The 72,089-nt window shown below is 36.3% G+C and overlaps 2 protein-coding genes and 1 long non-coding RNA gene across 6 annotated transcripts; 2 read left to right on the top strand and 1 right to left on the bottom strand.

The window, feature by feature from the left end:
* Positions 1–33,246: 33,246 nt before the first annotated feature.
* On the top strand, positions 33,247–41,639 carry LOC135131176 (glutaminase kidney isoform, mitochondrial-like). Of its 4 annotated transcripts, none has more exons than XM_064058762.1 (13): positions 33,247–33,492; positions 33,546–33,586; positions 33,648–33,689; positions 34,136–34,220; positions 34,271–34,416; positions 34,476–34,605; positions 34,652–34,895; positions 34,950–35,071; positions 40,387–40,545; positions 40,606–40,782; positions 40,833–40,964; positions 41,020–41,174; positions 41,226–41,639. In XM_064058762.1, the coding sequence occupies exons 1-13, from the start codon at positions 33,370–33,372 to the stop codon at positions 41,452–41,454; spliced, it is 1,785 nt and encodes a 594-aa protein (XP_063914832.1). In that variant the 5' UTR covers positions 33,247–33,369; the 3' UTR covers positions 41,455–41,639. The 4 variants fall into 4 exon arrangements, with proteins under 4 accessions (XP_063914832.1, XP_063914833.1, XP_063914835.1 ...); XM_064058763.1 differs by having other exon boundaries at positions 33,248–33,492; positions 34,271–34,389; XM_064058764.1 differs by lacking the exon at positions 33,247–33,492 and having other exon boundaries at positions 33,538–33,586; positions 34,148–34,220.
* An 18,477-nt stretch (positions 41,640–60,116) lies between these two features.
* LOC135131211 (uncharacterized) lies at positions 60,117–60,982 on the top strand. The gene is made up of 3 exons (XR_010280897.1): positions 60,117–60,615; positions 60,671–60,804; positions 60,859–60,982. It is a non-coding gene; the product is annotated as an uncharacterized LOC135131211 (long non-coding RNA).
* A 5,880-nt stretch (positions 60,983–66,862) lies between these two features.
* On the bottom strand, positions 66,863–71,773 carry LOC135131162 (uncharacterized). The gene is made up of 3 exons (XM_064058741.1): positions 71,758–71,773; positions 70,841–71,245; positions 66,863–69,819 (listed from the first exon to the last, which is right to left on the bottom strand). Exons 1-3 carry the CDS (start codon positions 71,771–71,773, stop codon positions 66,863–66,865), a joined length of 3,378 nt encoding a protein of 1,125 aa, XP_063914811.1.
* Between the last annotated feature and the right edge of the window lie 316 nt (positions 71,774–72,089).

The raw sequence follows: 72,089 nt of genomic DNA, 5'->3' as shown, positions 1-72,089 counted from the left end.
GGTCGACGGAGAACGTCACCACCCACTTCGATGAGAAGTCGTAAAGAAACACATTTCGCAACCATTTTGCATCCTACGGCAACGATACGGACCGTAGGTGCCTCAATATGACGTTTAAACGACGGTCACAGTGTCGCCCAATCTGGCCCAATCAAATCCAATCCCAAATTGGGGGCGCCCAATCAAATCCAATCTGCGAATAATTCGCACGCCAATCGCACAAAGAAGGTAAAAAATGACCACCACAATGGTCACGTGGTACGCAAGCAAACATATTATCACCATTATAGCGAACAATAAAACTTTTTTAAAAAACAACCCTTTTACGCGGGTTTAAGTGTTAATACTGTCCGACCGGAGTATATTTTTGGGAAAAAATTCTGTGTTCGACACGGTAAGATTTATGACGATAAGCATAATCAAAAAAATTGCATAAATATTTTCCTGCGTATTAGCAACCCCCATAAGGGAGTCGACGGAGAACGTAACCACCCACTTCGATGAGAAGTCGTAAAGAAACACATTACGCAACCATTTTGCATCGTACGGCAACGATAATGACCGTAGGTGCCTCAATATTACGTTTAAACGGCGGTCACAGTGTCGCCCAATCTGGCCCAATCAAATCCAATCCCAAATTGGGGGCGCCCAATCAAATCCAATCTGCGAATAATTCGCACGCCAATCGTACAAAGAAGGTAAAAAATGACCACCACAATGGTCACGTGGTACGCAAGCAAACATATTATCACTATTATAGCGAACAATAAAACTTTTTTAAAAAACAACCCTTTTACGCGGGTTTAAGTGTTAATACTGTCCGACCGGAGTATATTTTTGGGAAAAAATTCTGTGTTCGACACGGTAAGATTTATGACGATAAGCATAATCAAAAAAATTGCATAAATATTTTCCTGCGTATTAGCAACCCCCATAAGGGAGTCGACGGAGAACGTAACCACCCACTTCGATGAGAAGTCGTAAAGAAACACATTACGCAACCATTTTGCATCCTACGGCAACGATACGGACCGTAGGTGCCTCAATATTACGTTTAAACGACGGTCACAGTGTCACCCAATCTGGCCCAATCAAATCCAATCCCAAATTGGGGGCGCCCAATCAAATCCAATCTGCGAATAATTCGCACGCCAATCGCACAAAGAAGGTAAAAAATGACCACCACAATGGTCACGTGGTACGCAAGCAAACATATTATCACCATTATAGCGAACAATAAAACTTTTTTAAAAAACAACCCTTTTACGCAGGTTTAAGTGTTAATACTGTCCGACCAGAGTATATTTTTGGGAAAAAATTCTGTGTTCGACACGATAACGTTTACAGCGATAAGCATACCAAAAAAAATGCATAAATATTGTCTGCGTATTAGCAACCCCCATAAGGGGGTCGACGGGGAACGTAACCACCCACTTCGATGAGAAGTCGTAAAGAAACACATTACGCAACCATTTTGCATCCTACGGCAACGATACGGACCGTGGGTGCCTCAATATTACGTTTAAACGACGGTCACAGTGTCGCCCAATCTGGCCCAATCAAATCCAATCCCAAATTGGGGGCGCCCAATCAAATCCAATCTGCGAATAATTCGCACGCCAATCGCACAAAGAAGGTAAAAAATTACCACCACAATGGTCACGTGGTACGCAAGCAAACATATTATCACTATTATAGCGAAAAATAAAACTTTTTTAAAAAACAACCCTTTTACGCGGGTTTAAGTGTTAATACTCTCCGACCAGAGTATATTTTTGGGAAAAAATTCTGTGTTCGACACGATAACGTTTACAGCGATAAGCATACCAAAAAAAATGCATAAATATTGTCTGCGTATTAGCAACCCCCATAAGGGGGTCGACGGAGAACGTCACCACCCACTTCGATGAGAAGTCGTAAAGAAACACATTTCGCAACCATTTTGCATCCTACGGCAACGATACGGACCGTAGGTGCCTCAATATTACGTTTAAACGACGGTCACAGTGTCGCCCAATCTGGCCCAATCAAATCCAATCCCAAATTGGGGGCGCCCAATCAAATCCAATCTGCGAATAATTCGCACGCCAATCGTACAAAGAAGGTAAAAATTGACCACCACAATGGTCACGTGGTACGCAAGCAAACATATTATCACTATTATAGCGAACAATAAAACTTTTTTAAAAAACAACCCTTTTACGCGGGTTTAAGTGTTAATACTGTCCGACCGGAGTATATTTTTGGGAAAAAATTCTGTGTTCGACACGGTAAGATTTATGACGATAAGCATATTCAAAAAAATTGCATAAATATTTTCCTGCGTATTAGCAACCCCCATAAGGGAGTCGACGGAGAACGTAACCACCCACTTCGATGAGAAGTCGTAAAGAAACACATTACGCAACCATTTTGCATCCTACGGCAACGATACGGACCGTAGGTGCCTCAATATTACGTTTAAACGACGGTCACAGTGTCGCCCAATCTGGCCCAATCAAATCCAATCCCAAATTGGGGGCGCCCAATCAAATCCAATCTGCGAATAATTCGCACGCCAATCGCACAAAGAAGGTAAAAAATGACCACCACAATGGTCACGTGGTACGCAAGCAAACATATTATCACCATTATAGCGAACAATAAAACTTTTTTAAAAAACAACCCTTTTACGCGGGTTTAAGTGGTAATACTGTCCGACCAGAGTATATTTTTGGGAAAAAATTCTGTGTTCGACACGATAACGTTTACAGCGATAAGCATACCAAAAAAAATGCATAAATATTGTCTGCGTATTAGCAACCCCCATAAGGGGGTCGACGGGGAACGTAACCACCCACTTCGATAAAAAGTCGTAAAGAAACACATTACGCAACCATTTTGCATCCTACGGCAACGATACGGACCGTGGGTGCCTCAATATTACGTTTAAACGACGGTCACAGTGTCGCCCAATCTGGCCCAATCAAATCCAATCCCAAATTGGGGGCGCCCAATCAAATCCAATCTGCGAATAATTCGCACGCCAATCGCACAAAGAAGGTAAAAAATTACCACCACAATGGTCACGTGGTACGCAAGCAAACATATTATCACTATTATAGCGAAAAATAAAACTTTTTTAAAAAACAACCCTTTTACGCGGGTTTAAGTGTTAATACTCTCCGACCAGAGTATATTTTTGGGAAAAAATTCTGTGTTCGACACGATAACGTTTACAGCGATAAGCATACCAAAAAAAATGCATAAATATTGTCTGCGTATTAGCAACCCCCATAAGGGGGTCGACGGAGAACGTCACCACCCACTTCGATGAGAAGTCGTAAAGAAACACATTTCGCAACCATTTTGCATCCTACGGCAACGATACGGACCGTAGGTGCCTCAATATTACGTTTAAACGACGGTCACAGTGTCGCCCAATCTGGCCCAATCAAATCCAATCCCAAATTGGGGGCGCCCAATCAAATCCAATCTGCGAATAATTCGCACGCCAATCGTACAAAGAAGGTAAAAAATGACCACCACAATGGTCACGTGGTACGCAAGCAAACATATTATCACTATTATAGCGAACAATAAAACTTTTTTAAAAAACAACCCTTTTACGCGGGTTTAAGTGTTAATACTGTCCGACCGGAGTATATTTTTGGGAAAAAATTCTGTGTTCGACACGGTAAGATTTATGACGATAAGCATAATCAAAAAAATTGCATAAATATTTTCCTGCGTATTAGCAACCCCCATAAGGGAGTCGACGGAGAACGTAACCACCCACTTCGATGAGAAGTCGTAAAGAAACACATTACGCAACCATTTTGCATCGTACGGCAACGATAATGACCGTAGGTGCCTCAATATTACGTTTAAACGACGGTCACAGTGTCGCCCAATCTGGCCCAATCAAATCCAATCCCAAATTGGGGGCGCCCAATCAAATCCAATCTGCGAATAATTCGCACGCCAATCGTACAAAGAAGGTAAAAAATGACCACCACAATGGTCACGTGGTACGCAAGCAAACATATTATCACTATTATAGCGAACAATAAAACTTTTTTAAAAAACAACCCTTTTACGCGGGTTTAAGTGTTAATACTGTCCGACCGGAGTATATTTTTGGGAAAAAATTCTGTGTTCGACACGGTAAGATTTATGACGATAAGCATAATCAAAAAAATTGCATAAATATTTTCCTGCGTATTAGCAACCCCCATAAGGGAGTCGACGGAGAACGTAACCACCCACTTCGATGAGAAGTCGTAAAGAAACACATTACGCAACCATTTTGCATCCTACGGCAACGATACGGACCGTAGGTGCCTCAATATTACGTTTAAACGACGGTCACAGTGTCGCCCAATCTGGCCCAATCAAATCCAATCCCAAATTGGGGGCGCCCAATCAAATCCAATCTGCGAATAATTCGCACGCCAATCGCACAAAGAAGGTAAAAAATGACCACCACAATGGTCACGTGGTACGCAAGCAAACATATTATCACCATTATAGCGAACAATAAAACTTTTTTAAAAAACAACCCTTTTACGCGGGTTTAAGTGTTAATACTGTCCGACCAGAGTATATTTTTGGGAAAAAATTCTGTGTTCGACACGATAACGTTTACAGCGATAAGCATACCAAAAAAAATGCATAAATATTGTCTGCGTATTAGCAACCCCCATAAGGGGGTCGACGGGGAACGTAACCACCCACTTCGATGAGAAGTCGTAAAGAAACACATTACGCAACCATTTTGCATCCTACGGCAACGATACGGACCGTGGGTGCCTCAATATTACGTTTAAACGACGGTCACAGTGTCGCCCAATCTGGCCCAATCAAATCCAATCCCAAATTGGGGGCGCCCAATCAAATCCAATCTGCGAATAATTCGCACGCCAATCGCACAAAGAAGGTAAAAAATTACCACCACAATGTCACGTGGTACGCAAGCAAACATATTATCACTATTATAGCGAAAAATAAAACTTTTTTAAAAAACAACCCTTTTACGCGGGTTTAAGTGTTAATACTGTCCGACCAGAGTATATTTTTGGGAAAAAATTCTGTGTTCGACACGATAACGTTTACAGCGATAAGCATACCAAAAAAAATGCATAAATATTGTCTGCGTATTAGCAACCCCCATAAGGGGGTCGACGGAGAACGTCACCACCCACTTCGATGAGAAGTCGTAAAGAAACACATTTCGCAACCATTTTGCATCCTACGGCAACGATACGGACCGTAGGTGCCTCAATATTACGTTTAAACGACGGTCACAGTGTCGCCCAATCTGGCCCAATCAAATCCAATCCCAAATTGGGGGCGCCCAATCAAATCCAATCTGCGAATAATTCGCACGCCAATCGTACAAAGAAGGTAAAAAATGACCACCACAATGGTCACGTGGTACGCAAGCAAACATATTATCACTATTATAGCGAACAATAAAACTTTTTTAAAAAACAACCCTTTTACGCGGGTTTAAGTGTTAATACTGTCCGACCGGAGTATATTTTTGGGAAAAAATTCTGTGTTCGACACGGTAAGATTTATGACGATAAGCATATTCAAAAAAATTGCATAAATATTTTCCTGCGTATTAGCAACCCCCATAAGGGAGTCGACGGAGAACGTAACCACCCACTTCGATGAGAAGTCGTAAAGAAACACATTACGCAACCATTTTGCATCCTACGGCAACGATACGGACCGTAGGTGCCTCAATATTACGTTTAAACGACGGTCACAGTGTCGCCCAATCTGGCCCAATCAAATCCAATCCCAAATTGGGGGCGCCCAATCAAATCCAATCTGCGAATAATTCGCACGCCAATCGCACAAAGAAGGTAAAAAATGACCACCACAATGGTCACGTGGTACGCAAGCAAACATATTATCACCATTATAGCGAACAATAAAACTTTTTTAAAAAACAACCCTTTTACGCGGGTTTAAGTGGTAATACTGTCCGACCAGAGTATATTTTTGGGAAAAAATTCTGTGTTCGACACGATAACGTTTACAGCGATAAGCATACCAAAAAAAATGCATAAATATTGTCTGCGTATTAGCAACCCCCATAAGGGGGTCGACGGGGAACGTAACCACCCACTTCGATAAAAAGTCGTAAAGAAACACATTACGCAACCATTTTGCATCCTACGGCAACGATACGGACCGTGGGTGCCTCAATATTACGTTTAAACGACAGTCACAGTGTCGCCCAATCTGGCCCAATCAAATCCAATCCCAAATTGGGGGCGCCCAATCAAATCCAATCTGCAAATAATTCGCACGCCAATCGCACAAAGAAGGTAAAAAATTACCACCACAATGGTCACGTGGTACGCAAGCAATAGTATATTAAAGAACGAGTTTCATAAGGCAAATATTGAGGCACGAATCCAAGTTTATAGAACGAGCGGCGAAGCCGCGAGTTATATAAAGGATGAGTGCCTCAATGGCCTTATGAACGAGTTATTTATACTATTTTTTCTACCGCACGCGTTTTTTCCCAAAATTTAATTGAAATTTGCATTTTTTTTTAATCTGGGGACTTTTGTCGTGGTTGGTGATGGGTTAGTCTGACACTAACCACGAAATATTTGAGGTTCGAATTTTCACAACAACAATTGTAATTCGAATCAATTCGAGTTTTTGTAATTTAAAATTGGTTAAAATGTCTTGCGAAGAAGTTGCACGTCCGGAAACATGGGAAATTTTAAGTTTAGATTTGCCAGTGACATTCACCTGACATTTCTCGTCATTGCTACCAATCTTACCGATCTAAATTACACCAGATCTATTAAAGAACGCTTTTCCGCTATTAACGAACTGCTGTGACGTCATTTGCGTGCGTTAATAGCTCTATTAGAGAACCAAAAAACGTGGGCGGTAGAAAAACATATTATCACCATTATAGCGAACAATAAACCTTTTTTAAAAAACAACCCTTTTACGCGGGTTTAAGTGTTAATACTATCCGACCGGAGTACATTTTTGGACAAAAATTCTGTGTTCGACACGATAACGTTTACATCGATAAGCATACCAAAAAAAATGCATAAATATTGTCTGCGTATTAGCAACCCCCATAAGGGTGTCGACGGAGAACGTAACCACCCACTTCGATGAGAAGTCGTAAAGAAACACATAACGTAACCATTTTGCCTCCTACGGCAATGCCACTGACATAATGTGCGAACGACGCTTTTCAATAAATGTGTGGGCCGATGTCGCTTGGATGAAACATATATTTTATGAAAATCAACCGTGTCCAGTAGAAACTATCAAAGAGCTTCCACGACGAGTGGAAGTGGCAGCCGCCAAAGTTGATGGAATTCCCGGTGTTTTTTTTAGGTCATTTATGTTGCGACGTTCTGAAGCGTTTATTGCTAGTTATGGGCAACATTTTCGACATGTATTGTAAAGAGGTAGTAGCACTGTAAGTTGCTCTTATTTGTATTCTAATAAACAAAGTGGAATCGTTGTGACAAGGACCAAACTTCCGTCAGAATAAAAAGTCGATCACGATGAAGCATTATCAAAAATCGGTCCTTTTCAGGTCAACCATTTATTTCTATAATAAATAACCTTCCGCATTGACCTCTAACGATGAATGAATGAATGATAACCAGCAAAAAGTTGGTTTTACTTTTAATTGAAACTGAAAGTGTTTACATCGTTTTTATTGGAACGTTTTTCCACTTACTCTTTAAAAGGTGGATCAATGGCATCGCATCGAGGGTGGTTCATGGCGGTTTTGCCCATTCGATTTTTAATTTGTGTTTTAGTTCCCGAGCGTAAGCTAAGGAAGTGTAGTAATCGAGTCCATCAGACGATGGGTCACTTTCATGTTTTTTCGTATTTCCAACAAGGGTTGTATGTATGTACGTCTCCTAAGCGCAGTGGGTGGGTATCAGAGAGAACGGCGACCTGCGGGACTGTGATTGTGGGTTCGTTGCCGAACTTGGCCGCTTACTTTTTATTTACTTTCATTGGTATAACCAGAGTATAACGCTGTGACTACTTCTCTTTTGTGCTGCGATTAGAATTATGCATGTTGATGACGTCATCACAAATTCTGTTATTGAAAACATCATGAACGAGTCACCTCATTTTCTCGAAAATGTAAAGACCACGCACATCTTTTTATAATAATACCTAATAAAATAAGCATTATAATATAATAATAATTTTAGTCTTTTGTTTTGAGGAGACAACTTATTCAATTAAATTAAACAAATTTCTACGTAACATTTGTTCGATGTATAAACAGAAAAATGATTTTAATGTTATATAAAAATATACTCCTATACTTGTAGTGTACGAATTCGCTGTCAGTTTTTCCCTAAACGTTCACATTTTCGCAAAAAACATTACCCAACGCAATACGGTTATATTACTAACACCGGACAGGAGTCGCGGTGGCGCTGCGGCAAAGGCGGAACACCGAGACGTTCAACGCAGCCGTGCGACAGGCGGAAAGTGGTTCGATGCTGAATGTGGCCGTCTTTTGTCTTATATTGGTAATACGCTGTGACTATTTTTCTTTCGTGCTGTGACTAGTATTATCTACTAGTATATTGATGACGTCATAACAGATTTTGTATTGGTCAAATGAAGAACGAGTCACCCCATTTCCTCGAAAATGTGAAAAACACGTCTTTATAATAACGATGATAAAATAAGACTTATAATTTTCAGAGAATTTTGTTCAATTGTGGTTTAATTCAAATCAAACTAATTTCTACGTGACATTCGCCCGATGTTTAAACATAAATAAACACGCGAGAATCCCGGATATGTTTCATTGTTACTTCAGGAGCGAGGCAATTTCTGTCGACACAACGTTCGACCAATTTTTATTAAGGTGCTGAACCGATAAATCGACTTCAGATATAGTGTCAAATATTTTGAAAAAGAGACAAAAGGAGCATTTCAAAGTTTGGGAGATTTGTCGCCAAACGTGACAGATTCATATCACATTCACACAAGGTGGGGCATTGTGGGGCTCTTTGTATAAGTCACCGTAAACATACACAAGTATTTCCAACTTAAGAAAATGTACGACACTAAAAAATGTTTTATTCAATGTAAGGTACAAGTAATAACTACAATATAATTAATGTGTGAAAAAGTACTTACCTTGAAGGGTATTGAGGTACAATTTCAATAATATATATATATATATATATATATACATATGTATATAATCATCTTTGTGAGAAAGTGTTTTTATTTTGGTGTTGCATGTCAGTCAATATAACATAACAAATATGTTATGTATACTACATATATATTATTTTATAAATATTACTTACAATGTCGTTGCAAGAACCAACGAGAACGTCGAAGATTCTTGGCAAATGAGGAAAGGGGTGTAAAAAAAAGTTCAGCACATAAAGATGTGGAAATAACAACGAGAAAACGTTAAATTTTAAATCTTTGAGATAATCTACACTTAGAAAAAGTAATAATTCCAAAAATTATTATAAAAGCAAAATTCAAAATGTCAAATGAAACAAAAAATAAATGCTCAAAATACTAACAAAATTAACACTAACAAATAAAATAAAAATAATTCCAAAATAATCGCTCTGATTGGTTTTAGAAAGATCACTAAATATTAAAGACTTTTACAAAAACTTTAAAATTTATCATCGAATGTTGTTAACAAATGTGTTAATGCTTTGAAATTACTTTCATTTAGAGAAATTTGCGATTAATCTGTTCCCTGAAATATTTATTTGTGCGTAGCCAAGAAAATTAGTACATTGAATAAAAGTTTAATATTGAATCTATCTTTTTTTACCTGTTTCATTATGTTGTATATGTTTTCACAACAAATTCGGCTGTTAAGAGAATTTTCTATAGTTTCACTTCGTTTTCCAAGTCATTTTCATTTTTTCAGATTGATCATGTTCGTAATTTTTCGTTAAATAACAGACAATTCCAACAGGATAGTTTGTTGTTTCACTACCGATCAGCCAATAATATGTTTACCATGTGCAGAATCGGTAATGTGTTCCATCGTGAAGTAGATCTCTTTTCATCATCGCTTAGAGAAGTACGTGGTTTTGATTACAGTAAACTTTAGGATACTTTGGTTAGACTATAAAATATTCTATAATTGGGGTCTCACCCTGTAGAGTATTCACTTAATAATAATATTATTAATAATAATAAAAATTCTAAAAAGTTTCTGGCAATTGTAGAAATAATGAACTCCTTCATTTTACCAAAATATCTCACAAACTCGATCTCTTTTGAAAAACTTCATACAATTATCTACTGTGCAGCTTTAACTTGTATTCAAATTAACACATGTAAAGATAACATAATAAATACAAACAACAATCGCATACCCTCCACCCCTCATTGGGAAACACGGTTAAATTATAAAATTAATAACATTAGAAAACAACTGGGTCAAATAACACAGTACCTTAGAGGAGTTAAAACACCACACATCATGACATGTATGCATTCGATACTGACCAACAATAATTTTCATCAAACTGATTACGATGAGTACAACACAACACTATCCGAAATTAAAGATACACTATTACAAAAGCTTTCCTTATATAGCAAAAGACTTAAAAGATACAAACAATCACATCTCAGAAAAATTCATAACACTAAATTTTTAAACAACGAAAAACTATTCTATCAACATTTAACTAATTCAAGCAAAACTCAATTATCCGGTGAACTACCAAGTTCACAAGATGTAACAACATTTTGGTCAAAACTTTGGTCTCAAGAATTTGAATTTAACCAATCTGCCAAATGGATTCCTCATATATATAATAAACTATCCACAGTTACACCAATGAATGATCATCAGATAACACTTGCCGAATTAATAAATACCATCAATAAGACACACAACTGGAAATCACCAGGACCAGACAAAATCCATAATTTTTGGATAAAAAAATTAAATTGTGTACATATTCATTTACTACATCACTTAAATCAGTTCCTTCTTGACCCATCCTCTTTTCCAACATTCTTATGTCATGGTGTAACATACTTAAAACCTAAAGATAACGACACAAAAAATCCATCAAAATACAGACCTATCACATGTTTACCGACAATCTATAAAATATTAACCTCATGCATTACACAAAAAATATATCAACACTGTTTTAACTCTGACATCATTAATGAAGAACAGAAAGGATGTATTAAAGGATCCTTTGGCTGCAAAGAGCAATTAATCATAGATTCCATCATCTGTGAACAAGCTAGAAAAGAAAACCGAAACATATATACTGCTTTTATTGATTATAAGAAAGCTTACGATTCTGTCCCTCATTCCTGGCTATGCAAAATTCTGGAATTATACAAGATTGATACTAAAATCTGCACTTTTCTCAAATGTTCCATGGAATTTTGGAAGACCACCCTCCAAATAACCTTAAATGAACAAACAATTCAGTCAGACCCAATAATGATCCGAAGAGGAATTTTTCAAGGCGATTCTCTTAGCCCGTTATGGTTCTGCTTAGCAATAAATCCCCTCTCCGATATCCTGAACAGCTGCAATTATGGGTTCAATATAAGAATTAACAAACAAAGAGAAAACAGAATAAGTCACTTGCTATATATGGATGACATAAAAATATATGCAAGTACACAAAATCAGTTAACAAACCTATTAAATCTGACTGAACAATTTTCCGGTGATATTGGTATGTCCTTTGGTATTGAGAAATGTAAGACCCAAGCAATCAGAAAAGGCGTGTTTCACCAACTACCACATATAACACAGAATAAGGAAATAATTGAAGCCCAAGAACGAAACGATACATACAAATATCTGGGTTTCTGTCAATCCTCCCACATCAATCATACCAAAACGAAAACACAGTTGAAAGATCAATACGTAGCGAGATTAAAATTAATATTGAAGACACAGTTAAATGGAAAAAATTTAATGAAAGCAGTAAATACATTCTGCGTTCCACTGCTAACATATTCTTTTGGAGTCATTAAATGGTCCAAAACTGATCTTGAAAATTTAAACATCGCAACAAGGAAAATCTTCACACAGTATAGAAGGCATCACCCAAAATCGTCGATTGAAAGATTCTCATTACCAAGACAGAATGGAGGAAGGGGTTTCCAGAACTTAGAAAACTTATATCAGAGACAAATCTCAGATTTGAAGAAGTATTTCTTGAAACGAGCGGAAAGAAATGAAATGTTTCGCACCATCACAAGAGCAGATTTGAACCACACACCCTTAAATCTGTCGAACACCGAAGAAATCCACACCCCCCACACAATAGATAAAATAATAAGTGTGCTAAAACAAAAACAACTACATGGAAAATTCTACAAAGACTTAGAAGAAAATCATGTCAATAAGAAGATGTCATTGATTTGGTTAAAAAAATCAAGTTTGTATGCCGAAACAGAAGGATTTGTGTTTGCTATTCAAGACCAAGTAATCAATACAAAGAATTATAGAAAATACATCATCAAAGATCCGAACATAAAAAACGACTGCTGTCGCCTCTGCAAAGCAAAACCTGAAACGATCCAGCACATAATCTCTTCTTGCAGCATCCTAGCACAAACTGATTACAAAGCTAGACACGACAACGCAGCCAAAATCATTCACAAAGAATTAGCAACACTTATGAATTTAATCGAAGATACGACACCCTATTACACTTACATTCCATCTCCGTTCCTTGAAAATAACAAATACAAATTATACTGGGATCGTACAATACTTACAGACTTAAACATTACAGCTAACAGACCAGACATCATACTTATCAAAAAACACACAAACGAAGCCATTCTCATTGACATTGCTATTCCTAACACAAACAACATTATTCAAACATACGACACCAAGATTTCAAAATATCTACAATTATCGATAGAAATGAAATCCATGTTGAATCTTAAAAAAATTTTAATTCTACCCCTAGTTATCTCTAATGTAGGTGTAGTTCCAAATAGCTTAGTTGAGAATTTAAAGTCTTTGCATTTGAATGATTCAATAATTGTCAAAATTCAAAAAGCTGTTTTGTTAGGAACATGTCATATTGTTCGTAAGTTTCTTGAACAGTCTGATCATGTCAGTCAGATTAGATTAGCACCAGTAGGTCAGAGTAGTGTAGGTCACTTTTCATGTGATGCGCGGATAAATGGTCGGTAGTTAGGCTAGACTTTTGGGGATGGGGTGAGATTAGAGAATAATAGCAGACTAATTTGTATGCTGTAATTCTAGAATCTCGAAAGTTGTTCTGTTAATCTAATCAATGCATATCATTACTTGGTCTTAGTACCCGTAATGATAGAAGTCTTGCCTGAATGCCGGTCATTTCCGGGTCAGTGGTGGGTCTTAGTAATAATAATTTTGAAGTTATTGTAAGCATGGTAACTTTTTAATCAAAATGTATCTGCTTATCAACCCCAAAAAATTGATTACGTCATCTCAAAATTTCGCCAAATAAATTCTTTCGAAAACGTGCAAAATATGATGAGACTGTACTTGTAACTTATTATTGCATTCATATTGTTTTAAATTTGCTTATACAAGGTAGCTCAAAAAAATTAATGAATCAGTCAATTTATTATTGATCAGTTTAAGAACGTGCCACCCCATTTTCTCGAAAATGTGAGAATATGCTCGTCTTTATAACAATAACATAATGATAAGGTGAGAATTATACCTAATAAACATCCAGATTTTTTTTTCAATTGAGGCTTATGGATAATATTAGTCATGTGTTTTGAGGCGATAAACTCATTCAAATCAAATAAATGTTTACGTGACATCCTTCCGACGTATAAACATTAACATTTTTAATTCTACGCATATTACGGAGATAGCTTTATTCCCGTTGATAATATGCTGTAAATATATTTTTTGCACTTATGACCTTTTTTGATGCCTTCGGGGCATTCAACAGCATGCGGGAGGTCCAACTTTCCGCACACGTGCTTTGTTCTTTCCGTCGCCATGGTAACCTTAAAATAGCCCGGAACCAGCAAACTGCTAAGTGTTGACGCCGCTGTCAACATCGTTGTTTATAAATAACTCACAGTTAATCTTTTTGGTTTAAAAGTTTATTCGTTGCAAAAAATATTGTACACAAACAATGTCATTAAAAAGTCTACTAGTTTTTTCTCAACATGTCGCGTTTTTTCTCGACATGTTGTGTTTTTTCTCAACATATCGAGTTTAATCTCGACATGTTGAGTTTTTTCCAAAAAAAAAAATTCACCTGACCATTCTACGCTTCCGCAGTTGAAGTCGAATTTGAAGATTAAAATGTTAACAGAAATTAGAACTACAGGGTGTTATTGAAAGGTACGTACAACAAAATTGACAGTTCTTCGCGAAGTCTAAAAAGTCTGAAAAACTTAGTTTCTGTTATCAAAATTATAAGGGGAAAATTAACCCTTATCCAACCTTTTTAGACGCTACTGAAGGATAAATAGGTAAAATTAATTTATTTTAATAAATCCTAGCAACTGTAACAATAAAACTTTTGTCAAGACTAAATGTTGCTATAGAAACGAAAGATGTTCTTTTTATCAGAGGCGTAGAACGAATTTGGACATAAATTTTAATAATTTTTATCTCTAAAAGAAGAACACTTTTTCCTGAACTTTTTTTTTACTTTTAGCCCCCATATTCGAGACCAATTGCCGATTTTATTTTGTACGTACCTTTCAATAACACGCTGTATAGTTTAAATCAATCAACTATATCAATATCAAAATCAATAATCATCATGCAGTAAAAACAGTATTTTTCCGTAAAACTCCGTCATAACAGATCGTAGGCCTACTGGGACAACCACGTAAGCGCGTCAAGTACACTACCTCAGAGGTGGTGTGGAAATGTATGCATATCATATAGAATGTAACTGCCCATTCACAATGGACATAAGACATAAGAACGAGCGCATAACATAATTTACGTTTTTGGTTTGTGTCTGGCTTATGCTTATCTACGTTCACAGTGGACAGAGTGAACTCTGTAAGAATTGTTAAACTGCGCAAACGCAGAACGGAATAACTCCCGGCTAAAGATAGAAACGGCTAACCTCAAACTGAGTCAATCAAAATATCTAACCTACAATTTCATACGATATTCGAACTTGACAACTCGCAGTACAGAACAAACTCGCAGTGTGAAGCTTTTATTATAATTTATATAATATAATCAAACGTGTGAAGTGCCAAGTGCCAACAGTCAAAAGGAATTCAATAGCAGCATTCAAAAGTCCCTAGATTTTGACATAATTCGTGCACAAAGTTGAACTTGTTTCAACTTTGTGTACGCACACAAGGATTACATAAAACGTTCATAAGCATAAGAATTATGTTCGTCCACTGTGAACAGGGGTACACGTTTTCCATCGTTTTAACTTTATGTATTTATGTAAGCTTTATGTACTTGTTATGCCTTATGTCCATTGTGAATGGGCAGTAACTCCTTCAACTTTTAGAACGGCAATGTCTTAGGAATGGTGATTCTTAAGAAACAAAGTATAAGGACCATTTTTGTAGATAATTTTATGCTCTATAACGTTTGTCTGAACTATATTTTTATTTTTTACCTACCGTTCGAGAAAAATTCAAAAAACAAAAATTTTGACTTTTGACATTTTTGAAGCACACATGGGATCTTCTGGAACTTTTGGCACTTTATCTCTACGGGTGTACCCAAGGTGTCTCCCAAAATTCAGCTCTGTCCGAGTTTTTGTGATTTGAACACTATTTGTATATCTATTTTGACCGAATTTAGTGCATTGCAGTAGAAAAATGGATTCGACCCCCATCTAATTGAATCCATTGAAGGTCCGGTCAAAATAGGCATAAAAATAGTGATCCAATAACAAAAACTCCGACAGAGCTGAATTTTGGTAGAGACCTTGGATACCCTAGTAGAAATAAAGTCCCAAACGTCCTCATAGATCCCATGTGTGCTAAAAAAGTTATTCAAGGTCAAAGGTAAAATTTTTGGTTTTTTGGATTTTTCTCGAAAACGGTAAGCTTTATACAAAAATTATAGAGCATAAAATTATCTACAAAAATGGTCCTTATACTTTTTTCACAAAAAATCACCATTCCTAAGTTATCGCCGTTCTAAAAGTTGAAGGAGTTACATTCTACATGATATGCACACATTTCCACATCACCTGTGGGGTAGTGTACTGGCGTGGTTTTTTTTAACGTGGTTTCCCCAGTAGGCCTACGATCTGTTATGACGGAGTTTTATGGGAAAATACTGTATTTACTGCATGATGATTATTGATTTTGATATTGATATAGTTGATTTAAATCAATCAACTATAGTTCTAATTTCCGTTAACATTTTAATCTGATTCATGCTCTTCAAATTCGACCTCAACAGTCATGTCTTCTTCAGTTTCTTCCTCTTCTTCCTCTTTTTCTTGCTGGATGTCCATAAATTGTTCAACTGAAGATAAATCAGTTGTCTTCATCGATATCACATGAATCTTCGTCTGTTGAATTCTGTTGGACATTCGAGCAAGAGTGGCCTTGGCAATTAGTGCACGCTGGTGAACACAACAACCCTACTCTTCTACAGCCACATCTAGTACAACAACCTTTTTTGCAATTGCAAAAAATAGTGTTTAGGAGTTTTTTCGGAGTATAGTTTGAATCCAAAGTATTATCTGTTAGTTTCCAACCCCAGTCTTCGAGGTTCAGTTGTTAGCCTAGCCATGTCTAGACTTGATACTATACTCGGTACAAGTGTTGATGAGCAGAAGCCGATGTTGAAGGAAGACACAATAGTTGTACTTGTTTCTTATTTGTTTTTTTTTTACAAACGTTAAATATCTATACGTGTCGATACAATTAATTTTTTTGGAGCTCCACAAACAGCAAGGAGAAAGCGAATTCCTTTTGTGATCATCGTTTGGGGAGACGAGTCAATTTCTTCAAATCCTTTAGCGCAATCACGTTCTTTTTTTCAAATAATTGCTGATGTTTAACCTCTTCTGAACACTATCGCAGCCGGTTATTGCATGTAACAATAAAACGTGGTTTTGGCATTTTGGATAAGCAGATAAACTTCTTCAAGAATATATTTCTGTTCGCTGTTGACCCTTTCCAGGTTTTAAACAGTAAATAATTTTATCAATTTATGGTAGAAGGGACTGTTTAAGGACTGAGTTTCTGTTGAGTGTATATTCTCAGAATTAGTTAGTAGTTATTTATTATATTGTTCGTAGTTACGTATTTTGTACATTTAAGAGACACGAATGGCATTTACATTTATTTAATACAACCCGTGTAACTTTTTTATTCTGACATATAAACCTGTAGGTTATTTTTGAGGAAATCTGTATCATTTTAAAAGATCTATGTGGTGGCAACCTCACATTTTTATTATCACTTCCGGTAGAACCAGAAATGTAGTAAAATATTTAAAAAAATTTCCATTTAATTCAAAATCTAGTTGTTTGAAAAACGATAGTAGTTTAATCTGTCAGTTCGGCGTTTCTAACAATAATTTGATCATAATTTTTGAAGTTTGATGAGTGTTATTTTAGTGGCTCATAACGATAACATTATAGAAATTGTAGAAAATTTTAATAACGAAGACTATTTTCGTATGATCGTACTCTATGGGAAATGCGAAGAAAGTTTAAACGGCACTTGCCGAAAGTTCAACGAATTATATCCCAACAGGAGAAAGTTGTATCGAACAAAACTGAAACAAATAATTGAAAATTTAAAAAACCAAGGTCAGTTTAATGTGAAAACGAAAAGACCTGCAAATATCACCGAAGATTATGAGACGGTACTCAATGTTTTGCTAGCCGTTATTGAAAGTAAAGACATTTCTATTCGAGAGATTAGATCAACGTTTGAAATTGCTCAGTCGGCGTCCTTTTAAATACGCAAAGCATCAACATCTTGAAGCAGGTGCTTTCTTAAGGCGACAAAAGTTTGCAGAGTGGCTGCTAATAAGAGACCAAGAAGAACCACTATTCCTTCAAAATATCATTTTCAGCGACGAAGCATCGACGAAGGCATTTTTAACAGACGGAATACCTATTATTGGTCTACTGAAAATTAGCATTTATTTAAACCAAGAGGCAATCAGAGGGCGGGGAAATTCATTGCATGGATTGGTATTATCAACAACACGATAATTGAACCATACTTTTTTGACAACAACTTAAATGCCGAGCAGTATCTACGTATTCTGCGGCAGATGGAAGACGATTATTTAGATAACTTACCTCTCAAGCAAGTTCAAAACTTGTATTTCCAGCAGGATGAGGCACCAACTCACAACGTGAGGAACGTGGATAATTTCTTAACAGAAACATTTCAAGACCGTTGGATGGAGAACACGGGTCCAATAAGATGGCCTGCAAGATCGCCAGATATGAAACCCCTAGATTATTTTCTTAGGGGTTTCGTAAAAGACAATGTTTACTTTGAAGAATGGAGAGATAAAGAGCCCTTGAAAGAACGCGTCAGAGAAATTTGCATATCATTAAACCCACAGTTTATAACAAATGCCACACAAGGCATTCGTAGACGTGCTGAAATGCACATCCAACAAAACGGAGATATTTTTGAAAATTTATTGTGATAAAAACGTATACAATTGTTATTAGTTAGTTATTCAAAAATTACATTCTTGGTTGTTGTTAAAATTTTCATTGAAATGCAGTGAACCTACGTAAATAAATGACATGAGTGTCAATTTTTCAAGCTACTAGATTGTCATCAATAAATATGAATTTTTCGTCAATTTTATTGAATAACTTTTAAAGTATTGATTTTAGACTATTAATTGCTTTTCATTTTTTGTAGTACACTACAAAAAATCAATCTTTCCATTTATGACAAAATATACCTAGTGTTCCATTAAAAAAAAATAAGTTGACGTCATTTCCGTTTCTACCGGAAGTGATAATAAAAATGTGAGGTTGCCACCACATAGATCTTTTAACATGAGACAAATTTTCTCAAAGAACTACATGTTTATCTTTAAGAATAAAAAAATTACAGACGTTGTATCAAATAAAAGAGACACCTGTATACATGGCATTTGTGTGCATCATGTAGAATGAAACTCCTTCAGCTGTTATAACGGCGATATCTTGGGAATGGTGATTCTTAGGAAAAAAGTATAAGGATCATTTTTGTAGACAATTTTAGGATCTACAATTTTTGTCTGTGCTATGTTTTTGATAAAACTTACTGTTTCCGAGAAAAATCCAAACCAAAAATGTTGACCTTTGACCTTGAATAACTTTTTAGCACACATGGGATCTATGGGGACTTTTGTCCCTTTATTTCTACGGGTGAACCCAAGGTTTGTACCAAAATTCAGCTCTGTAGGAGTGTTTGTTATTTAAAATGTCTATTATGACCGGACTATATGTTAAATCTCGCTATTAAAACCATAGTTTAATCGAAAGGATGAATAAAATGTTCATAGCAACACTTTATTCACACGAATAAAGTAAAAAAAACTACAAATTTGCACTACCACTGAAATTTTCGTTGCTATGGATGTGTAAACATATTCAACTAAAATTTGCAACGCTTGATGGTCCACCTTCTGTAAAACAATCCTAATGAAAGGCCAGGAACATCCTTTGAATTTGACCGTGACGAAAGTATAGGCAACTTAGGCAATTTACCTTCTTTAAATGCTCATCATATTAGTAGGAGTACAATTAATATTTATGTAAATACTGTACCTAAAGATTTTAATTTTTTAATTTTGCGAAATTGGAAACAATCTTCTATGAAACACGTGAATAAACGAATAATATCCACTATAAAACATTATCAGATTATCACACGCGGCTTCGCCTCGTGTGCTAAACTGTTTTTTCGTTAGACAAAGTTCTTTTTTAGTCATTTATACCATAAATAGCTATTTTACTATTTCCAAACTCACCAGTTGATTGTTAAGAGCGTAGCAGAGAGTTAATCTACCATTTTCCGACACCCGGTATAACGGTGCTTTTCGACACAATTAATTGCCCACATATCTGTATGTATTGCTTACAAGTAAGTTAAAGATGACGATAGAATACCCCAACATGCAGATAAGAAAAGAGAGATAGTTAAACAATATGATTAATTGATTATATTCATTAACAAACATCGGAACTATGCGACTGAATCCTAGAGCGCCAAAGCATTAGTCAACGTAAATAAGCGAGGTCATTCTCATGATTTACCTGGCAGACTGGATACGTCTTATCACTTAAGTTTTTCATCAATACGTTTTTATAAAAAAAACACTCAGATTAATCTGCATAATGCCGCAATGAATGAGCTACTATCGTGAACTTGAACTTTGTTTTAAGTATAGTTCGGTTTTTGTATTAGTACACACACTTCTTAAATATGCGTAATTTGTAGTACCTGAAGAGACAAAATATCTGCATCGTATTTCCAGCAGCAGCTCTTCACAATAAATAACTAATTCATAATGTCATATCTATCTAGTTTACGTAGACCGTTGAAATAAAAAGAAAAGGTTAGCAGCAGTAGGTCAGAGTAGTGTAGGTCACTTTTCAAGTGATGCGTGGATAAATAACCGGTAGTTACGCTAGGCGCTTAGGGATGGGGGGGCGTGTCTAATTTGCAGACCACAGTTTATCTTGCAGACTGGGGGTTAAAAATGCTGCAATCAAGTCAAAACTCGACATTTGCTTATTGCTCAATACGAAAATTGTTGATACAAAATTTCAAACCGTTCGGAGAAACCCTTACAAACCACCCCCAAAACAACCTTGCAGACTGAGGCTTAAAAATACTCCAATCAAGTCAAAATTTGATATTTGCTAGTTTCTCGATACGAGCATTATCGATACAAAATTTCAGCCTATTCGAAGGAACCCTCAAAAATCACCCCCAAAACAACCTTGCAGACTGGGGGTTAAAAATATTCCAATCAAGTCAAAACTCGACAGACGCTTATTTCTCAATACGAAGATTGTTCATACAAAAGTTCAAGCCATTCGGAGAAACCTTTAAAAATCACCCCCAAAACAACCTTGCAGACTGGAGGTCAAAAATGCTCCAATCAAGTCAAAACTCGATATTTCTTAATTTTTTAATACGAAGATTCTTGATACAAAATTTCAACTCGTTCGGAGAAATCGTTAAAAACTACCCCCACAAAAAGCTTGCAGACTGGGGCTTAAAAATACTCTAATCAAGTTAAAATTTGACATTCGCTAGTTTTTCAATACGAGGATTATCGATACAAAATTTCAGCCTATTCGAAGAAACCCTCAAAAATCACCCCCAAAACAACCTTGCAGAGTGGGGGTTTAAAATGGTTCAATCAAGTCAAAACTTGATATTTCATAATTTTTCAATACGAAGATTCTTGATACAAAATTTCAACCCGTTCGGAGAAATCGTTAAAGACTACCCCCACAACAAGCTTGCAGACTGGGGCTTAAAAATACTCTAATCAAGTCAAAATTTGACATTTGCTAGTTTCTCAATACGGGGATTATCGTAAGTAACAAAATATCGAGTTTTGACTTGATAAGAGTATTGCAACAAAATATTTTTTCAAAACCAACAGAATATGAAACCCATTTTCTGTTAATTTTCTCTACCAAAATAAAACTCCTAAATATACTTTTTCTGGAGTCTAATGGTAATTTTTATTTCCAAAATTGGTGGGTAGATAATTTAGTATTCAAGGGTACATTAGGACTTAGCTTTATAAATAAGGTATGTAGTGCCATTGGATTGGAAAGATTAAAATCATGTATATTTTCAAATTCTACTTTTTTTTTTCTTGAATTTTCACATCTATATCGTTATTTCAATACAACTAAAATGTTCCTAAATACATGCACTCAACTAGATTAGCCGTCTTTACTTTTACTAAGATTTTCCAATTTTAAGTCACTTTCACCGCTAGTACGTAAAAAAAGAGAGAAAAACTACTAAATTTTTTTTTAAACCAAGCAACCTTTCTTGTTTCCCATTTTATACAATTTATGTCATATGTCAATTAACGCTTAAACAATGTCATACAAAATAGAATTGCAAAAAGCCATATATCAGTTAATTACCGAAGTACCTAAAAGTGAAATTGTGAATATATTTTGGACCAAATATGTTATAGGTACTCGCAACTAAGTATGCACACAACAATTAAAGACTGCGAGGTAGCAATACCACCTGGTATTAATTTGCCAAAAAGTGATAGGCCACGAATTTTCAGTGAAATAAGTTTAGAAAGATTAAGAAGAAATAGTAAAGACAAGAATCTGGAACATCAACAAGAAGATTGATTAGCTCGATTGTTTAGAGTTCCCATATAACAGTTTCTAAAGAAATAGACAAAAACAACTTAAAATACAGCAAAAAAGCTAAATGTTAAACATACAGCATCGCAGTTAGAGAGAATTTTCAGATGTTCCCGGCTATTGAGAATTCATCATTTTCTGGATAATCGTGTGGTTATGCTATGCGATGAAAAATAGTTTACGTTTGCCTATTCCGAGATGGAAGGTAACGATGGATTTTATACAAACAATATAGAAGAAATTTCAAATAAAATTTAAGTCGAAAGCAAAATTTGAAGATAAAATTTTGGTTTGATGGGCTATATCTCCGGCTGGCGCTTCAGCACCATTCATTGGTCGTATTAGTGGTGACGCGGTCAATACATAACAATATATGACAACACGATAATAACAACGATGTAATATTTTGGCCAGATTTTGCAAGCTGCCATTATAATAGAATGTCCAGGGATTGGTTAGAAAGAAATAATATAAATTTTGTACCTAAGAAAAGATAATCCCCCCCATAATGCCCCCAGTGCGAACAATCGAAAACAACATTTGGGCAATACTAGGTAGAAAGGTTTACAACAACGGCTGGGAAGCCAATTTAGAAGAACAATTAATAAGCACAATCTACCAGAAAGTTAGAAAAATGGACGTGGACACTATCCAAAGGCTGTAAGATCTATGAAGACAATTTTGCGTCGTATTGAATATAATGGATCTTTATCTGTTTTCCTATTAATAATAATTAATTAAGAAATTAGCACTTTTCTGGGTTCTTTATGAAATTCAAATAAAATTAAGTTTGAGCTTCCTATTATTACTTTAAACTTTCTCTCAAAACGTTTTCTTTACGTTAGGTTTCTCAAAAATTAAAAATGTCTAATGTGCTTTAAAATAATGTCTTTAAGATTTTGTTTCCTCTGAATTTTAAATTTTCTCTTCTGGACACCACTTTGTATTTTTTGATTGATGATGAAAGTTTAATAATAGATACCCCAAAGAACTTAAAACCAGCATATAGTATGTACTGAATGAACCAAGTTAACAGCAAAAATGACGTGTAAAAACACACCCCAAATTGAGAGAATGAACGAAAAAATGCCGAACTTATGCATCCTTACATAGTAGCAACTGATTATTATCTAACAGCGATAAACATAAACTCAAATTATCGCAATTCACGTATCTATAACAAATACTCCTATATTCGTAATTTACATATTTTGTAAATTTAAATTTAAATATTAATAAATTAATTAATAATTAACAATAAAATAATAAAAAAATAAATTAAAAAAACTAAATTAAATTTAAATAATAAAATAATTTTTTGGAGTGATTCGTTTAGGGAGCTTTTAAGGCGATCGCTGGGTAGCCGGGCTGTTTTAATCCCTAGTCTGTTTCTTTTAAGGATTTCTACGAATGTACTGAAATTTTGTATCAACAATCTTCGTATTGAGAAATAAGCAAATATAGTTTTGATTGGAGCATTTTTCAACCCCCAGTCTGCAAGGTTGTTTTGGGGGTGGTTTTTGAGGGTTGCTCCAAATGGGCTGAAATTTTGCACCAAAAATCGTCGTATTGAAAAACTAGCGATTGTGAAATTTTGACTTGATTAAAATAGTTTTAACCCCCAGTCTGCAAGGTTGTTTTAGGGGTAGTTTTTAACCGTTTCTCCGAACGGGTTGTAATTTTTGTATTAACAATCTTCGTATTGAGAAATAAGCAAATATCGAGTTTTGACTTGATTGGAGCATTTTTAACCCCCAGTCTGCAAGGTTGTTTTGGGGGTGATTGTTGAGGGTTTCTCCGGAATAGGCTGAAATTTTGCATCAGTAATCCTCGTATTGAAAAAATAGCGAATGTCAAATTTTAACTTGATTAGAGTATTTTTAAGTCTCAGTCTGCAAAGTTGTTTTAGGGGTGGTTTTTAACTGTTTTTCCGAACGGATTGAAATCTTGTATTAACAATCTTCGTATTAGTAAATAAGCAAATGTCGAGTTTTGACTTGATTGGAGTATTTTTAACACCCAGTCTGCAAATCTGTTTTAAGGGTGGTTTTTAAAAGTTTTTCCGAACGGCTTGAAATTTTGTATCAAGAATCTTCGCATTGAGAAATAAGCAAATATCGAGTTTTGACTTGGTTGGAGCATTTTTAACCCCCAGTCTGCAAGGTTGTTTTGGGGGTGATTGTTGAGGGTTTCTCCGAATGGGCTGAAATTTTACATCAATAATCCTCGTATTGAAAAAGTAGCGAATATCAAATTTTAACTTGATTAGAGTATTTTTAGGCCCCAGTCTGCAAGGTTGTTGTGGGGGTAGTTTTTAACGATTTCTTCGAACGGGTTGATATTTTGTATCAACAATCTTCGCATTGAGAAATAAGCAAATGTCGAGTTTTGACTTGATTGGAGGATTTTTAACCCCCAGTCTGCAAGATAAACTGCAAATTAGAAACGCCTGGGATGGGGTGAAATTAGAGAATAATAGCTGACGAATGTGTATTTTGTAAGTCTGGGATTGCCAAATTTTTTTATTCATCTAATCAATGCATAACATTAATAGGTTTTAGTATCCGTAAATGCCGGTCATATCCGGGTCAGTGATGAGTCCTACCATAATATTAATAAGATGTATTGTCAAATAGGAAATACATTTCCAAATTCGACAATATCCCAATGACTGAGGTTATGAAAGTAAGCAAAGCATTTAGCGACAATTACAATAGAGAGGAATGAGGAACATCAATATTGATGATATAATAGTAAAAGACTTAACTACATTAGGAATAACTGAACATTGAATATCGTAATTCGTTTTGCTTTAACGTACGTTACAAGCATACAAAAATACCTAATCGGTTAATTCTCGATGTTTTTATAATAAGCACCACGCCTGAATGTTGAAACTTCTAGCCGACACAATTAAACGATTGTACTTTTTGCGGCAAAGATTCCTGATAAATTTTTGTAACACCGACACTAATACATATTCGATCAATGAGAGTGAATCTGTTTTTAGTGCTATATTTCATTTAATACATTGACAACCTCATTCATGGACAAGGGAAGATAAATACTAATACAATATTCGCATTGATGTCCGTAATACCCGCTTAACATTATTATTATTTTTATTATTGTTACGAAATAAACTCATACGCCGCCTCGGTACGACGCCTTGGGTTTTCTCGAGAGCTTTCTAGTAAGTATGTACGTATGAAAGCCACCTTTTAAGCAAATAAATAAAATTATAATCATTTCAATGCCTTGTGATAACCCAAACATGTCGCCCTAAATTCACACATGGATGAAACGTTACACTTGGTTGCCAAGATTTAACGATTTTCTTAATTTCTTTTATTCAAATTATTCAAATGCGATTTCGTCCCGTTGTTTTTTTTTTTTTCGCCAAATTTGAATCCACATTTGGACACCACAGCGTTTTATATGTAGAAACGTGTTACAGCCCATAATAGAAGTTTGAACTTTAGACCTATAATAGGTGCCGATCGGAAGTGAAGAACCCAAACCAATAAATGACGACGGTTTTTCAAATTGGTTACCTAAACGAGCGTCCTCAATTGTTTCATCAATCATGCGAACACATGTTTATTCACACATGCTGTTTCACATGGAAAGGCCGACATTAAAATCGCACCTATCATCGTGAGCAAAAAATTCTAGTCGTCAATGTCATTTTTGTGCACCGAATTAAATGGCACACGCTGATACTGACGACCAGAATTTTTTGCTCGCGACGGTATCTCGTTTTTAAAAGTACCTACACAGGTAGTCAGTAATATCACTGATGAATACTGATGATATTTTGGTTAAGCTGACAACAAATTATACCATTTGTATCACTATCCTGTTAGTAATGATACGAAGGCTGACGGCAAGAATCGTCTATATAGTTAATGGTCCTTTTTCGCATTTCATATGGTACGTCGAAGACGATAGATTAAAAGACGTTTGATGGGCGACCAGCTCTAGCTTGTATCCTCGTCTTTTTCGCACACCAAGAGATAGGTAATATGATTCCACGTTTAGAGACTGATTTCTGTTAATAGGACCTGCACTCTGATATTCAAATAAAGAATAAGCCTAGTGTTAGTTTGGTGTTTTCGGATTTGGTAGAAACACTGGATAGGAACTTTAAACACTGCTACGATGGGGAAGACCGGATCATAAATTTGAAAAGACAATGGTGTATGTAATACAAACATACGTTAATGAAACCATTCAACGTAGATTTCACGGAATTGTTTTTCTTCGTTAGTGCCATGCCAACGCCATTTACGATATTGTTTTATCATGATTCCTAAAAAACGTTTTTTTCGAACCATGCAACTTACTAGTTCAATAGCGACAACACTCATTTTTTGTCCGATGAGACTCCACATGCTCGTCAACAAGTACGAGTTCAAGAGACCGTTTTCGATAAACGTGTATCGGTTGGATGCAACAGTTAGTTTGTGGAAATCAACAGTGTCCAGAAAATATCGTAGAGCTTCAAGAACAAGTGATATTTATCAACAAACATCTTGCGACGCTCTGACGCCTGTATTGCTACTCAGGGACAACATTTTCAACACTTCTTGTAGCATTCTAAGTTACTCTTATTTTTGTTCCAATAAACAATGTAAAATCGTTGTGGCAAGGACCAAACATCCGTTAAAATCAAAAGTCGATCGTCATGAAGCATTACCAAAAAAACTTTAGCACTGACCATTAACGATGAATGAATCCATGAATGAGTGATAAGCAGCAAAAAGTCGGTTTTACTTTTAATTGAAACTGAAAGTGTTTACGTCGTTTTTATTCGAACGTTTTTCCAACTCTGTTTACGAGGTGGCTGAGCGTCTTCGTATCGAAGGTGGTTCACGGAGGTTTTGCCCCATTCGATTTTCAATTTGTTTTTTCTATATTTCGATACTACCAGGGTGGGGAATACCGTGTTTAAAATTATTGCATATACAGGGTTATTCAGCTAAGATGATCCATTTATGTTTTTAAAATAGGCAACCCAAAATACCGATTCCACCTGAACCTGGATTACAAACAATGTTTCAAAATTGAATTGACTAATGACATTGTGAACGTCGTTTAAACGTAATTTTGACCCACGTCTGGTCAGGATCATTGCCGTAGAATACAAAACAGTTGTGTTATGCGTCTCTTCACGAGTTCTCATCTCATTTATGGGCATATATTAATCAAAAGAAAAATGTCTCGAGTATCCCAGGCCATGTGTTCAATAATGGTATTGAACTAACTGATCCACAAGAAATTGTCAATCATTTCGCGATTCATTTCAGTGACGTCTTTAGTAGTGATAATATCTGTGATAGTTTCCCAGTCTGTGATAGAGAAAGTGATATAGTGAGCGTCTTACACAATTTCGTAATAAATACCTGTGATATTTTGGATGCCGTCAAAAAAGTCAATTCTAATTTTACTATGGGTCCTGACAATGTGCCTGCTTTCCTTGTAAAAGACTGTATTTCTTGTTTATGTGAACCCCTTTGCTACTTGTTTAATTTAATTATTGCTGAGGCTGCATATCCTAATAAGTGGAAGTCTACTAAAGTTATCCCGGTCTTCAAATCTGGCGTACGTAATAACATCGAGAATTATAGGCCCATTGCAATAGTTTCAAATTTTAGTAAGATCTTTGAAAGAATTGTAGCTAATAATTTATATAGTCATGTATCTAATCAACTTAGCCCCAGTCAACATGGCTTTATAAAAGGAAAGTCAACTTCAACAAATCTGTGTGAATACATCCAATACATATCTGATTCTCTTGAAAGTAAAAAACAAGTTGATGTTATTTACACAGATTTATCTAAAGCTTTCGATGTGGTTAATCACTCGATTTTGCTTGATAAGTTGAGCAAATTTGGCCTGTGTAGTAATTTAATAAAGTTATTTCAATCCTTTTTGTGTAATCGCATTCAGTATGTTGAGTACCGTGGTTTTCGCTCTCAAACTTATGTAACTACGAGTGGTGTAACGCAAGGGTCAAACCTTGGACCTATTTTATTTATTATATACTTCAATGACGCACTTTTAGAATTTAAGTGTCCTATCTTTGTGTACGCTGATGACATGAAGGTGGCTAAAACTATTACCACGCTTGATGATTGTTACTCGCTTCAAAATGATCTTAATAATTTTATTATATGGTGTCACAATAATAAACAAAATATTAATGTAGCCAAATGTAAAGTAATAACCTTTTCTAGATCACCTGATACTACACAATTTAAGTATGAATTAAACGATACAGAAATAGATAGAATATTCCAAATTAAAGACCTTGGTGTTGTGGTTGATTCAAAATTGTCATTTATACCCCATTTTCAACATATTTGTGATCATGCTAATAGAATGTTAGGGTTTATTATAAGAAATACTGTCGGTTTTACCAATGTTGATTCTTTGCTTGTATTATATTATTCATTTATTCGTTCTAAACTGGAATATTCATCCGTCGTATGGGATCCATACTACAAAATTCATATATCTTCAATAGAGCGTATTCAAAGAAAATTTTGTAAACATTTATTTTATGTTAAATTCGGCAGATATCCCGTAAGAACTTGTTCGAGCGTAGTTCTTTTCAATGAATTTAATCTATACTCGTTGAAGGATAGAAGAACGGTGGCAAATATATTTTTACATCAGCTGATTCACGGGAAAATTTTTTCACAAAATCTGCTTGGTAATCTTAGTTTTCACATACCGCGCTTAAATTGTAGATATGCTGGAACATTTGCAATAGATTGGTGTAGAACTAATCAACATTTCTATTCGCCGTTATATAATATGTGCAGAAGTTACAATAATATTACTCCTCTTGCTGACATCTTTTTACAGAATATCAAACATTTCACTTATCTGTGTAAAAATGCAGTTCTTACGCCACTGTAGTTGACATTCCTGCATGTTGAGTTATATAATTTTTTAGTGATTAGTGTTTAGTTATATAATTGTTTTGTATTGATTTCTTTCTTTTTTTGTTATATGTATTTGTGTATACTTATCCGGAGTTATGTACAAGTATCCACATAGATCTTTGTCTGTTGGATAATAAATTACGATTATTATTATTATTATTATTAAGTGAGTCAGTACGTTCTGCGTCAACCCTCATACAGGGGTTGCTAATTTATACAAAATATCTAACTTCTCATGTTTATAGTTATACATTTTATTGTGTCGAACACAGAATTTTTTTCCAATAGTATACTCCGGTGGTGCAGTATTAACCCTTAAAACCCCGTAACAGGGTTGTTTTCTAAAAAAGTTTTATTATTCGTTAAAATGGTGATAATATGCTTGCTTGCGTACCAGATTACCACCCTGTGTGTACCTTCTGTGTGAGATGGGTGTGCGGATTATTCGCAGATTGTATTTGATTGGGCGACACTATGAATGTCGTTTAAACGCAATATTGAGCCAAGTCTGGTCAGGACCATTCCCATAGAATAAAAAATAATTGTTATGTGTCCCTTTACGTTTTCTTATCAAAGTGGGTCGTTACGTTCAGCGTCAACCCCCTTACAGGGGTTGCTAATTTATACAAAATATTTATATAACTTTTTTAATCATGATTACAGTTATACATTTCATTGTGTCGAACACAGAATTTTTTCCCAAAAATATACTTCTCTCGGATAATATTAACACTTAAACCCGCGTAAAAGGGTTGTTTTTTAAAAAAGGTTTATTGTTCGCTATAATAGTGATAATATGTTTGCTTGCGTACCACGTGACCATTGTGGTGGTCATTTTTTACCTTCTTTGTGCGATTGGCGTGCGAATTATTCGCAGATTGGATTTGATTGGGCGCCCCCAATTTGGGATTGGATTTGATTGGGCCAGATTGGGCGACACTGTGACCGTCGTTTAAACGTGAAATTGAGGCACCTACGGTCCGTATCGTTGCCGTAGGATGCAAAATGGTTCCGTAATGTGTTTCTTTACGACTTCTCATCGAAGTGGGTGGTTACGTTCTCCGTTGACCCCCTTATTGGGGTTGGTAATTTGTAGAAAATATTATGCAATTTTTTTTTGGTATGCTTATCGCTGTAAACGTTATCGTGTCGAACACAGAATTTTTTCCCAAAAATATACTTCTCTCGGATAATATTAACACTTAAACCCGCGTAAAAGGGTTGTTTTTTAAAAAAGTTTTATTGTTCGCTATAATAGTGATAATATGTTTGCTGGCGTACCACGTGACCATTGTGGAGGTCATTTTTTACCTGCTTTGTGCGATTGGCGTGCGAATTATTCGCAGATTGGGCGAGATTGGGCGACACTGTGAACGTCGTTTAAACGTAATATTGAGGCACGTGCGGTCCGTATCGTTGCCGTAGGATGCAAAATGGTTGCGTAATGTGTTTCTTTACGTCTTCTCATCGAAGTGGGTGGTTACGTTCTCCGTTGACCCCCTTATTGGGGTTGGTAATTTGTAGAAAATATTATGCAATTTTTTTTTGGTATGCTTATCGCTGTAAACGTTATCGTGTCGAACACAGAATTTTTTCCCAAAAATATACTTCTCTCGGATAATATTAACACTTAAACCCGCGTAAAAGGGTTGTTTTTTAAAAAAGGTTTATTGTTCGCTATAATAGTGATAATATGTTTGCTTGCGCACCACGTGACCATTGTGGTGGTCATTTTTTATCTTCTTTGTGCGATTGGCGTGCGAATTATTCGCAGATTGGATTTGATTGGGCGCCCCCAATTTGGGATTGGATTTGATTGGGCCAGATTGGGCGACACTGTGACCGTCGTTTAAACGTAATATTGAGGCACCTACGGTCCGTATCGTTGCCGTAGGATGCAAAATGGTTTCGTAATGTGTTTCTTTACGACTTCTCATCGAAGTGGGTGGTTACGTTCTCCGTCGACCTCCTTATGGGGGTTGCTAATACGCAGGAAAATATTTATGCATTTTTTTTTGAGTATGCTTATCGTCATAAATCCTATCGTGTCGAACACAGAATTTTTTCCCAAAAATATACTCCTGTCGGATAATATTAACACTTAAACCCGCGTAAAAGGGTTGTTTTTTAAAAAAGTTTTATTGTTCGCTATAATGGTGATAATATGTTTGCTTGCGTACCACGTGACCATTGTGGTGGTCATTTTTTACCCTCTTTGTGCGATTGGCGTGCGAATTATTCGCAGATTGGATTTGATTGGGCGCCCCCAATTTGGGATTGGATTTGATTGGGCCAGATTGGGCGACACTGTGACCGTCGTTTAAACGTGAAATTGAGGCACCTACGGTCCGTATCGTTGCCGTAGGATGCAAAATGGTTCCGTAATGTGTTTCTTTACGACTTCTCATCGAAGTGGGTGGTTACGTTCTCCGTTGACCCCCTTATTGGGGTTGGTAATTTGTAGAAACTATTATGCAATTTTTTTTTGGTATGCTTATCGCTGTAAACGTTATCGTGTCGAACACAGAATTTTTTCCCAAAAATATACTTCTCTCGGATAATATTAACACTTAAACCCGCGTAAAAGGGTTGTTTTTTAAAAAAGTTTTATTGTTCGCTATAATGGTGATAATATGTTTGCTTGCGTACCACGTGACCATTGTGGTGGCCTTTTTTTACCTTCTTTGTGCCATTGGCGTGCGGACTACTCGCAGATTGGATTTGATTGGGCGTACCCAATCTAATTTATATTGGGCGATCCCAAAATAATTTTGATTGGATTTGATTGGGCATTTTTAACAGGGTTATGCCCATACTTCAGAAGTAGAGGTCATAGCTTCAAACTGGAAAAGGAGAACTTTCGCACAACTGCAATTGCACAGTTCCATGAGCATAACAGGGTTTGCCCTCTGCTCTTTATCTTTCATTAATAATAACAATAATTAATAATGTTGATTTACGCATTGTATAAGAACGCATCCTCACTTTTAAATTTACTTATTCGAATTATTCAGAAAAAAGCAACCAAATCCTGGAGATTATCTCAGAGACCTCATTCCTTGAAACTTTGATTATTATTATTATTCTTATATATTCGAGAGGGCGAACCCCATTTATGGAATATATTTCAACGGATTCATACTTTAAGTTCTTAATGATACACATATTTGTATTAAAAATATCCAACTGGCTTAATACGATTAAGCCAGTTTCCTATGTAACACATTCTATACACTGGTGAAAACTTCAGAACATTCGTTCTAGGTGTTGGTAACGCAAACAACTCCGGTGTTCTAGATAAAAGTAATCTAGGACTTCCATTAAAACATATTCTTCTCAATATGTCTTGACAATCTAATCTGTTATTGACAACCTAATAAATAGTTACTGCCAAAAATATTTTGTTACAGTTTTCTAATGCTGTCATAGAATATCTCTCCAAAAGTATAATTTGTGGAAATCCAATGGGAGGATACTTTCTCTCCTGTTTAAAATACAGATATTTAAGGAATCTACGCTGTACCTTTTCAATATTGCTTATACCTATATTATAGTAAGGGAACCAGACCACATTTGCGTCTACTCCATTTTGGTTCTAACCAGTGCAATAAAAAGTGAAATTAACGTCTTTATATTCACAAAATCCTTTGAATTTCTGAGTATGCAGCCAAGACTATAAAATCAAAAGCAAAACTCTCGTGAGAGTTGCTCTCCAGTGGACACGTACCCTAAGAATGCAGCAAATGAAACATTGGTTTTCCAAAATTACGAGGAGTAGTGTAGTATTAAATAATTAAGATTTATTGCCACCATGCGGTATGGGTTGTGGTTTCAGAGGCGGGGGAAGTTATGTGTAATGAAATGTGTAAATTACGAGCGCGTGAATGTTTGCAATATGATGTGACTAGCATGAGTGAACACGGTTTGGTCACATAGACCAACAGATGGCGGTCTCCCATGTTTAAAATCTAACTGAAAAGTAAAGTATTATAACATTAGCCGCGATTCTCTGCGAAGTGTGGCGCTGCTTTACGAAGCACACATCGAATTTGAAACCTCGAATTTTTAACAAAATGAATAGTTTAGTATCTAGAACTTCAGTTTTTACTTTAAATCAATATCAGCTGAATGTGTCGATTATTGGAATTGCAGCAACAAAATTACTGTCATCGGTCAACAGTTCATCGAAGAAAGAGGTAAGGAATGTAGTAACTATTTTTAAACATATACAGACCAGGCTGCATTTTAGGAAGGGGTCCAAAAATTTATAAATACGTCTAAAGGAGATAGGTAAATTTGCGACAGTTTTCAATAATTTAAATTATTGTTTTATTTCTTTTTTTAATTACAGACGAAAGTACTCCTTTATTCACAACACCAATTACAAGCGTTAGTAAGTATTTTCTCTCATACGTTTTCTGTTAACCTTTGGACCAATATAGTATATAACGATACAAGGCCGAAAACGAGCAAATAATGGACGTGGTTTAAGTTTGTAAACCCAGGCGAAGCCGAGGTTTACAATCAACCGAGTCCGCTATTTGCGCTTCGGCCGTGTGTCGTTCAATACTTTTCGTAATCCCATATGTATTCCATGTAAATTAAATTTTTATTTTGGGTTCGGAAAAAAAATTCAAATTCTAAAAAATAGCATGCCATATTTTGAACTTCGTTACTATAACAAATTGCTTATTATTGTAAAACCGTAACAGCTGTCGGCCGTTATACGCTTTAACGGCTGGCGGCCGTTATGGATGACTTTTCATTTGTCACTTGAGTTCCGTAAAATTGAAATAATACTATGGGATTACGAAAACTGTATTTCTGTATGTACTAAAGTACGGAGCACAGGAGAGAAGATGTCCTGTTCGATATGTTCAAAAGCCAAGACACTGGGTTCCTCTCGATCGGCAAATTTCTTACAGTACGTGTTTTTTCACATAAATGAATTTTATATTGAATTGTTATTTGCAGGAATTGCAAGCGACGGGTATTCGCAAGACTGATCCTCGTTTGCGAGAAACAATGCTAATATTGAAGCAAGTCGAAAACGAGGCTGACATGCAAAAATTGAGTTTGGAAACTTTTAGGAGGTATATAAATCATAACACGCTATCAAGGTCTTGAATAATTAAATAAACTGCAAACAATTTGTTTGATTAAAATACATGCGTTGCAGCATCGTGTCGCCTAGCATAGGACTGATTTCACGCGCCTTTCGTCATCAATTTATAATCCCCGATTTCCAAGACTTTTGTAAAGAAATTGAAGAAATCTATTGGAAATGCAAAGGAAACAATAATGGAAAAGTGAGAATTCGTTAAGATCTATTAAAAATTACAGTTTTTCTTTTAGGTGGCATGGTATATCCCTCAATTGAAACGCATAAATCCAAATTATTGGGGGGTGAGCGTGTGCACAATAGATGGACAACGATTCTCTATTGGGGATGTCAACATCCCGTTTACGGTGCAGTCATGTAGTAAACCATTGACGTACGGAATTGCGCTGGATCTACTAGGGGCACACACAGTCCACAAATATGTGGGCCAAGAACCGAGCGGTCGAAATTTCAACGAGCTTATTTTGGACTATAACAGTAAGAAATCTCCTCACTGCTAATGTGTACCTATGTATTATACTAATTTTTTAGAGAAACCGCATAATCCAATGATTAATGCTGGCGCGATTTTGGTTTCCGCCCTGTTGAAAACAATAGCAGATCCTGAAATGACTTTGGCTGAAAAGTTTGACTACACATTAAACTATTTTGTTGTAAGTTTAATCCATTAGAAAACATAATTTAATAATTTTCGCTAAATACTTAGGGAAGTTAGTATAATCGTAACAATTTAATTAACAATAATACCAGTTTACTACTCCGACCCTTTGTTATGTGGAACTACTATGCCATGCTTACCTGTTCACATTAATATCTCAAACTTGAATTGATTCGAATTACAATTGTTGTTGTGAAAATTCGAACTTCAAATGTTTCGTGGTTCGTGTCATACCAAACTATCACCAACCACGACAAAATTCCCCAAATTTAAAAAAAAACTCAAATTTGAATTAAATTTTACGAAAAAACGTGCGCGGTAGAAAAAATAGTATAAATAACTCGTTCATAAGCCCATTGTGGCACTCATCCTTTATATAACTCGTGGCTTCGCCGCTCGTTCTATAAACTTGGATTCGTGCCTTAATATTTGCCTTGTGAAACTCGTTCTTTCATATACTATTTGTTTCGACTCCCCCGCATATCAAATCATATGTAATATTAGGCTCACTAAGTGCATACATATACCAATAAAAATATGTTCGTATTGACCAATTTTGACAAGTTTCTTATGACATATTTTTTACTTCCCGAGCGTAAGCAAAGGAAGTATTGTAATCGAGTCCGTCGGCCGACTCTCTGCTATTACGTTTTCTCGACCTTTCATGACCCCTAGAGGACAAAGAAATAAGTCTCTCGTTTCCGTCTGTCTGTCTGCCGTCCCGGATTTTTATTAGATAGATAATCTCCGAAAGTACTGGACCGAATTTTGTATTTATATTAGGAATATCATGTAGATGGTAAAACGCTAACCAAAATTTTTCTAATCATCTACACCAATATTGTGATGGCGTCATTTCAAAATTGTACATAGTAAATGGGTTTTAATGTATAAAATAACATAGTCCTACACCTATAATTTATGGTGCCGTATTGAGTTTTTATCCGAAACGTCCAGATTTTTGGAAAAAAAATCAAAATTATAAAGTGTGGTATCCTTCCTTGTTCGAGGCCCCACGTTAGGGCGACAGATTGTGGTAGCTCAGCGGTTTATTGATAATAAGCAAACAATACAAAGCAAAATATGGGTATGGGTTATCGAAGTGGTGGCAATTCTCGTCGGGGATGGTGGCGGCTCCTGGGACTCAGAGCGTCGTAGGGGATGACGGCAGCGATGTATGTAGCACAGGGCACCTGGACAGTGCGACCCTGGAGATGACGACGTCGGCGGTGCGGCACAGGAGACCTAGAGAATGCGACCCTGGAGATGACGACGTCGGCGATACGGCACAGGGGACCTAGAGAGTGCGACCCTGGAGATGACGACGTCGGCGATACGGCACAGGGGACCTAGAGAGTGCGACCCTGGAGATGACGACGTCGGCGATACGGCACAGGGGACCTAGAGAGTGCGACCCTGGAGATGACGACGTCGGCGATACGGCACAGGGGACCTAGAGAGTGCGACCCTGGAGATGACGACGTCGGCGATACGGCACAGGGGACCTAGAGAGTGCGACCCTGGAGATGACGACGTCGGCGATACGACACAGGGGACCTAGAGAGTGCGACCCTGGAGATGAAGACGTCGGCGATGCGGCACAGGGGACCTAGAGAGTGCGACCCTGGAGATGACGTCGTTGAAGCGGCGCAGGGGGACCGTAAAACAGTGCAGCCCTGGTGATGATCTCGAAGCGGCGCAGGGGACCGTAAAACAGTGCAGCCCTGGTGAAGATCTCGAAGCAGCGCAGGGGACCGTAAACAGTGCAGCCCTGGTGATAATCTCGAAGCGGCGCAGGGGACCGTAACACAGTGCAGCCCTGGTGATCACCAGAAGGGGACCGAGACAGTGCAGCCCTTAAGGTGGAGATGGTGGAGTTCCATCTGCCTGGAAAGCGTCCGAGTTGCCCTTTTATAGGCAGGGTTGAGATGCGTGGGAGTACCTGCACAATGAAGTAACTTCAGGTGGGGTGCGTTCCAGTGGGGGTGAGCTTGGTGGGGTTGATATCGGCGCTGCCGAGGACAGCGCCCTCGAGAGGGTACTAGCGGAGCGCTTTGAAAGCTCCGCTACAAAAGTAACATTTTGAATTTTATTTTGGTATCTGCGAAACCGAATGCTTTGAAATCTTGCAGATGGTTTACAGTTATGATAAGCATGATCAATTTTTAATCAAAATGTATTTGATCATCCCCCGTAAAAAAACTGATGACGTCACCTCAAAATTTTGCCGAATAAGTCCTATCTAAAATGTACAAAATATGATGAGTCTATACTTGTGATTTATCGTTGCATTCATATTTTTTAGTTTTTTAGTTTACAGGGTAGCTCAAAAACAGTAATGAATCAATCGATTTATTTTATTGAATAAATCAAGAATTGCAAAACTTAATACTTTGAAATCTTGCAGACGTTTTAAAGTTATTGTAAGCATGGTAAATTGTTAATTAAAATATATTTGTTTATTCCCTCCAAAAAATTGATGACGTCATTTCAAAATTTTGCCATAAATTCTACCCAAAATGTGCAAAATATGATGAGTTTTTACGTATGATTTATCATTGCATACATATTTTTAGGTGTTGTGATAACCCAAACATCCCGCCTTAAATTGACATGTGAAAAAAAAAAATTGAAACCCCGTGAAAAATTTAAAAATTCAAAATTTGGCCTTGATTTTCTGCAGGTCGCGCGATAAATCCCGCCAGCTCGACTAAGAACAGCGCACTCCGCGTCCACCACGTATTGCGGCGTTATTTAACCTCAATTCCATTTATATGTACAATCTTTATAACTGCTATTAAATTACAACTTAACAAGTGTCAAAGTTTCAAAAGAGCAATAAACAACAATTAATTCGCCATACAATCTTGTGAAATTTTAAACAACAAATAATTCTTATGTGAGATTAAAATTGGACATCAGATAATTTATACGATGGACACATTCATCAAGAACATATTTACAAAACAACACTAGCAAAGATTTATAAAAACAAATCGATCTGGTGTGAAATAAAATTTGCGCAAACAAAAATATTACGTGAGGCTAGAAACTGCAGAGCGTGAAAGTTTACATTCAATTTAAATTATAGAACAAAGAGAATGACTGCAGTTAGAATTGTGAAATAGAGAAATATTGTATGAGGTGACAAATTGCAAAGCTAACAAATTTACGTGAGATTAATATTTGCCACACTTTATCAATGATTCAAACAAAGAGTTTACGTTATGTTAAATTATGTCTTGATCCCAGTGATTGCTTACTTAAAACAATTTGTTTTGACGGTTTATATCGTGAAATGTTCACCCCAAACAAAACATATGTTAAATAAACACAAAAATATCCAGTCAGCGTTGCGAGGAATAAGAGTCTCGGTGATGAAATTTTTAGCGTTGCGAGGAAATTCCTCGGTGATGTAATTTTCCACGTTGCAAGGAAATGCTGATGCAATTTTCCACGTTGCGAGGAAATGGCTCGGTGATGTAATCTTAACGTCGCGAGGAAATGCCTCGGTGACGTAATCTTAAACATTGCGAGAAAGTAGGTCTCGGTGATGTGATAATGATATGATGATAACAACAAAGTCAACTGCCTAAGGAGAAAAATCTTTTATCCCCCCGTCAGTTTCCGATATTATGAATTTTGTTAATTCAACTGCCGTTAACGAACTATTAGCAATTTTGTGTGAAGAATTTAAGAAGCGTTATAATGTAACACTCAAGTACTGGCATCCAGAAACGTTATTCGTAATTAGACAAACAAAATCAAACGAGTCCTGACTCAGTGAGTTTCATGAAATCTCCTAGTAAGTGTTTGTCTGAACAAATCTAATGTTTGTTAAATTGTGTTAGAACTAGTTAACGATTAAAATCCTAATTTGAAAAAAGAAAAACTTGAAACGATTCAGCACAGAACTTCATCCTGTAGCATCCTGGCACAAACTGACTACAAAGCGGGCACAACAACGCAGCCAAAATAATTCACAAAGACTTAGCAATAAATCTAAACTTACTCCAAGATACTAAAGCCTATTACATTTATATTCCATCTTCATTCCTTGAAAATATAGAATACAAGCTATACTTGGATCACACAATACTTACAGACAGAAACATTACAGATATCATACTTATAAACAAAAACACACCAATAAACCCATTCTCAATGACATTGCTGTTCCTAACACACACAATATAACACAAACATATCACAGTAAAATTTGCTAAATCTTGAGAAAATTCTTTAGTTATCTCCAATGTAGGTATAGTATCAAATAATTCAGTTGAGGATTTGAAATATTTATATGATTCAATAATTGTAAAAATGCAAAAAGCTGTTTTGTTAGAAACATGTCATCAGTGGCGTAAATAGCATCCCCGCAGACCCCGCAATGCGGGAGGGCGCAGCGCTAAAGGCGGCGCAGACCGTAACGTAACCGATATATTTTTTTAAAATGTGCAAACGAGTAAGTACATATTTATATTACTTTTTAAATTTGGTGTATGGATGTGCTTACTATAAAGTGCGGGGGGGCGCAGTGGAAGTTAGCTACGCCACTGCATGTCAAATTGTTCGTAAGTTTCTCGAAGAGTCTGATCATGTCAATCAGAATAGATTAGCACTAGTAGGTCAGAGTAATGTAGGTCAATATTCAAGTGATGCACGGATAAATGATCAGAGATTAGAATGTTATAATTCTGAGATATCAAAAGTTTTGATTAATCTTAATCAATGCATATTATTACTTGGTTTTAATACCCGTAATGATAGAAGTCTTGCCTGAATGCCGGTCATTTCCGGCTCAGTGGTGGGCCATAATAATAAAATTAAACAAGCGTAGGAGTATCTTGTTGTGTAAAGTTTAAATAATGTTTTGGAGATTACGTCATTCTGTTGTTGGTGGGAATGATTAACCAAATTTTAGTTAGTGTTTTACGAACTACATGATATTTCCAACGTGTAAAATAAAATTTGACAACAATTGGTCTGATAGTTTCGGAGATTATCTGTCTAACAAAAATCGATACAGACAGACAGACAGACGGAAATGGGAGATCAAACTTTCACCAACACAGAAGATTTGAAGTACTAAAAACTCCATTTGAAAAAGTGGTAATTATTTCTGGAAAGACTTTATAGTTGTAGTTATTCCTTGTGTCAAAATAAGTGAACATTTTGAAATCACTAAATTCGGTGTCCCACAAATCATATTTGTTTTGGTATATCCACAGATAATTAATGCACATTCTATCATCCAGTACACAAATTGCTTCTTTCTTTTAATTCATAGTATATATTCTTAATTTTCAGAGGTTAGCAGGAGGTGAAGATTTAGGATTTAACAATGCTGTTTTCTTGTCAGAAAGGGAAGCAGCTGACAGGAACTATGCGTTGGGTTACTATATGAAAGAGCACAAATGTTTTCCTGAAAACACTAACTTGAAAGAATGTATGGATTTTTACTTTCAGGTATTTAGATTTTTTTATAAATTTTTAAGTAACTTACACGCATACTAACTCATGTTTCAGTGTTGTTCTTTGGAAATGAACAGCGACACCCTTTCTATAATCGGCGCTACCTTGGCGAATGGAGGTATTTGCCCCCTCAGTGAAGAAAAAGTTTTGAGGTCGGAGAGTGTCCGTGATGTGCTTTCTTTAATGCATAGCTGTGGCATGTACGACTACTCCGGACAATTTGCGTTTAAGGTGACTATCGTTGACATAGTAAATAAATTTCAAAACTTAATTGGTTTCAGGTTGGCTTACCGGCAAAAGCAGGTGTCAGCGGGGCTTTATTAGTTGTAATTCCAAATGTCATGGGAATATGCCTTTGGTCGCCACCTCTGGATCCATTGGGTAACAGCTGCAGAGGAGTTCAGTTCTGTGAGGTCGGCTGTTAATTTAATTACTTTACACAAGAAACTTTTCACATCTGTATTATAGGAGTTGGTGAAAAAATTCAATTTCCACAGATACGATAATTTGATTCATGCATCCGACAAGACTGATCCTAGAAAACACAAATTCGAAACTAAGGGAATGAACGTCGTTAACTTATTATTTTCGGCTGCTTCCGGTGATGTACCTGGACTGAGAAGGTAATAGTTAAGGCCAGACCGCGTAGATAATTCTTAATTTGGAAATTTCAGACTTAAGTTATCTGGTATGGATATGACATTAGCTGATTATGATGGTCGTACTGCTCTTCATTTAGCAGCGGCAGAGGGTCATGTTCAATGTGTGAGTTTTCTTTTAAATCAGTGTAACGTACCACGCGATATACGAGACAGATGGGGAAAATCACCTTTAGAGGAAGCTATTAGGTTTGGTCATTCTGACATTATTGAGATACTGAAAGACCGGAATGAACACATTTAAAGAACCTAAGAACCTTAAAGAATTCTGTACGACAACTGCAGTAAAATTCACATCAAAGCGAATTTTAATCATATTTCCTGTAATAAATATCGTGATATTTCAATAATTTTTGTAGACTTCAGCAGCTATGAACACAATGTTTCATTTTTTTTTTGTTATTGATCAATAAAATGTATTCTTCTTTACCTTTGCATTTCAGTGTTGGTTAATTACTTCGTTACAAATGTCAATGCTTAAAATGAAATTAAGGTTTGCAGTTTCAACAGTACTTTCTTCGCTTTAATACTCTAAACATCACCCTTTAGAAAATAATGAAAGTACTATTGAAATTGCAAAATTTAATTGCATGTCATATCAGTGACCACATTTTTGCGCTATCCTGTGTATACTTCTTTGTACTTCTAGGGAATTAAACTGCGAAAGTATTGTAAAGGGGTGCATTTGGTGAATGGCTACTTCCCTGATTTCTCTACAGCTTGTACATTATGAGAACGTCGAGTTCTTGTTTCTATCTATTTGTTGGCTATTTTATTATGCACGTAATCTCTGAAATTGCTGGATCGATTGCTGTGAAACTCTTTTTTTTTTAAAGAGTTTTGTCTCTGGTATGATTGACATACTGAGTTACCGTGCTCTTTTGCCTTATTCTTAACCCTGCTCCTGAAGATGCCACTTACGAAAGTGTGTGAAACGTTGACCCCAAAAACTCAATTAACGCGGTTCCAACCCGGAAGATGACCATGTAACATTGTGATGGTAACGTTATGTTGGAGTTAAATATGAAAGTTATAAAAAAATTGTTGTCATTACATACTCTATAAGCACAAGTAAAAAAAGTAAGAACACACAACGAGATCCATACAGCCTCTCTGCCTTGATGTAGAGGCAGAGAACATAGAGAAGCGCCATAGTTTAAATTAAATGACGGTTGCGGACTCCTCGATTTATGTTGGTAGCAATGTTTGTTTCTAACTAGGGATAAAAGTAACTAGTTGAAATGTCATAATATTTTTAATGACGCGTTTTATTTCAGACAAATTGACACTAAATTTACCAGAATATTACAAGCTGCTTACCGTTTCCTTGACTTTCATTCAGGTCACACGAATTACAATTATAGTGAAACAAGGTTTTTATGGGCGTCGACTATTTAAATTTGGCGCTTGCCTTTGGCAGTTGAGGACTCCAGTGTCAATAAGGGTGGTTTTGCAAAATCAGCCTTTATGTCGCTTTTCTATGTTCTCTGGTAGAGGCATGTAGAGAGATAGATATAACACTAAGCGCCCTCTTATGGATCCTCGTATCACTCGATTGCAACCGCTACCTATTTTTGCCCCTACCAGGTGGCGCAGCACATTTACTTTCCCACACAGTTTTCGTCCAGTACCCTGATAAAGGCTACTCAGTCGGTGTCACTTAGAGATGGTCAAAATCAAAATCGTTCCACACGTGGAGCGCTACAACCACTACCGCTACAAGAAAATAGCGCTCGAAGTGTGACGGGCTTGGGAGATTTTTGAAATTAACTTTTTGTTAATTTATTAGATACAAAACCGTAGCTCTTGTCGTGGACCTTGTGATATTCCAAACTTCCCGCCTCAAAATTTGACCTTGAAAACAGTTTGAAAGGCCCGCGAAAAATTTAAAAATTCAAAGTTTGGCCTTGGCTGTGATCGTCTAACAAATAGGAACCTACGTTGTGTTTTTTTTTTTGTTTTGAAAAATGGCGGGAAGACGTTCTTTTATACAAGTGCATAAACTGTCGAGAGCGCAAGAAATAATAGACAAAAATTGTTTTGGAGGGGGGAATACGGCACCCCTCACAGGGGGAAAGACGCTTCGAAGATTTACTCCTCAGCGCAAAAACCCCCTTTTGGTTTTATTCCCGGACGACATATTACATTTCAAACACCTTAAGATATGTGAAAGAAAAACACTCGCGAATTGACAGACATACACACACGAAAAACGAACAAACGGAAATTCTGTACATCTGTTTGGAATCAATGCAAATATTTGAATATCACAAATTTAATAAAACAAAGCAAAATCTGAATCAAGTAACTGGATGCAAATACACAAGTTATTACAGGCGTGTGGCGGCCGATCTCTTTTTCCTTTTTTTTTTTAAGTTACGGCAGTTAACAGGAGCACAACAAAATACCCAGAGGGGGCGTCGTAGCGTGAGCGAAGTTTGGAGCTCCCGGTCTGGGCTGGTTTCCCCCGCGACGGTGATTCTATCTACACCAAGCCTGCCGCACAGCACCTCTCCATGACGAACATGCCGTCCAAGCAGGCCGTTTCGGCCTAAAACTAGAGGTGAAGTCTGGTCAACTACTACCTCGTCGCCAAGACCGTTCCCACTGAAATCTGATTCAAAGCCTGCACGTCTTGTGCAGACAGCGCGATACATTCCGCTACCGCAACTAGGAACTGCGCCCATCGCCGACACTACGTGTTATTGTGTTATTTACCTTCAATTCTATTTAAATGTTCAAACTCTATGACTCTAATATTAAATGACAACCGAACAAGTGTTAAAGTTTCAACAAAGAGCAATACACAACATTTAAATTCGCCATACAATCTTGTGAAATTTTAAACAACAAATAATTCTTATGTGAGATTAAAGTTGGACATCAATTAATTTATATCATAGAAATATTCATCAACAAAGTATTTACAAACAAAACTTAGCAAGGATTTATGCAACAAAAGATCTGGTGTGAAATAAACTTGTACAAATAGAAATATCATGTGAGGTTAAAACTGTAGAACATGAAATTTACGTTCAATTAAATTTATACAACAAATAAAATTACTGAGGTCAAAATTGTGAGATTAAAGAAATATAGTATGAGGTGAACATTTGCAGAGTTAACAAAATTTACAGGAGATTAATATTTGCCACACTTTATCAACGGTTCAAACAAAGAGTTTACATTATACCAAATTATAACATGATCTAAGTGATTGGTTACTTCAAAAAAATAATTTACTTTGAGAGTTTAAAATACTACGAACTGGTTACCCCAACAAAACACATAATAAACAAACACAAAAATATCCAATCATCGCTCCGAGGAAAAAGCGTCTCGGGGATGTAAATTCCAAAATCGTTGCGAGGAAAAAGCGTCTCGGTAATATAAATTTTCCGTAGCGTTGGGGGCATGCATTGATTAATTAATCAATCTGGCGTCGTGAAGCATGCCCCGATGAATTAATCGTGATAACGATGATAACCACCAAAAGGCCGTGTGACACGATGCTAAATTTATGACAAATTTTTGTACGAAATTTAGTTCGAAAAAATGTAACTAAATTTACAACTAAACAATATATCTCCTGTATGCCACCTTACTAAATTCTCTTGTAAATTTACCATTCGCGCATGCGTAGTGAGTGAAAATTTTCGGGAATTTAAGAAATAATGTTGGTAATGGTGATTGGTAAGGTGCGTTTTTCAACATAACCTCTGTGACATAACCTACAATTTGTTTGTTTATTATTTACTTATTAATCATTTATAATGAATTGTGAGGAAATACTTGTTTATACAACTATTGCTGCTTCGAGTATTGTTCTAAGCTGCTATGCCAATAAAACAAATCGGAAAATTCAAAGAAGAAAACGACGTTCACTATGGAGCAGACCTTGGTTAACAAGGCGACAAGAAGGACGAGATATTTTAAACATGTTAAATACCGAGTTGTTGCCAGAAGATCCAACTGCATATCAAAATTTTTTTAGATTAACGGGTGCTCAATTTGTGGGCAAAAGAACTGTTTGGTTATGTTGATTTCATCATGGCGTCGTACCGGTTGCGCCTTATCGTACTGCGCAGTTTTCGTAACAAATTTAGTCAGTATTTAGAACGTGTCCTAAATAATTTCTCACCAAAATTTGCACACAAATTTAGCATGTAAATTGTGTATGACACGGTACAATTTTTTGCACAAAATTTATCTCGCTAAAATTTGTCATAAATTTAGCATCGTGTCACACGGCCTTAAGGGGAGAAAATATCATAACCCCCCCCGCTAGTTCGCAGTATAATGAACTTGTTTGACCGCCGTAAATGAACTATTAGCAATCTTGTGTGAAGAATTTAGAAGTGTTATAATGTAAGACTTACGTATATGCATCCAGAGACCTATTCGTAATTAAACACAAGGTGTTTTTCCTGACTAAGTGAATTTCATGAAATCTTCCAGCAAATGGTTTATTTAAATAATCCTGATTGTTAAATTGTGTTTGCACTAGCTGACTATTAAGAAAAACTAACTTGATTGGTGAATTTATAAACAAAGAAACAAATTTACAGCACGTGTTCGCGTCCGACCGGAAGTCCGTGTTTCTCCGATTAAAAGGGCGCAAAAAAAATATAAAATAAAAAAACATTTAAAGAACCAAAAGTCAAAAATAATGAAATCATTAAAATCAAAACAACAAATAAAAATAAACCTAACCGCGCGGGTTGGGGACAACTGTATCATTATGAAAAATACGTTTGATCGTCGTTAAACAAAGGCTTCCTCCCGTTTTATTAACTACCAAACCAACTAATTTAAACCTAGCTCTTACCACGTTGTTACACTCACACAAAACACACCAGAATGAATCATTCTACGCCATGCTGCTTCCCTCTACCTACCCTCTAACTGAAATCACCCTAGCGCTATGTGCCGCCATCTAACTCAAAATCATGCAAACTAACCCCTAAGCGCTACGTGCAAGAGACCATCCATGCATATTTGGTTGCCTATGTTTAAGGAGTTCCTTTTCGTGATTGAACTTTTTTTTTTTTCAAATTCACATTATTCAAATGTGATTTCGCGCCGCTGTTAATTAATTTCAGCGCGAAAACTTTGATTTAAATTCGGTCACCACAACCTTATACCCGAAAATATTATTTATTTGTTCGTAGGTTGGTTCGTGATGATGGTAACACATTCTATAGTATCCATTTTGAAAACATTTTAGTCGAAGTCATTTGTTCAACAATTGTCTACAGAAAGCATGTAAAACTTATTTATAATTTAACAAATTATACAGGTAATTGTCTATTTACTTGGCATTTAATACAGTTTACATAATACAGATATCTAAAACAAAAGATATATTAATTATGTAAATTATTAACATCATATCACAGCTTCATATAAAAATCTCTTAAAACATGGACACAACAAAACGAAGTAACACACATTTATGATCAGTCAATTAAATTAAATGAAAAGTACAGATTTTTATCTTGTTCGTCAACATCAAAACTAAATATTTTATTGGTATTTAAATAGCATGACTTTGGTCAACGTCTATGTGATACTAGGACCAATTAAACCAATAGTGAACATTTTATTGATATGCTCAAAACGAATTTTTAAGTAAAGTTTGTCCAGAATTATAAGAATTTTATGGACTCCCAACGTTAATTTGTTTCACAGCCCAGGCGTCAATTCTATTGTACAGGTAAAGAGCTTGTCAGGGGAAAGCCGATCTTTTCTGTACCTGAGTTCGCCCCGCTCTTCAGCTAAACAATAAAACTGACAACAGGGCTGTAAAATTGAATTAACTTTGGGAGTCCATAAAATTCTTATAATTCTAGACAAACATTAAAAGCGAACAAGAACAGCGACTGTTTAAAAGCGCGCCATAAGAAATATACTAGTCCAAAAGCTATAAGGTTATATGACCATCATAAAAGTAGTTGACCGCAAATAAATACCCCCTTTGTGTGGTTCGCACTAAGCTTTCCTGCTGACAATAAATCGTCTTCTAAACATTTCTTGCTCACATTTAACAGGGCCGACTTTCAAAGCGAGTGGTTATTTCGGAACCCTCAGCGACTGCAGGTAGTAAAGAAATAATGGAGTGGTGGATTTACATATTTAGTGAAAGCCGCCCCTGAACGAAATCTCAACAGCCGGTTGAGCTGCAGTGGACACGTTATTTACGACCCTAAAACCTTTTCTATTGTAAACAACTTAACTTCGACACAATGGGATAATTTTATGATGGCCATATAACCTTATACCTTTTGGAATACTGTACTTTTGCTGTTGAAAACACGTGTTATGTGAGTGCATAGTCGGTTATCTATCCAACAAAAATTTTCACCACGCATTGCACATTTATATCACTGGTTGCCTAAGAAAAGAAATATTATAAGGAACCTTGAAACACAGTATAGATATCAATCAGTAGAGACAACTCGCTATTCTTTCTGACCCGTTTTCATGGGTGGTCGTTTGTCTTGTGACCGAATGAGGGCGCGCAACGCAAGGTACTTCTCTTTCTTACACATTGGGACATTGAACTGCGGTACTTTGGTTATCCAGTGACTTTAATGTGAATTGTGAAATATTTGAAATTTGGCAGTTTAGTAAGTTGCATTGGTTTTGATGATTTAAGGCTGATCTTCCGGTGTAATTATTGCAGTTAAATGTAATTTTCATAGTGACATTTTAAAAAGCGTTGTTCACGTCTCCATAGGACCATTGTTTACTGTTTAATTTTTTTGTAAAAAAATTAAATGTACATATATTAGCGTTTTCTAATAACGTTGAATTTTACAACCATTTACAGCCATCATGAAAAAGAAATTAATGAAACGTAAAATCGTAATCAGAGAAGCGGGGCCACATCTAAATTTCAACACGGCATCTTTGTTATAGGGCGCTTAATTAATTATTTATTATAATAGAATGTGTGGTTTCTAAAATCAACTAGTTACAAAATGTTATTGTTATTACACTATTTTTAAGTCTTTTCCAAAAATTCATTTGCACAAAGTGTAGTAAATTGTGTACACGAATCAATTTTAAAATGAAGTGTTTGTGATACTTTTTAAATTGGGTGGTGGCATCTAGAAATATTTTGGGCAACGACACCGATGACGGCTCAAAATTCGGGTCAGAAAGATCAAAGGCGCCGACATGAGTTGTCCATCCTGATTGATGTCTATACTATGCTTGAAACTTGCATAAGGCGTCTTGATGGAATCATTATGGCGGATACTTTTCAGCATGTAGGTATGTATATGCAGGGTTTCTATAAATGATTATAGGGTCGCAGTACGTCATGTAAACGTGCCGCCTCTTCGATTTGAACCGTACTAAATGCCCAAGAACGCATGACAAAGATCAGAGGCATCTGTATAATTGGTTGCCTATAAGCTTCATATCTTTAAAAAATAAAACTAATTCATTACAATAAAAAGAAACAAATTTATTGCGGTTAAACATCACAGTAAATGTTGAAAATGTTCACCATATTGTTCAAGGCCCATTGTTCAATTTCATGTTGCAACAGAAACTCCTGACTGCAGTGGAAATTGTGTCAAAGATGTTTGCGGATTCTGCTCAAGTTGTCTCAAATCATCAACAACTTCCTCAGATACTCAATGTCTTCCCCGAGATGTCTCTTTGTTGACATTGCCAGTTCGAACAAATCCGTTGTTTACATCTTTAATGTGAGCCTTTAACGATGTTTCTTGAATTATTAAATCACGGTATTAGGCCAGATATTCTTGCTTATGTAACCAGCCTAACAAGGCTGGGGCGTGAGTTATATAAAAAAAATAATATTTTGAAAAATTAAGTTATCTTTAATCGGGTAGCGTGTTTTTATCTGGTCTTCTACCTGAGAAGTGTTAATCACACATCACAGAAAAATGGGAATTCTCTTACCTTTCGAAACTTCCCTTTTCGCTGCTCGAGGGCACGGAGTCACTCACTAGTACCGCTGTTTCAATGCACTATTATTTTAACGGAAGGGTTGGCCGCAAAGTCCGCAAAAGAAAGTCCAACGTAGTTGAAAATCGGTCACCCTTATTTATTTACACACACTAATAAATGAATCAAAAATTTACACAAAAAACCCAAAATGAACAAGTGGATCACCGCTCGCGGTGACTTCCACAAATTTAGAAAATAAAGCAAATGAAAATTTAACACTGAACAAAAATGAACACTAAGACACTTTGAAGCAAAATTTAAAACAAAGAACGCGACGAGAAGGAACGAGGTGCACACTACAAAATCCCGGCCAGAGAACTGACAAAAATTGACCAAACTACTCTTTTATAATTTCGCCAAGAGTGGAGACTCCACCCGACGTCAAAGGGGCTAACAAAGAAAAACCAATGGGATGGACCCCCCTGTGTTGGAAAGAAATGCTTTCTCGTTCTCTCTCGTCTATACCAGCAAACCGCTCAAATCGCCGTCGATTCACATATTCTTATCAAAAGTCCCTGACAATATCAATTACATTATACCATGAATCTATCGAACAGCTTTTTGGAGTGGTCACTGGTTCGCGACTTAACTAGGATAGCCAGACATAGATCTCGAACCCATCAAACGTTCTCTTACTTCTGACTAGGCTGTTTCTCACAGGTGGAACTGCAAACTTTATTCCACCTGTGGTAGGCTAGATCTATGTCCGTCATCCATCCGACTTTCTAACCTTTTGTTTTCTCAAAACATCTGTACATAATTATTTACAAAGTGAGGAATCGCATCATGCCATTTCGATAACGGGATCTCTCAAACCAAGCCCTTCTCTGCCTCTGTCCCCATCCATCATGGTCGCTATAAAACTGTGCCGTTTCTTGAAATTCGACAAAAGGGCTAGGCACGCTTGAAACTCAATTTACTTTTTTAACGACTCCCTCGGAAAAGATCGTACATGTGGTACTATAAAGTTAACCCGAGGGTCCAGTGCCACATGCAGAGAGGACGGGATATAGCTAGATGGGACAAAGGAAGTATATGGATCTATTTGTTGGGATTTTCTGGGAAGGTTCGGAAGAAGTGATTTTTAAGGGGTCGTTAACAAGAATTTCGACCCATGATGAACAGCCGAGACAAATCAGCTCGCGACAATGACCTTTTTGGGGTTGCACGTGCACTCGTAACAAATGCACTTGTTACACTTACAAGCGGTTACAGAATACACAAACTTTTTGTTTACGAAGTCCCATTGCGTTAACAAGACATAACAATGAAAATGTCTTGTTCAACAGAATAAACCATTTTCACAGTGTTCGCTTCCTAGCACCAAAACCAAATTTTCGTACGCAACCACCAAGAGTTTTGAAAACGACTGTTTTGTTGTTTTGAGCTTGGCTCAACGAGAATTACTGTAATTCATACTTGAACAATGTTAAAACCAGTGGCGGCTGGTGGGTCAAAATTCCGGGTTGGTCAAATATTTTGAGTCTACACCTTTGTGTTATATATTTTCGTAACGTATGGCCGCTACTCGTTAACAACTGACATTTTACATGCCAGGATGTAGAAAAACATCTCGAATGTTTCGACCTCGACTTGTTAAAATCATTTTTTTATAGGAAATTGACAATGTCAGTTTGATTCCAAATACTATTAATTTTTTTTTAAATGTATATAGCGAATTGTCAAATAAATGAATTGAATAATTATTGAATTAAAATTAAAATGATTTAAAACATTAAATTCATTTCTGAAATATCTGAAAACGCTTAGATGCTAAAAATACAGAAAAAACGCATCGATGTTGTAGCAATGTTATGTACGAACAATAAAATTTTAGATAATTTAATGTAATTTTTTTCGTTTATTATTCATACACAGGAAAATGTATTAAATCAACAATTATTATTAAAAAAAATAGTAAGCACTGAAGAACATCGAAGCCGTTATTGTTTTGTAATTTTGTTAGCTATCTTAAATATTAAGCGTTGTGAAAACCAAAGTCGCATTGGGTACGGCGAAGGAGGATCTCGTCGGACCTGGCGCAATATACGTTCCGCTCGTAAACAGTGTAGTAGACAAAGAGGACAATGAAACCGTAAGCTGCTACAAAGTCGAAACATCCAGCATTATGCATTCCTGAATACGGCGTGCCGAAATCTCGTAGGCAAAGCGTCTTTATCAGCATTTAAAATTAGCAACAAATGCTTTATTTTGTACCTATATGTAAGCGGAATTTTTCGTGCAGGTCTTTAAGGCGACAAAACCAATCAGATTTAATAATTAACCCCCACTTAAGACACATATCTCAGATGCAGAGGGTGCATTTTGAGGGCAGTTAGTCCGAGTTAGTCAGAGTCCGTGAGAGTGTGTAAAATAGCGGTGGGCGTGAAGGCCCAGCTGTGTGGTGACAGGGCCGGACTCGGGCTGAGTGTTAAGAGCAAAGAGTTGGGTGTTAAGGTGTCGATAAGAGAAGGTGGCAGGTTAGGGTGAACCTGAGGCCACGAGAGTAGTGTGAACGCGTAAAATCTCCGGCAGATACCATGCCACTGAGGGCGTACTCAGGTGGGGCGCCTTTGGCTCATGACCTTAGATCATATAATAAATAGATACCACTATGCCGTGTTCTTTCCCTAGGAGAGCCTGTGACGACATCCTCCTGTCACACATCTCTCTCGTGCATGGAGGGATTACAATGAAGCTATCCTTGCCTGATCACTATTTGAATTTTGCGCGCCTAAATTTTAGGAAGTATGTCTGAACTAACTTCGTACGAAAGATGTTGACAGCTTGATTTTATAAATAATTCACAGTAGATAACGAAAGGAATAGTAAATTATTGGGCAGCAATTGTGATCCTTTATGATTACATCACTTAAAATAGGATCTTTGTTCTAAATTCTAAAATTGTTTTTTGTACAACAACTCGAAAGAGAGGTTAGAAGAAACATCTGTCAAAAGCGATTTGTTGCGCTGGTGCGGTACAAGGATGGAAGTGAAATAGACATATACAGATGAAATGCATATAACAAAGATGAAGATGTGGTGATCACACAAGGATAGCATTATACCACTCCCCTTGACGTAGAGAACGACAACAGATAGCTTCATGTCTAGTCACAGCTTTCAGTTTGAGTATTGGTATCTATTTCAGTGGCGAGCCGTCGAGGGCAGCAAGGTAAGCTCTGCTGCCCAAGAAATTTTTGCAAAAAAAAATATTACCCTTTTTACACCCTGAACGTAATCCAAGGAAATATTGTAATCCACCGAACGGTCGGCTACTTTTATTTCAATCTCGAATGGCTTGAAAATGCAGCGTTTGAGTCTGCTTGTGTGTACCGCGCAAGCAGCGAAAGCAGCGTTGGTCTCTGCGGCCGTGCGCTGTTGATTCATTTCTAGTACCTACGAGCTGAGACGACACGGAACGAGCAACGCGCTGAACTGGGAACACCTACATGATTCACGTATCGGACAAAGAGGGAAATAAAAATCAGCAAAATTTCTGCTTTAAAACTACTCTTGGATGCTGATAATGACCGTTTTAACTCGGTAGCGTTCGATTTTGCATTCAGGTGATCACTCACTCCGTTGTTTGTAGTGTTTGCTGCTGTTCTGTGTTTTGCTGTCTCGTTTACGTGGAAAAATCGTTAATTTTTAAGTCGTTATTGAATATTTTTCAAAAACGAGGTGAGTTTTGTCTTTTTCCATTTAAGAATGGAGGTACTATATTTTTAATTTTACTATAGAATGGAAACAAACATGACAAATCCTGCTCAAGCGGTACAAATCAATATTCGTCAATGGAAAAATTTAATATGTGATGACGCTGAGGGCTGCATTATAGAAGTTTTATTAAAAAATCCGTTCTCTCGTTTTTCCCACTTAGAAAAAACAGAAATAAAGAAAGTCGACCGTCCGATGCCTGATTTATCTTCCAAATTAACATGCGAAATAAAAGTAAAGCAAAAAACCTCAGTGAGACATTTCCAAAAATCCTACTACGACAATCATAAATGGCTTTGTGCGTGTGTTACCATGAACAAAATGTTTTGCTGGCCTTGCTTACTTTTTAGCAATGATAAAACTGTATGGCGCACTACTGGGTACAACAATTTAAACAACTTTTTCAATGCAGCTGCTAAACATGAAAAAAGTCAAAGGCATATTTTTTCAAATGTAGCTTTCAAAATGTTTGACCGGTCTACAAGAATCGATGTTGCGCTGGATGAACAAAGGAAACTGAATATATTGGAACAACAAAAAAGTTCAAAATAACAGAGAAGTTATGAAAAGATTAATCGACGTTGTATGTTATTTAGCGATGCAAGAATTGGCATTTAGAGGCCATGATGAACGAAAAGCTAGCACCAATAGAGGGAACTATATAGAACTTTTAAATTTATTAGCAGAGTACGACGAAAAGTTGGCGTCTCATTTAAAAGATGCTTCGGTATTTTCTGGTACTTCAAATCACATTCAGAACGACTTGATCGAATCGATTTCTGTGGTGGTTTTAGATTCAATTAAGAAGGAAATATCAGATAGTTTGTTTGTATCAATTCTTATTGACGAAACTTCTGATGTTTCAAATCATTCACAGTTGTCAACTGTAATACGATATGTATCGAAGTTTGGTGTTTTAAACGAGAGATTTTTGGGATTTACTGATGTCAGTGGCGATAGATCTGCAAATTCCATAGCTGCACACGTTATTGCAGTTATCGAAAATTTATCGTGTGAAAAAAAAATTGTTGCACAAACATATGACGGTGCTGCAGTCATGGCGGGAGAACTTAATGGAGTTCAGGCAAAAGTTAGAGAAAAATACCCAAGAGCATTTTTTATACACTGTTGCGCTCATGTATTGAACTTGGTCCTTGCTCAATCCCCTAACCACATCAAAGAGTGTAAAATATTTTTTTCTACAGTTAGTGGAATGGCTTCATTTTTTTCGCATTCAACAAAACGGACAAATGCATCAGAAAATATTGTTAATAAAAAATTACCAGGAGTGGCGCCAACCAGATGGAACTACAATTCACGATTGATTAATACAGTGTACAATCACCGACAACATCTTATAGAATTTTTTATTTTAGTGCAAGAAAATCCCCAAAACTGGGACAAAGACGCAATAGTTTCAAGTACTGGATTCTTAAATTTTTTGAAGGATTTTAAAACAGTATTTCTGCTACATATTTTTCATCACATATTTGCCCATACGGATCATCTCTACAATGTTTTGCAAAAGAAGTGCTACGAAATAAAGTACTGCATTAATAAAATAGAAGAAACAAAACTACAAATCTCTAATTTTAGAGGAGAATTTACACAAATATTTGAAAAGGTGGTGGGATTAGTCGGTGAACCAAAAAAGAACCGAAATACCAAAGAAGAAAATTCATGGTTAGAAAAATTGTTTTATGAAATCATAGATACTATAGTTGGCCAAATAACAACTCGTTTTGAAAAATTAAAATTCTTAGATTTTATTGAGTTATTGAACTCTAAGAAATTTAATGATTTTAAAAAACAGTTTCCTGAATCATTAATTACTTCTCTGAGAGTACATTATTCCGATTTATTTGACTTTGTTAGACTTATAAACGAATTAACTGTTTTATATAGTACCTCTGATTTTAAAGACAAAGAATTGCTAGAAATTTTTTCTTACCTGCAAGACAACGAACTTTCCGAAGGAATGCCTGAAGTGTACAAATTATGTTGTTTAATAATTGATCTACCATATAGTACTGCTTCCGTAGAACGTACTTTTTCAACACTTAAGCGAATAAAATCTTATGCGAGAAACACAATGGGTCAAGATCGACTGTCATCACTGGCAGTTTTATCAATTGAGCAAGATTATTTAAAATTTTTGAAAAGTAGTGTCAGTTTTTATGGTAAGGTTTTACAAAACTTTTGTAAACAAAACAGACGAATTGAATTAACCTTTAAATAAAACATTGTTTTATCCGTTTTATATATTTTTTTATTATATCGTTATTTGCAGAATTTAGATATTTAAAAAAATATATTACAATACATTTACAATTTTCTTTTGCTGCTGCCTTATCAGTAAAGTCACGGCACGCCACTGATCTATTTATTATGTGATCTAAGCTCATGACACGGCAGGTTGGCGAAAGCCGTGAAAGGGGTGTCCTGGCTGTTGACCGACCGGTGGTGGCGGTGGTGGCAACCGAATGCAACAGAGAATACGTTTGCTGGTTAGGTTGGGAGATTAACCCGGTTTCTGGAGGAAACATAGTGACGTATGGACGTGGAGGTGTCCTCTCCACTTTGGCCAAGACAGCGCTCCTTCTGAGGGGGCTGTGGGCGGGCAGTGCATCCCAAACTGTACGGCTAGGGCGATTACAGGTAACTCGACAACATCACCAGAAGATCGCGCGCTGAAGACGACGCCGTGAGTTGGAACCGCTGATCGACAAGGAGTGGGCTAGGGGGTGGAGACCCCCCGGTCAGTGACCCCATTCTTAATCATTAGCGACAGATAAGTCAGGTGTGCCTGTTTTCATATTCGTGATTGGGGCCGAATTGTCGCAGGGCCGGACCTGTACTAGAGCGTCACATGTAGGGGTGAGTGAATCTGTAGTTTGCAATTGGCTGTAGCCGTTTGACCGTCATTGATAATGAGTATTTGTTGATAATTTGCGCTGAGGCCGCTATCTGGCCAGGAATCGTCTTACATATAATTTAATAAAATATATTTTTTAATATATATGTTCTGTACTAAACGTACGTAAACTTTATTTCTTTTTACTTCCCGAGCGTAAGCAAAGGAAGTATTGTAATCGAGTCCGTCGCCCGACTCTCTACTTTTAGAGGACGAAGAAATAGGCTTAGATCATATAATAAATAGATACCACCATGCCGTGTTCTTTCCTTAGGAGAGCCTGTGACGACATCCTCCTGTCACACATCTCTCTCGTGCATGGAAGGATTACAATGAAGCTATCCTTGCCTGATCACTATTTGAATTTTGCGCGCCTAAATTTTAGGAAGTATGTCTGAACTAACTTCGTACGAAAGATGTTGACAGCTTGATTTTATAAATAATTCACAGTAGATAACGAAAGGAATAGTAAATTCTTGGGCAGCAATTGTGATCCTTTATGATTACATCACTTAAAATAGGATCTTTGTTCTAAATTCTAAAATTGTTTTTTGTACAACAACTCGAAAGAGAGGTTAGAAGAAACATCTGTCAAAAGCGATTTGTTGCGCTGGTGCGGTACAAGGATGGAAGTGAAATAGACATATACAGATGAAATGCATATAACAAAGATGAAGATGTGGTGATCACACAAGGATACCATTATACTACTTCCCTTGACGTAGAAAACGACAACAGATAGCTTCATGTCTAGTCACAGCTTTCAGTTTAAGTATTGGTATCTATTTATTATATGACCTAAGGAAATATGTCTCCCGTTTCCGTCTGTCTGTCCGTCTGTCCGTCTTATAATCAGATAATCTCCGGAAGTACTGGATCGATTGTTGCGAAATTTTGTATTTATATTAGGAATATCATGTAGATGGTAAAACGCTAACCAATATTTGTCCTAATCATCCCCACCACTAATGCGATGACGTCAGTTCAAAATTGTACATAGTAAATGGGTTTTAAATTGTATAAAATAACATAGTCCTACACATGTAGTTTATAACTCCGAATTAAGTTTTTACCCGAAACGTCCAGATTTTTGGAAAAAAAATCAAAATTATGCAACAACATTTTGCATTTCAATTTTGAATCTGCAAAACCGAATGCTTTAAAATCTTCCAGATGTTTTACAGTTATGACAAGCATGATACATTTTTAATCAAAATATTTTTACTTATCCTCTTCAAAAAATTGATGACGTCAGCTCAAAGTTTGCCGAATAATTCCTATCTAAAATGTAGAAAATATGATGAGTCTGTACTTGTGATTTATCATTCCATTCATATTTTTTGGATTTGCATATACAGGGTGACTAAAAAAAATTAATGAATGTGTGAATTTATTTTATTGATTTAATCAGAAACTACAAAACCGAATGGTTTGAAATCTTGGAGATGTGTTAAATTTATCATAATCATGGTAAAATTTTGATCCAAATGTATTTGCTCATCCTCCCTAAAAGTTCGATGACGCCACCGCAAAATGCTTAAATGTGTAAAGAATGATGAGTCTGTACTTGTGATTTATCACTGCATTAATATTTTTTAGATTTGCTTATACAGGGTGTCTGAAAAAAATTAATGACTGAGTCAATTAATTTTATTGATTAAATCAAGAATTACAAAAATGTAATACGAAAAAAGACATAATAGGCTTGCAGTCGTCACGTTCCCGATAGCGAGGGAAGTACTGTCTAAACTCATTAGACCAATTTTTGTATTTTCTAATTTCAATGCTTACTAATAAGTACTTTAAAACGACTGGTACGGCGTGGCCGACCCTGCCGCCCCTGACCAGCTGCCCCTGGTTAAAACAATAAAAACGACGACATTAAATGACAGGTTACAAATGTCATTAATGATAAAGTGAGAACTGTCATAGTGAGGCATAATTTCAGAGAAGCGGGATTTTCGAAATCCATGGCCAACTACGCCCTTAGAATCATTTATAAAAGCCCTGTATGACATATCACTGTTACACACCGACAACTGCGAGGTTAAAAAAAAACAGGGGCGGCTGGTGCCGGGGGGCACAAGCGCACGTGCCCCCCATGAAAATTACAACGTCTACAAACACACTGGACATGGTAAAATGGTAATTTTCAGTATGTAAAAAATTATCCGGAAATTTGTGTCATAATTATCAAAACTAATTTTTTTTTCTCGCTCCACTTGTATAAAATGTATCAAAACTTACATACACATACATCTAAAGATGTGTCTTGGATACAGAGATTTTAAATATGTCTGTGCTTGGATATGTTATTTCTGATGAAATGCTGATAAAAGCCGGGCACTGAGACCGATAATCATGGCAGATTTAGATGTTTTGTTTACACTGCTGCCATGGAAAACACACGTCCTCACAACTGGACTGCGGACCCATTCTAACCGTGCTCTGCAGGACTGAGTTAATATCGCGGGTTTCAATTTTCATTCTGCGCGAACACGTATGGTAAATATTCTTGTATAATCTTCTTGGTAATACAGACACTCGAAAACAACTAAACACCGCCTATATTATTAATATTCGGGCACATAATGCAAGGGTCGACAAAAATCGCCATATATTATGCCGATTGATAATGTGGATAAAATATTGTGGAGTGTTTGAACTTGCTTTACGTGGACATGACGAAAGTCGGGAATCACAAAATCTAGGTATATTTCGAGATCTGATTGATTTTACGACTGAATTGGACTTTGCTTTATCAATCATTTGAAAGAAGCAACGGTTTTTAAAGGAACGTCTAAAACTGTTCAAAATGAACTTTTAGATGTCATGAACGTAAAATTTTAACCGAAGGCAAAAAGGTATGTGGAGAAATCCTTTTTTACTTTTATTGAATGTATTTTTGTATTTAGTTCCGTCACATAATTTCGTCTACTAATCTAACAACCTGTTTTATATCCAGCCCCGTAGCCACGGGGCGCAAGATGGGGCTGAGCCCCCCATAGCAGTTGTGGTTGTCCCCCCTGGAAGACTTACAAATTACAAATTTCAAATTAGTAATAAAATTTCAATATAAAGCCGATTGCCGAAGCATATTTACTAGCCCCACCCGCCCACCCTTTATTTTCTTACAGGGTATGTTACTATTTAATGATTGGCCGCTCAGCATAATTAAAATATACTGGCGCTTACCACAATATCTTCATATTTAACTCATCAATCAAATTGTGTCCCCCCATTTCAAAAAGTCACGAGCCGCTACTGCAATGTAGCAAAGGCAAAGTAGTGTAAGTAACATTCATATTACTCATATACATACAATTTATATAGGGTATTCCACTCAGAGATATGTAAAAGACAGATATGGTCATAGCTTTTCCGATCTGGGGTCAAGATATATGATCTAAGAGAAGCAATACTTTGTGTCGTCTATCCTTTTCTGTATCAGCACCAGTACTACGGGTTACCAAGTGTGGGCTATATCGATCTCTCTCTTAACGGTGCTTGTCTTGTTATTGGCCCGTTCTGATGGCGGCAATTATAAATAATCATAACCACCCGCGTTATGCAGAAAATTTCATACAGAGCGTTGAATCACTCAGAGATATGTATTTACATACGTACCTCTGGGTAGGGTTTATAAGTAGTTAATGAGGTGTCATTCACTCATTATACAGTATAATTAGGAGTAGATTTTATGATTTTTGAAGTCATTAATTCTCAATAAAGTACACAATTAATGACGCCAATTTTTACATTTATCAAATTTAATATTTTGGCCAAATAAATATCGGTTTCACGTTCAGTTTTCAAAAGCCAGAAGTAGTTTTGCAAACAACACATTTTTTATAACTCATTTTTTTATCACAAAAACACAACTTCATCAACAAAATGCACGTAACTTGGAGGTTAAGTTTGACAGTCTGACAGATACCGGCACAACCACAAAACGGCATCAACGACAAACGTTGCATTATAAATCGAGCCAACTGATTGGTTGCGCCGTATAGAGCGAGAGCCTCAGATATTGAGTTACCATTATACCTGCTAGAGAAAAAGAGGGAGATACAAACGTACAGTGACATCTTGGCCCTAAACGTATGTCCACGAGAACATTAAATATCTGTATCTAGTCTTTTACATATCTCTGATTCCACTACCACTTTGTGCCGCTACAGCCAAATCACCAACAAGTGTCAAATATAGTGACTTTCATGTGGTAAAGTTGTCCCTCTAGGTATATGCGGCCAGGGCTATGAAAGTCTCAGCTGACTCCATAAGAAATACATGGGGAGCTTACGGAACGACATAAAGAGGTCACTGGCGTCACTAAAGGTGCTCCGACCTTGAAGAACATAGTTTCTTTTTCATTTTAAGGTTTTCGGTGAACGTTTTGTCTGGTTTTGTCAACAAGAAATGTCATATTATTTACGGAATCATACGGGATGTTGGGTTATGGGGTTAAAAACAAACGTAAAATTTATTTTAACAAAGTAATAGATACTTACGACACAGTCTTACGATACATGTAAAAAATACTAGAAAATTCCAGGCTAAAGAGGTCAACAAACTGCAGGTTAAACGAAATAGTTTAATTTTCGGTGTGTGCGTGTTTGAGCGGTCCAAGATTTATTTTTAAATTTTAGTGTGTAAAAAATTCTAACTCTAATAAAAACTGAGACGAGGTAATCAAGAGGAAAGTCTTTGCAGGGGTGGTGGAATGGTATTTTTGTATGGTTCGTTTTTTAGCCGCAAACCAGTTAACGAATACAGTGCATAAATTGGGTAAAACTCACAAAATATATTACCCACTACCGGAGTATAAACTGCAAATGTTTAGGTGGCATCATTAAATCGCCAAAAATCACATCTTCATTGAAAACTTTAAAATGTCACACAATTAAAACAGGATGTACCACTTCGTAAGAATGTGCAAAGTTCACACAAACTTCGCAGAAGTGGTGGTGTAAGAATGTTCGTATTAATGAGTACCCACAAACATACCATAAACAGTTGTGTTCTTTCAAGGTGAGTTTCCGGTAACTCACATCACTTAATGATTGTTGAAGAGGCCGGAATACAGGGAAGATGTGTTGTGGAAGTTTGTTTAAAAGAACACCTTAGCAAATTTTTCATTTCAAATAAAATAGTGTTTCACAGTTGTTTCTTGCACTTGTATCGAAATAATCTGTAGTAAATAGTTTCCGAAACGTTCTTTGGAATTCTATTGGTGTGGGATTTATACAATTCCCAAATTGACGCCTCACAGAGCCAAACAAATATGTCAAACAATACTGATTTAGTTGCAGCAACCTTTTAGTGAAAATTGTAAACAAATTGTATTCTCTGAAAACTATTAAAAATAATAAGCAAAATGTTTATGTTCCTGAAGTTGTTTTTTATTTTTTTGTGAGTGATTTAAAAATATTAAGAGTGAATTAAAAATTTTGCAATTCACTTGTGGATAACAACTTATTTGTCAGACTTGTTAAGGCTTTAATAAACGCAGTTTAAAACGTCAAAATTGAATAAAAATGTTTTGCTTGAATATATTAATAATTTATAAGAAAGAAAAAAATGACCAATGTCACTAATACATGCCAACCATTTTTATTTTTGTGTACAATTATTATTAGTATTATATGAATCACATACGAATGCTACGAAATATTTGAATCTTCGTGTTTCCCGGGAACGGGCTCCCAAGGTCACACCCGTTCCGCAAATATTGCTGAAGTTTCGTTACTGATCTACTGTGATGCGGCGGATGTATTAGTAAATATATCAACAGTAAATTTTTATTCAAATCAAACAAAATGTACAAAGACTGATTAACCAAGGCAGCTGACAAATACATAAAACACAAATGTCAATTTCGCTGTTGCCAACATTTGGTTAGAAATTCGTGCCCCTTATAGCCCCTAGAAATACATAGTATCGTCACTAAAGCACTTTATTATACTATATTAGGTATATTAATATAGTGCTTTAATCGTCACCGTGGAGCAAACCTGGCGGAAACTTAACAAAAACAAAAATTATTAACACCATTTGACAGACACCGCGACATTTAAAATTTATATGTTGGATTTAAAGTTTGTAGTATATATACAAAATATGGATTTTTAATTTGAATAAAATATACAATTGAATCAATAAAATCTTATTTAATAACTATTAGTTATATTAATTGACAATTAATTGACTTTAAACAAAAAGATCACGACAAGACCACGTGACAACAACGGTTACGCGCTGTCAACTCTCTACTGACACAATTTGGTTCCAAACTAGGGGAATTTTTTGCGTTACCAACTGCATTTGCTCCACTCGTACAACAATGGATGACGGTACTATGTATTTCTAGTGACTTTAGTGCCCCTTCGGTGATGGCGACATCTACTTTAGCTTTGTGTGGAATACCCTATTGCCAAAATACTTTTCTTATTTTGTATTTAGGGAGTTTTTTTGGCTAATTTAGGGGATTTTTTAGACAGGTTTAGGTGGAAAGTGATCAACAAGGTTGGCAACACTGCTTGTACTAGAACAACTGTTCAAAACTGTTGCCATAATGCGCGATGTATCGCAAAAGGTGCGATTTTCGATTAGAAATTACGACAGGTTTATTAGAGAAATCGCAAGTCGCAAATTGTGTGATTTTTAGATATTTAGCGCAAAAAGATATTTTTAGTGCAGCCGAGTTAAAAATGTAAAAATTAAGTTGATTGTTTATTTTCAATAATCAAACCTATCAAACTTATTTTTTTGTGAAACGTACATTTTTCCTGTGCAGTTTCCTAGTCATCGCGATTTTTCGCGATAATCATCTAAAAAAAATATGGCAACAGTGTGTTCAACGTCTAATGCAATAATGGTGGCCAGTTATGCACGCCGTAAATTAATGTGTAGCGTCAGTGCCATAAAATGTATAGAATTGTTGTATTATCTGTGCCCTGGACTGTCGATTGTGTTGAAATTTTATTAGATTTCTTGAACTTTTGTGTGTACGCGTGCAACAGTTCTTGAAAGACGGACGGACTTTGGTTGGTAAGTTTTTGTTGTTGGACTTGTTGGTAATGCAAATCGTAGATGTGTATATAACGCTTATGATAACCCTATTATTGGGCAGTTACTGTATTTAACTCTTTTGTGGGCGCGAGCAAATTATGGAATTTTTAAGGATCTTGACTTTCTTAAGACAATGTAGAGTTGCAGACATTAATGGTAATACATTTTTGCAGAAAAGCACCACACATTTTAGAATTTTTTATTTCGGGATGTAGTTTAACTAATAATACACTGCCTTTCAAAAAAATTGCAACACTTAGAAAACGTTTCTTTTTTAATAACTTATATGCACCCATAGAAGCACCATGTTCTCCGGAAAACATGATGAAAATATGGTGATAAACAACGCACGGTTTAGAATATTTTTCTTGTTTTTCTTGGCAAAGAAGTTAAACTTTGTATCATTTTTTTAACAAACTTTACATTTTGTTTTTATGGTTGTCTATCAGTTGTGTCACTTTATGCAATAAAATGCCACCGGTGCGAAGAAATATTAAGGGTCCTTTGCATTTGCAGTTTCAAGCAAGTTAGACAACCCAGTTTACACAGATCTGACAACTGTCGGTCAGGTAATTAGAAGGACCAGAGTAGTAAAACTGTCAGACCTGAAAATTATTTATGACTGTCATTGTATCCAGGGAACTAATTTAAATATATTTCTGTGCAAAAAGTGCGGAAAGTCGTTTCTTTATTTGTTGGTAACTAAATAATCGAAGTTCTCCAACAAGTCTGTTATGAATTTTGAAATAATAACATAAGTAATTTATTTATAAATAAATTAAATTTTGGTAAGGATTTTTTATACTTTATTCTAATTCCTTAAAAAAAAAATCTAAAATATCGTATATGAATAATAATAAGTTTTATTTCCAACAGAAAGCATGTTTGTGTCTATAACAGACAAAAAAAAGTACAAATAAGATTATACTATAAAAAAATAATATATAAAACATAAGAGAGCGGAGTGTACAAATATAAAATCGGCAATTATTAGAAGTACTTAATATATACAGGGTCCAAGTAAATAATTGAAAGTCTAGATAAAAATTTCAATACAAAAAAGTCGAAAAAAATTATAGAAAACAATAGAACATTATAGTAAACAATAAATAAAATGAAATACAAATAAAAGTTTACAAAAAATGAAAGATACAATGATTCACGAGCGATTTATCACATACGTCATTATCAAGTAGTGTGTATCCTAAAAATAAAAAGGTAAAATAAAATAGTTTATTATAAATCTCGGACCTTTACATCACTAATTCTGGCAAAATTGCACCAAAATAAAACTTGCGCAGTTGAGGAGCCATATAAGTTTCCCCAAAAAATTATCTTTTTTTATTTGTATACAGCAATGATTTTTTTTTGGTGTATACAAAAAAAAATACAAATATCTCGCTGAGTTATTCGCAGCTGACCCTGTATCTGATACATATAGGAATGTTTTAATTACAATTTTATAATGCCTTTTTTGTTTATGAATAAATACAGAATAATTTTTTTCTATTCCTTCTTGAACAGTCATCTCGCGTGCTGCGTGTGGGCATTTTACTTCAAGTAGTTCTGTATCTCCCTCCTATCAAGCCGTTTGGTGACGCAGCGAGGTCGACAAAAAGACCGCAATCATCAACTTTTTTTCCATAGTTGGTTTCAAAACTTTGAACTGCGGTTCGTTCATATGTTCTGCCATATTCTAATGATTTGATGGTCAAGCCAGACGCTTTTACTGCATTGGCTGTGGATGTCAATTTCCTCATTCGGCACACTTTGCCAAAATTACTAGCGGTAAGTCGCACAGACTTTTCTTTGTACGAAAGAAGAGGATTGAGAGCTTGTGTGCGTGTTTTTCTTTCAATTTCTTCAATATAACAATTTTGAAATTGGTTTTTTATAAAATCTCTCTTGAGTTTTTCGAAATCTTCTACATTTTGATCTTCGACAAAATCAACATCGTCGCAATCTTTGTCGCAATCCATTAGTGTTTTTTATATTTTGCTTTTATTTATTTATTTTTTTTTAATGATTAGCATAAAATTGTTGGGTATATTCAGCCTTGATATTATTTTCTCTTTGCAAAGAAAGTACAAATGGCTTCTTACTAAAATTTAGAGCGGCGGCATAGCATCTTGCTTCATTACCACCAGAAAGAGAAAAACTTATTCTCTTTCCTCCAATAATTTTATTTACCTGACTATTGTAATTTTCGGCATAATTACTGTCGACATCACATAGCAAACTTATTGCATTATTTGCCACTCGATTTGCTGTAGTAAACAAGTCAAATCCTGGACTTTCGGCAAATAAATTGTAAAGATTCTTCTCGCCTGACTTTCGACCTTTACAAAAATATTTTCCATTGACTTCACATTATTCATGGTTGCCCATCACATGCTTCGGTCCACCCAGAATATCTTGTCTCAGGAGCTCTATTTTTGTTCCTCTGGCAACTCCTGTGATTTTCGATACTTGATAGCGCATGTTATAGCGGTACGGAAGCGAACAATATTATCTAACAAAAAGGTCTTTACTGTTTTTAATTTTAATTGGTTGGCAATTTCTCGCAATAATTGCGAAGAATGTGGTTTCTGCATTCTATTTTCTGAATGTAAGTCAGGTTCGTAGGGTTTTGTACATCTAATTTTTCGGTACGTGCTACTATCACCATCGCCAATAACTTTTGCATTTTTAAATAATGTACTTCAACCAACGATTTGAAGCCTTCCAGAATTATTTCTGATTCCATGGAGGTTGATGTTCCCATCCAATTTTTGAAGCACATATGACTTGAGACTTCATCTCCACGCGAACAGGAAAAACAATATTTGTTTTTCACCCCCAAATGCAAAATTTGATTTGTGCGTGCACCAATTATGCACGCCACGCCCGATGCAGCATTATAATTTGATTTGTAGGACCGTTTACTCCATGCACCATCGACGATTACTGATATTATTGGTTTGCCGTCTGTATCTATATCTTTTGCTTCTCTCGCTAACGCAGCTTCCTCTTTTCCCGCTTCCAGAAAACTTTTTTTTGCCTGCATTACAATTCGTTTTTGAATTTCCCTTTCATTAAAAACATATGTATGAGAAGAAATTACTGGTACATTCATTGTCGATAATTATTCTGAAAATTGTGTGTAACATATTCCCGCTGCGTAAGCTCCACAAATCGCCGATTTGTTGACTTTTAGTTTATTTTCACCCGTCATATCCTGGGTTCAAAAGCTTCCAGACAAATTGCAAACTTTGCATTTCGTTCCAAAAACGCTGCCAAGACCAAACCGTTTTTCTGATATAATTTCAATGTCATAAAAATCGCACCCAAAACCTGCATGTTTTAGATTCTTCAGTGAATTCCACATGTGTCTCATGTCAACTAATCGTCGGGTATGCAGTTCCTATGATTTGCGCTCACAACTTGAATTTGATAATTCTTCTTCAATCTCGAGATCAGGTAATGAGTTGTCAGAAATATATCCCGTACTTTCATTACTTGCATCAGTTGGGCCATTGTTGACAGCTACTGAACTATTCAACCTATAAATAAATATTAATTATTATTATTATTATTGGTTCGGCCGTTGTGTGATGTTGTAAAAAAATGAAAAAGCGGACTGTATTTTTAACACTTTACTGTTCACTCAGCTCGTCTGCCACCTAACTACTAGTTCTAATACACAAAGTACAAAATAAGTAAACAGACCCTTGGGAGGGGGCGGTCGGTCCGCCCCTTCGGTCGTACGGCCGTACCATGCCGCCGCCCTTGAATTCTTCTGAATTCGAAAGATTGAAGTACAGAATGGCAAATAAAAAATAAGGAGTACACAGAATTCTGGAATAATGTTAAAATACAAGATAAATATATGAAATGTATATAAGAACAATGTTCGAGAAAAACACTGGTCTGCGAGTCCTTGCACTGCACTCGTAAAATTGCCCTTAACACTCCCGCACAATAATCACTCGCTGGTGTCGATGTCCTGATCTAATGGCAGGATGGATAATTTGGACGCGGCTCTCTTGTAGACCCCCTTGCTCGTGCGGACCGTTGCGACACGTACTAGGCCGTCGCTACCTGGATGGACCTCCAGCACTCTTCCCATCGGCCACGTCATAGGTGGGGTTTGTTCGTCAACGAGAAGTACCAGACATCCAGGTGTAAGGGAACGTTCTGGAGCTGTCTTCCACTTGTTTCTTGTTTGTAATTGGGTCACGTACTCCCGTTGGAATCTCTTCCAAAATTGTTGACGCATCCGTTCCGTGATCTGCCAACGGTCTAGTCGATTAAGATTGACATCCTGTAGGTCTCTTTCTGGTGGGGCGGTCAAACTTTCGCCGATAAGGAAATGTCCCGGAGTCAATACTGATAGGTCATTGGGATCCGCGGATAATGGGGTAAGTGGCCGCGAGTTGAGACAGGCTTCAACCCGGGTGAGGAAGGTGCACATTTCCTCGAACGTGAGCAACGCACTCCCAATCACCCTCTTTAAATGGCGTTTTACTGATTTAATATTACCTTCCCAAATTCCTCCGAAATTCGGTGATTTGGGAGGTATAAAAAACCATTTTATTTGATCTTGCAAACCCTTTCGTACACTATTTTTAAACTCGTCGCTGGTGATGAAATTAGTTAGTTCATTTTTTCCGCCTACAAAATTTGTTGCATTATCGGAGTGTATTTCCGACACGTTTCCCCTGCGTGAAATAAACCTTTTAAACGCGCTCAGAAAGGCGCTAGATGTTAGATTGCTCACTAGCTCTAGATGGGCGGCCTTGGTGCAGAGACATACAAAAAGGGCTATGTAGGCCTTAACTGAGCGCTTACCTCTGCCGCGACCTTCTTTTATGTTAATCGGTCCGCAATAGTCTACACCAGATTTTGAAAATGGTCTGGCTGGCTGCAATCTTTGATGTGGGAGATCGCCCATTTTTTGATAATGTATTTTCGGGTTTGATTTGAAACATGGGATACACTTGTGTAAAACTTCCCTAATCGTGTTGCGGGCTGCAATGATCCAAAACTGCTGTCTAATTGCAGCAAGTGTGGCCTGCGCTCCGGCGTGCAATTCCTGCTTGTGAAAATGCTCGATTACCAACTTGGTAAAGTGGTGACCCTTTGGAAGTAGTATGGGATGTTTTACAGCAAATGTTAAATTTGAATTACGCAATCTCCCACCAACTCTGATAATTTGATCTTTATCTAAAAATGGACTCAAACTTAAAATTGAACTATTTTTATTGACTACACCATTTGTCTCTAGTTCATGAGATTCCCTGCAAAATGTTTGTTTTTGAACGTATCTAACAATTTTATTTTGAGCATTCTGAAAATCTTGGACATTTAGTTGCCCCTTCTTGTGGTCTTGTTTTGACTGTATGTAGTCAATGAAACGAAATATGTACGCCACACATTTTATTAGTCGGTTGTAATCGGAAAAGGTTTCTATTAATTTAAATGAATTGTCACAAACAGTTATTGCGACTGTTTTATGGGTTTCGGGAATGATTTCGTCAAAGTTTAATTCATTGTGGGACCATTTAGGCCAGTTATCTGGTTCTTCGGCTAACCAGCTTGGCCCATGCCACCACAGATTTCGGCTTGACAACTGCTGTGCGGACATACCCCGCGAAACTATGTCGGCTGGATTGTCAGCGCTATTGACATGGACCCATTCCTCGATATTAGTTTTAGACTGAATTTGTGCGACTCTGTTAGCTACAAAAATTTGCCAATGATTAGCAGGACGTGCTAGCCAGTGTAAAACTATCGTGGAATCGGTCCAGAGAAATTTTGACGTGATGTTAAGATCCAACAAATGAATGATACGTGTCACTAAATCAGAAAGCAGTACCGCCGCCATTAATTCTAATCTGGGGATGGTTACAGTTTTAATAGGGGCCACTCTGGACTTCGACGTTAATAAATTAACCTGAATGTTCTCGTCGCTATCAATTGTTCTTAAATAAACCGCCGCACCATACGCCCTTTCCGATGCGCCCGAGAATCCATGCAGTTCAATGCTAACGACATTTTGGGGTACTACCTTCCGATTAATGGTAATTGTATTTAGATCGGTAAGGTCCTGAATTAAATCCAGCCATGCGTTATTAATACTAGGTGGAACCTTTTGATCCCATTGTAGATTTTCAAACCAGCATTTTTGTAATAATAATTTAGCCTTCACAACTACGGGGCTCACCAAACCCAGGGGATCAAAAATGCGTGAGACTATCGATAAAATATACCTTTTCGTTAAGCCAGTCTTAGGTAACTTATGTGGTAAACTTAATTTATATCCTAGTGTATCGTGACTGTAATTCCAATGTAAACCTAGAGTTTTGTTTTCGTTATGCTTGTCAAAATGAATGTTACATGTGTCTGTGTTATTCGAATGAGGAATTAAATTGATGTCATTAGACGCCCATTTAGCTAACTGGAAACCACCTGAATTCAAAATGAAATTGATTTGTTTTTGCAACTCGATTGCCTGAGGTAATGTATCTGCACCTGTAAGCAGATCGTCTACGTAAAAATCTCGATTAATCCTCGAACTTGCAAGTGGAAATGATTCGGAATTTTCATTCGCTAATTGTTGTAATGAACGTACGGCTAAGAATGGAGCACTGGTGGTTCCGTAAGTGACAGTTATTAAACGATAAACTTGCAACGGATCGTTTTTTGTTTCTCTCCAAAATATTCTATGATAATCGCGATCGGGAATGTTTAACATAATTTGGCGGTACATTTTGGTAATGTCCGCATTAATCACGAATTGGTAGGTTCTAAAACGTAAAGTGATTCCAAAAATGTCGTCCTGTATGGTGGGACCTGGCAATAAGTTTTCATTGAGGCTCAAACCGTTGTCTGATTTCATGCTTGCATCAAACACTACACGAATTTTATTGCCCTTGAATACTGCATGATGAGGAATGTAATAAGTATTGGGATTATCCAGGCGCGGATACAGGATTTCGTTCAGGGGGGGGCAATTTTTGTGTGATTTTACCTATCCACCAGAAATTCTTTCTAAACAAAAAAATTTATAAAATTTTAGCTAGTATACTCTTTTTCACATAACATGGGTGACATTTGGTTCTTTTCATTACACGTATAGTGTACAGTAGAACCTCGATAATCCTAATTCCTAATTGGGAAAAAGGTGTGTTCGGATTAACGATTTGTTCGGATCAGCAATTTTCCCAAAAATCTGAAAGGGAATTGAATAACAACTTCATACACAACTGAAAACAAACTTCAAGAAATAAACCTAAGTTTTATTAAACAAAAATTAAAGAATTCTTAAGCAACAATGGGTAATAGATACATTCTAAAAAAATATTACTCCGTGACCATAAACACGCTATCTTTTTGGAATAAACACCCCGGGATCTATACCCTGAAATTTTTCAGAATTTTTAGATGAATTTTTCAAAAATGAAATTTTCCATTATGTATTCGTATTACCTCCATTATGCAAATTTCGACCCATTCTCGACGATTTTCGAAATTTAACCAAATACTTTCTCTTGTAGATTTCGGGTCTCCGATAACTTCATCCGTTTCTCCAGAATTAGTTAATTAATTCAGTGCCTTGAAATATCGCAATTTTTAAAAATTTCAAAATATTCCATACAACATATGCAGAAAGATCTTGCGTCATTTTTGGAAGTAGATGCATGTTTTCAAGTTCAGTTCGGATTGCAAAGTTTTTGTTGGGATTAAAGAGGCATCGACTTCAAATAGCCTCTGTTCGGATTACTGGATGTTGAGACAATCGTGAGTTCGGATTATAGAGGTTGTACTGTATTTACAAAATGAAATATGATTTCAAAATTTTGAAATTGGTCAAAATAAAGTACCTCGGTCGTGTGTCAGGGGGGGGGGGGGCAATTGCACCCATTGCCCCCCCCCTGGATCCGCGCCTGGGATTATCTACCTGATTTCCCGCAAACTGGTTCCATATGACCTAATGCATAATATTCGCGCATGAAATCTACATATTGTGACCGCAGTTCAACGTTTTTTTCTAATTTCCATTCCAGCGACATAAACCGTTTACGTGCTAATTCATTAGAAGCCCCTAATATAATATGATTGTCCTTTGTCGGAAGGGAAACCCAAAATCTGCCGCTTTCATCTCTTTTACTATGGTCTGTAAAATGTGTTTCGCAAACAATGTCCTGTTGTGAGAGTACCGGATGGGCGCATTGGTAATCCTCAACATCCCAAAATTTTATTACTTGCTTATTCAATTCTTCAAGTTCGCACTTGGATTTTACTGCAGTGTAATTGCAAGGGCTTGAAACTGGTAAATTCCATGGAATGTTTAAATTTAATGGGCCTGAAAGGATCCAACCGAATTTGGAGTTGTGCAGGTAAAGCAACGGTTTTAAAAGAACTTTACCATCAATTAAGATATCTAAAAATAATTCTGAACCAATAAGCAAATCTATAGGACGACTGATATTAAATTTTGCATCGGCTAAATTTATGTTATTCGGTATAGTTATATTGTTAGTTGAAAATGAATTCAATGGCAAGGATTCTGTTATTTTATTTAAAATGAGGCAATTAATATCTGCAGTATAATCATTAAATTTAGATTTCAAACTAACCCTTGTCATCTCCGTTACATTACTTTCATTTTGATCAATAAACGTTAATTTATGATTGATATGATTTACTTTCAACCCAAGTTTGTTACACAATGCTTTTGTTATCAAATTTGATTGAGACCCGTTGTCTAACAGTGCTCTACATTCGTGAAAATTGCCAAAATTGTCCTTGATGAGAATTATTACGGTTGAGAGTAGGTTTTCCGAATTAAGTGAATATGAATGATTGCTAACTGACTGATCTGGAACCTCATCTTGATGTAATAATGTGTTGTGACGTAAATTGCATGTCCGACAGTTATATTTTGATCAACATTCCGAAACCTTGTGCCTTTTAAAACAGTTTGATCAGAGATTCAATTTTTTAATTTGTTTAATACGGTCATTGATGTTCAGATGTATAAATTGGTCACATTGATGAACAAGGTGATTTTCCTTGCAATTGTAACATGAAATCACTTTAGTGGCAGCATGCGTAAATGATTGAGTTTTATTTGTATATTTTGTGTGAAACCTTTGTTTTGTTGAATTATGTGTAAGATTGTTTGTATAATTTATAGTTTCAAAATG

The sequence above is a fragment of the Zophobas morio genome, unplaced genomic scaffold, assembly GCF_036711695.1.
Source record: "Zophobas morio isolate AGI-343-1 ecotype UQ-CSIRO unplaced genomic scaffold, CSIRO_AGI_Zmor_V1 ptg000019l, whole genome shotgun sequence".
NCBI classification, from domain to species: domain Eukaryota; kingdom Metazoa; phylum Arthropoda; class Insecta; order Coleoptera; family Tenebrionidae; genus Zophobas; species Zophobas morio.
Note: the sequence above shows the minus strand (reverse complement) of the source record. Positions and strands in the feature narration are given on the sequence as shown.

What these genes read in the sequence shown, in the direction of transcription:
- LOC135131176 (XM_064058762.1), top strand. Translation starts at nt 33,370, where the DNA reads ATGAATAGTTTAGTATCTAGAACTTCAGTTTTTACTTTAAATCAATAT. An exon ending in AACACCAATTACAAGCGTTA is followed by an intron (nt 33,690 to 34,135) that starts GTAAGTATTTTC and finishes TATGTACTAAAG; the next exon opens with TACGGAGCACAGGAGAGAAG. An exon ending in AATCATAACACGCTATCAAG is followed by an intron (nt 34,417 to 34,475) that starts GTCTTGAATAAT and finishes CATGCGTTGCAG; the next exon opens with CATCGTGTCGCCTAGCATAG.
- LOC135131162 (XM_064058741.1), bottom strand. An exon ending in ACCAGTTTGCGGGAAATCAG is followed by an intron (nt 69,820 to 70,840) that starts GTAGATAATCCC and finishes CTCATCATGCAG; the next exon opens with TATTCAAGGGCAATAAAATT.